The following is a 71,299-nucleotide window of genomic DNA, read 5'->3' on the forward strand; positions in this document are numbered from 1 at the left end:
TAATGTTTTGTTGTTTTACCTATTAAGCGGTTTTATATACGTGTACAGAATGAAAAAAAAAACATGTACATTTCCATGCGAAGTGATCAGTTAAACGCGTGCCGTGCTTAAAAACAACCGACAAAAAAGCTTGTATCAAAATAATGTCTAACTATACAAATAATCTATGTTTTTGATTGTTTTTAAATTGACTAAAATGCGTCATCCGCCTCTTTCTCGGGGATTAACCTTAATATCAAATCTATTTGAATAACTTCAGTAATAATCTTAGTTATGTGAAATAATGAACAATGTCACAACGACGGATCGAAGTAGTCGGCCATGTTTTCGTTTCAAGTTACCCGCTTACGAATGAAATAGTTTCATCAATTAAGTAGTACGGGATGCAACTATTGATGGAACACATATATAGAAGAAATCGACTTATTTCCCTTTGATACACTTCCCCATCGACAGCTACGGGCCTGCATATATTTGATACATTATTTTGTTTTTATAATTATTGTCATTTGTTTGTCTTATCGGAAAATCAGACATGTAACATTCGTTCAAATACGTTTAATACGTCAAAAATACGTTTGTTGGAACCACAGACGTGGTTTATAGGTCCGTGCTGGAATCAAGTTATCACTTGTCAATCGGAATTCCTCGGCTAGTATCAAGATATGGTCTATCTCGAAGCTTACCGGAGATGGCCGAGTTGTTACGATTGTCTATCTCGAAGCTTGCCGCCGGAGATGGCCGAATTGTTACGATTTGTCACTTGTATTAAATTTGCCTATAAATAGTTATTGCACAACAGCTATAAATAACTTATTACACAATCATCGGCGGCGTAAATTCTATTTAAATAGATTGTGAAATAAGTTCGCTTCATTTCATCAACGTTAATGGTACGTAGCGTTTTACAAATGTAAAGATGGTTAAATAATTCACTAAATTATCAAAAAATACAAATTACTGACACATAACACGCTGGGGTTACTAATATAATTCAATAAATACTGGATATCCCATGTTTATAAACCGATACACATGATTAATTAGAACGAGATACAGATGTCTGTTATGTTATAACGAGAACACACAAATATATGTACACATATGATTTTATTTTTTAACTATAATAATAATAATAATTTATAAAAATAGCAAATGAAATAGATAGGTGTACGTCTTATTTTTGAAAAATCTACATTTTCAAAGAAGGCGCATTTCGTTTGAACGAATTTCTGATTTTTTTCAGGTCAACCATGCAATATAAACGGCAGAATTCAAAAATAAACGTTTACGTTACTATGGAGGACAATAAACACGCGCAAGTTGTTCCGTCAGTGGTACCAACCGTTGTTAGCTGCTTATTTGACAATAATGATGGATTTATTGACTATTCAACGTCAGATAATGTTGGACATTGTAGCACAATAAACGCAAGTGACATTAGATCTGATGCAAGTTCTGTGAAAAGTGTCGGGAAATACTCACATTTAGATTCTATTGGCGCATATGGATATACAAATACAAGTTTTTCCTCTGACATCATTGTGTCAGATTCCGACAGTGATGACGTAAATGACGTCTCGCGACGCCAGCTTCTAGAAAACGGGTTGACGCCGTTTATAAAAGAGGAACTGAAATATTCCATTCAGACAAAACGGTTTAAAAGAGGGAAAGCAGGAATTGAAAGTGGAATTTAGCCCTCCACCGGAAGATGTGGTACGTAATTCAACGTTATTTTAAGCAAAATTTACCGCAACCATTAATTGATAATTTGCGATTCAATTATTGTTTCAACATATCAAAAATCTTTGACAATCAAAAACAAAACAAAATCTCTTGACGTACAACTAGTTTGACTAATAGTGTACATTCTCATTTATACGTGTGACAAACAATACATAAAGAAAGTTCGCTATTTCCCATGTTCTATTTTAAATACCGTATGACAGAAGTTTCCGGTTGGGAATTTTATCAATCTTTTTGCAAGGGTTCTTGGAAGCGAAGACGCTCAAAACGTATTTGGAATCAAGTTAGGATGGTAATAATATTGATCGATTTGTCATGTTGTTTGGTATTAATAAGCTAATGTGTAAACAATTTGAAGTATCTTTAATGGAGGAAGCGGCAAATTGGACATAAACATCTTAAAGGATTAAATTTATTTCCCAATAAAATGCCTTCTCTTAAATTAACCCGGATTTTGTTACAGCTTACACCGGAAGAGGAAGAGCGTGTAGAAAAACGGCGCGTGCAGAATAGAATGGCCGCGCGCCGCTTCCGGGACAAACAAAAAGACAGAGCCCACACTTTGCAGAAGGTAAATTTGAAAAAAAAAGTTAAACAATAGTATCAATATCTATTTGGTATTACTTGCAACAATCTTGGCTTTGTAAAATACTTTTAATTTTGCTTCGTGATATTGCTATTTAAACTTACGATCACAGGGTTAAATGTGTGTATTTGATGCAGTAGAGGAGCTTTGTGTTTGATGCAGCAGAAGAGCTTTGTGTTTGATGCAGCAGAAGAGCTTTAACAACACAGATATTCAAGCAGCAACATTATCTAAATTGAATAGTATCTTTACAGGACAATTAACCAGATTTTGAAAAAAAACACATTCATTTTTTCGATATTTTGGAATGCTTTCAAAAGAAAACCATGAAGGCATGTTGTATTTTTTGAAAATCTCGTTGAAGCGAATTGTTCACATTAGGAAATACAAAACAAAACAGTAAATTAAATCAAAGGTGTGGTGTGTCCATTTATTTGTCATTGTCTGCCTATCAGCAAAAGCGTGTTAATGAGAGAAACTTGATAATATTGCATTATGTTTTTATCGATTGCTTGTTAATTGTGTCAACAGTTTTTGTATATCTCGTTCCGTCCTTAAAATGGAACTAAATATTTATAAGTACAAAAAAGTAAATAAAAAATATTTATTTGTTTTAACAAGATCAATCACATAAAATCAAGGATATGTTGGTGATTTATTTTATTATTGTAACATTTTAGACATTAAATGTCCATTATATAAAAATATATATACACATCAATATGTTTATGTAGAAACCTTACATCGTTATCATTTTCATGTGTTTTAGGAGTGTCATCGCCTACAAAGCATTCAGACGGAGTTAAGGTACGAACTGGCGCAGGTACGAAAGGAAAGGGACGAACTCCGCCAGACGCTTGATCAACACATGGCCGTCTGCCCGCTACAGTTTCCCGCGCATTTCCATGCGTCAACTTCGAATTCTTGACAACATGTGAACACTGTCAACTATTTTTAGAAACAGACTAAACTATCGTGATGTCAACATTTTACCTCATAGGAGCTGATAACAGGAACACGTTTTAATGGAGTTTCCTGGAATGGCATTCATAACAAAACAAAAGTGTTTTCCCACAAAACAGTTGTGAAAAGGAACACGTTTTAAAGTATATATTCGAGGAGGAAACCCCAATATATGTTCCCACGGTTGTCAGTGTGGAAAGGACATTTGGTCACCGGAATGCAGCAAAAAAAAAAAAAAAAAAAAAAAAACGAAAACAAAAAGTAGTGTGTTTTGGCCTCTTTTAAGGATTGCAAGCTTCATGAAGACATGACATCGAAAGAGAAATTTCGTCATGAAATCTTTGGGGTCAAAATTTGAAACTGTTCGATAATGCAGGAGGTTTTATCATTTTGACGTACTCAGCTTTTTATTAACCACACGATCAATTTCGATTTACTGTATTAACATTATCAAATGACTATGTATTGTTAAGGAAAGAAACGTCAAGCTGAGATTGTTGAAATATATATTCGCCATATCATTTGTCAGTATTTAATTAAAATCAGCATAATTACAAATTTGTAAACGCACAATTATACATGCGCGCTTATTTATTTATGTATTTATTTATTATCTATTTATTGTTACATTTGTTCAAAATACAGCACCAAAAAACAACAAAGTGTTATTTTCTATATGAAGAAATAAACGTTATGCTTCATCTATGAACTCCTGACTTCACTTGCATTTTGGCAGAATATTTTGCTTATTTATTAAAACAGTAGTATTAAAATGCCACACGAGCGCTCGAGTACAACGGGGTCAGTGGTCCAGAAATGTAATATAATTCATGTTCATGTTATTTATGGAGGTTGTTGAGGTGTGGGTAACACTATCATACCTCCACCCACCCCGTTCTAAAAAATGGCTGAGGACCAATACCACCCCCACCCACCCAGGACCCCAGCCCTAAACACTATAATTACGTTCAAAACAGCTAAACTTGTGTTGCGTTCCAACTATTCGACTATCACGTACAGACCTAGTTTTCTTGATCGCACCAAGATATAGGGTCTATGAGTTCAACTGACAAATAGGGTTAGGAGCTTATTCGTATAGTAAGCCCTTTCAGAACCCATACGGTAATGACCTATTTTAAAGCAGGAACAGAACAGAACATAAAATTGTTTCACTTCAAACATTCAACAATGTACATACATACAATTAAATAGATCAAAATTACCCTTGGTGATTTTAAAAGCAGGAAATCATCATAAACCGTTTAGTTGGTACGTCTTCGCAATATATCGATTTCTACAGGGGACAAGCCCACTGACCACCAACAGTCAATGGTTTCCGATTGTTGAGGGTGTAACGTCCGTTTCCGTTTTTTTAACCGACCTTCATTTTCTTCCTTAATTCTGTGAAACAAATTCATTATTAACGATTTTGAGTCCGCGTATTTTAAGTAGTTGCGTTTTGTGCACCGTCCTTCATTTTCATTCTGTGTTCTGTGTGACAAATACTATTCTACGATTTTAAGTCTGTGAATCAGTTATGTGTACAGCATACAACCCTTTTGAGTCCCGAAAACTTTTGAAGAGGCCCACGAATACCGCGTACCACCATTTAGAGTCCCGAAAACTCTTGAAAAGGTCCACAAATACGGCGTACCACCATTTAGAGTCCCGAAATCTCTTGAAAAGGTCCACAAATACGGCGTACCACCATTTTGAGTCCCGAAAACTCTTGATAAAGGCCCACGAATATGGCATACCACCATTTTGAGTCCCGAAAACTCTTGAAAAAGGCCCACGAATACGGCATACCACCATTTTGAGTCCCGAAAACTCTTGAAAAGGTCCACGAATACGGCGTACCACCATTTTGAGTCCCGAAAACTCTTGATAAAGGTCCACAAATACCGCTTACTGCCGCTAACTATCCAAGGTTTCTAACTCCAACGGGCATTACGTATGCTTAAAACGAGTTGTCTCGTTATGATGTCTATTAAAGGTTATTTATTACACTACCTGCATTTCACAACTGATAGGTAACTATTTAAATCGATAGTAATATTAATAGTAAAATACATGGACATGCATTTGGCAATTTAAATCGATTGTGAAATGGTTCCAATCACTATATAAACGTCCATTATACGGAGAGTTTATTTCGTAGGTAAAACGTTGTCTGTGAAAGACTTAAAATAATACATGCGCTTGGTGTTTAAATAATAGTTAGAATATATTGTGCAATATCTTATGATGATCTTATGAAATGTTGAGCTAGCGAAGCGAGCGCGCCTTTCTTGTATTATATTCCAACTGACTTAGATTAAAACGTGTGTTCAGCAGGCGGGAACCAAATTATGACGTGCGTGTCTGTTAATTAAAGCAGCACTCTCACAGATTAACAGTTTTGACTTTTTTTTTAGATTTTTTCTCAGAATCAGCGAATTTTGGTATGAATGTCTTCAATTCAGTCATATAGTATAACCCACATTAGAACACTTCTCAATTGTTTGGAAAACTGCTGAAAACGTACTTTTCATAAAGCGTTAGTAATGCTTTAAGCCATAAGCCATAAAATATCATTTTTCGAACAATAATATGAAAAAACTGCAATCTAATCTTTTGTCAGCAATTTTGCATCACTGCTTTCCAGACATTAAAGCAAAAGCAAAACTATCTCATTCCAGGGCAAAAAATATTGTACAGGTTTTTCCAGATCAACCATAAGTTGTCAAAACGGTTGTATTGTGATAGTACACGTGCACATTTTACATGTCTTATCAATTTTGCGTGAAACTTATTGGGAGGCCGATAGACAATCATTCCCATTCATCAGAAGTAAGACAATGAAAAATCTATGATGTATGCATAGCATCATCGCTCTCGTGTACGATAATGATAGGCAATATCATTGGCTAAAAAATAATGTTATAATCTAAGTGTAACATTAAAGATGCACTCTTACTCCGAAAATAGACATACCACATTTAATAATATAGCTTTAATATTCTAAAAGGATGAATAAATGTCGAAAACAATTGATCTTATGAAGGATACCTAGTTTAATTTGAAGGAAATGAGCATCAAACACGGTATTTCTTCCTTATAAGACTATAGTAGACCACAGTATATCTTTTAGCATTCACCAATCATTTAATATTTTTGCACTTTCTGCTGTTAAATACACGCTTACAGTCTTGTTATCAGTAATAAATATTTTTCATAAATGCATTATTTAGTAAGTAGTTAAAGATTTATCAGCCAAATTGGTATATGTTATACATGTGTATGTATTGATTTTGAATAGGAGTGCCACTTTAAATTACCGCACCTGTAATACATGTACTAATAATAGTACTAGCTATAAAGATAACTTATACTAAGAGTTCGCTGGGAATCCCACCACTTTCGCGGTTTACGTCGTGTATAAAAGGCATCCATCCACGTTAAAATTAACAGTTCAAATAATTCAATGCCGATAGAGGGAACATTTTGATAATAAAAAAAAATAAGAAAAGGAATACATAAATAATAATGGTAATAATAATAATAATGATGATGATTCGAAACAAAGACGCGCTTTAATTCTTAAAAAATACAGTCTGATATTCTTCTTTCGAAAATATGATTCGGCAAGAACATTTCTCATGTTTATATTTACAGCCTAGATCCAGCTGAAAGACGCTGTATAAACGTCAGATATCCAGAATAGACGTTTAAACTACCATGGAGGAAGATAAAGACGCGCAGGTTGTTCCGTCAGTGGTACCAACCGTTGTTAGCGGATTATTTGACAATTCGGAGTCAGATGAAAACACGGACTATTTTACGTCAGATAATGTTGGACATATCAGCACAACAGTGAACAGTGTCGGGGAATACTCACATTTAAATTTTAATGGTGCATGTGGATATACAAATACAAGTTATACCTCTGACGTAGTTGTGTCAGATTCCGACAGTGATGACGTTGATGACGTCTCGCGACGCCAGCTTCTAGAAAACGGGTTGACACCGTTTATAAAAGAGGAATTGAAATATTCCATTCAGACAAAACGGTTAAAAGAGGGAAAGCAGGAATTGAAAGTGCAATTTAGTCACCCACCGGAAGATGTGGTATGTACGAGTATTTCAACAAACTTTCGTGTGTCAGTTGAAGCAAAATTTACCACCACCATTAATTCATTATTGTTGATTTAAATATTGTTTCAGTAACTTCTGTTCCCTGAGGGATTTGAAAAATATTACGAAACAACACAATAAATACCAGCTTACAATAGTTCTAACTTGTATAGTACATTCACATCGAAAATCCGTATTTCCCGTGTTTTTATATATATATACAAAGAATAATAAAAGTTGTCAAAACGTTCAATCTGTGAGAGTGCAGCTTTAAACAAGTACTTATAATGAAATTGATCATTTAACATTTTGATGAAAGGCAAACTTTTACTGCAACTATATGTTAGTATATTAAACTTAAAATGTTTCAATTGTAACCCTCTGGTGGCAATGGAATACAAGCATGGTTGCCATGGCAATGTTTTTTTTTCTTACAATAATTTATTGAAAGAAAACAATGTTGTTGTTTTCTATTAAAAATCAGTTTCTAGTCATTAATTATTTAAGATATATAGGGCAAAATGCATGTCATTAAAGTAACAAGTGTTTCAAGCATCTCAATAATATTCTAGTTAATAAAGAAATGAAGGAGATTTTAAACATGATGAACAAAATGTGCACTTGTGATAAAAATTATTATTTAACATATCAATTCTCAAGTTCGGAACAAGGGCATCAGTTTGGTAAAAGGCAAACTTTTACTACAATGCGAAGCACGTTTATTTCACTAAAATAATTAGTTGACGACTATCACAATATCTATGAAGTTTAAATAAAAAATATAGATAAAATAGTCACTACAACTTCAATTAACTGTTAAACAATAATCTGACAAGTCCAACATTTACAATCAATGTATAAACATGTCACAACACTATAGCCTAACACCACTGGATGGTTTTGGAACTGTTGGTTTGGTACATGCTGGGCTGTTGTTGCAAAGAGGAGCAATCTCCTCAAACAGGTACCAAGACCTTTTTGCATCAAGCTCCTGAATATCAATCCGTTCCGGCATGTCACTGCTGGGGATAGGCTGTCTTTGTGGTCTTGTAATTTCTATGGCAACCTCTTGATTGTCAGCATATTCTCTCACAAACACTGTCCCTGGGTGGCTACTAGTGATCCTGAAAAACAAGTTTATACGCAAAATAGTAATGAGTGTAATTTTGAACAAATGCACAGTTTGTATAAATGGTACATGAATATTCATGTAGCTTTTATAATGAATACACAGCAATTTAAAAAAAACTGTAACCAAATAAATTTCTAATACTTTCTATCATCTATTACCTTAAATGATCAAAAACATTTTAAGCTCAGGAACTGATTTTGTATCTTCAAAGCTGAAGATCATGAAGGTGTTTTTACCTAAAATGGTGATATTTGGTCAGCCCTGGAATAGGCTTGAACAAAGTCCTAAAGAATTAGGTCCAATTTTAAAAGGTCACCGGCTTAGCTGGGTCATTGACAAGATGGGGAATATTGTATCCACCCCAAAATGACTTTCGAACAGTGTCCGCCACTTCTTCCAATGTTTCACCATTCGATGCTCGCCATTTGACCTGCAAACAGTAGACGTAGGTTTAAAAATAAATTCAAACTGTATATATGCTTATAACCTTTATATATGCATATATTATTTATGTCTATATTTTGCATTCATTCCTTGTGTATATAATTAAGTTTAAACCAAACAGCCTAAAATATGTCTATCATAATTAGTTACCAGTTAATTATTGTCAAAAAACAAGCTGATGACAAACCATTTAATTTTGTTGTTAAAAAGCTCTGCTAAGTTTTGTTGTAATTTATATGTAACCAGAATTAAATAAATTGCATGTTGGGGAGTGTTCACTTATAATGATTGTAATTAAATTTTCAAAGAATCCGGAATTACTAATCAGGTGCTCAGAAAAAAAACTGAAAAAGGCAAGGCATATAACCTTCCATAAGCAGAAGTGCCAGTCGGGACTGAATTTGGTGTGGCCTGCCTCCATCAAGCTGAATTCTATCTCCTTGTGCAGCCCTCTCATGACCCTCCACATACCATATCTGAAATATATCAGTAATTTATACTTTATTATATATATGTAACTCCCATTTAAGTCCTAAAGGACTGTAACCATATATCAATAAAGAAGTAAAATTTATCAGCATATAAAACTTGGTTCAAGAATGTCCTTTTCTTAAAATATATTCAAAGCATAAAAATGCAACATAAAAAAACAACACTATCATGGAGACATTCAAATCAGATATAATGCAGTCGATTATCTGCAGTCTCCGACAGGCTTTTTGACAATACTTGATCATCGTTATATCTTTACTAAGAAAAATGATAATGGAGATAAAACAATGATCAAATATTGTAAACAATAGATGAAATAAATAATTACCCAATCACGGTATTGTTTTTATTTTGCACTACGCAGTTGTCTCTCTTCTCCCCATAGGCCAGATGGGTGAAATGATGATGTAACATGGATACAACACTGTTTGCCCCTTTGCCAACACTTTTCCCGACAGACTCATCCAGAAGATACAAAATCTGAGTTCCTAAATAAAGTAACAGTAAATATGTTTAACCAATGGGGAGCTTTGTTTACAACTTAGGTTAAACAAGTTACACTTGTGCAACATCAACTGAAAGAAAATGAATGTTTTGCTTGTTTTAATATGATAAATTTCAGTGAAAATGTTCACCCAGAAGTAACCTTATATTTTTTATCAAACGTTATACGATCATTTGCCTTCCTAGCATTATGGTAGCACAATGGACTTAAGGTGTTTAACTTTTTTTCAATTTATTATTTATATTTTATTTTTTTATACCAATATAAATTTGTTGCATCATTTTCCTGTTTTTACTGCAAAAATGTCATAAAGTTTTAAATTGAATGCATTAAAACAGCAGCTAATGCCCATTTACACAGTTAAACATTACAAAAATATCTCACCTGAAGATTCACAGCAGACTCCAAAGCATCCACATTTTCTAGGTGTTTTGAAGAAGAGTTTTCCGACCTGTTGGGCATAGTGCGGATACAACACCTGCTGGGAATAATCAAAACTGTAATGCACCATGGTGTCACCAGTTGCTGATTCTGCTTGTCCTGAAATATTGGAAGATTTATAAACACAGATATAACACAATATTGATGAATTAACATTTTTTCACACTTATACAGGATATTATATATATACACAAATAACAATGTAAGTGACCTATAGTACAAGCTAATACTAAATTAATCAAGTATTGTGAATTTTCATATTTTTAAAAGAAATATTGGCTTTCGGTCATTATCATGTATTGAGGTTGTTTCTATACACCCCTGCAAAATACCTCTTACTTTGTGATCTTAAGGAAGGCCATTAAAGAACTCTTTTGTCATTTCACAATTACTTCTGTTATAGTCCCTTTGACATTTCACTTTCTCTATATGTGCATTGTATGATTCTTATTTTCTTGCTTTTCCTCTTCAGTTAATTTTCCTCCCTTTGAAATTTCAAAAACATGTTTCGGCACTTAGCACATAAATCTGTGGCAGGCTTCATTACCAGAAGGTAGGGACACAGTTCTTGTCATATTTTCCTAAATTCTGTCAAAGATAGTTGTCTCTTATCAGATTCAACTGCTGCTTTGCTGTACTCATCATAAATATCAGCTTTTGTTTTATCAGATGGCAACAATAAATATTTTTCTTTGCGATAGTTCGCCTGACGTCCAGGTAGTGGTACGCCATTATGCTTTCCGTACAAAATCAATTTTTGTTTTACATTTTGTATATCTTCTATTGTTAAAGCATGTTTTGGCTGCCTATTCTTATTGCCATGCGTCTCTACAAACTACTTTGCCGAACAGAAAATAATCATGTTGGAGCTTGTCCCTGCACTTCTTCTGATGTTTTGCACTACTGTACAAGTTGTTTCTGAATTATGCTGACAGTGAACCATTTGAAATTTTATGACGGGAACAGCCACACACGGACATATTTATCAAACTCATCAAAAACACACTCATCGGCAGAAGGACTTTGCAGATGATTACACACATCAGCATTGTCATCATCAGAATCATTATCATCCTCAATGTCGACAGCATTGTAGGACACAAAATCATTGCCTGCGACTTCCGTGTCAGAAAGATCAACAATGTCAACATTTCCAAAGTAGAGTTGGTCAACAATTTCAAGCTCATCAGCTAAATCAGGGTCAAATAACTCGTACGGGATGGTACTTGCTGACGATTATTGGCTACACATGATTTCTTCATTAATTATGAAGGTCTATTACATGATTAAACTAATAGAAATCGGACACCAGTGTTGACAGTTGACATTTTCCGCCATTTAAACTTCCGGTTTAAATTTGTTTTGCTATTTTAGCAATAAGAAACTATCAAAGTCGGTTTACAATGTTAATTCCCCTGTTGTATAGATATGAAAACATTCACTTACCTTCATTTTATCCATAAATTCAGCCAAATTCCTTGATTAAAGTCAATAAACTCCCGCTAGAAATTTGACCTACATGTTTATGCGAAATATTAGGGCAGTAGCAATGTCAAACAAGGGGAGATTACAGCAAGAAGCGCACGTATAAGGGAAATAATGTGTAAAAAGGCTAAACACAAATATTTGCTATACATATCCTACCTGAAACTTATGCAAAAGACAGAATACGCAATTTTATTGAAAAAAAAAGTTAATTGCGTGACGTCAACATATCCATCGATTCGTTTTAAAGCTGCACTCTCACAGATGGAACGTTTGACAACTTATTAATTTTTCTGTCTTGGAACGAGCCAATTTTTGCGAAAATCCATTGAATCCAGTCAAATAAGATTGCTGACAAAAAATTAGATCGCAGATTTTTATATTTAAGTTCAAAAATTGATGTTTTATGCATTTTTTTGGTTTAGGCCATAAAACATTAATTTTCGTTTAATTAAGCTACTTAATTGTATTTAGACAAACTACTGCTGGCGCCCCCTTTTTTCACACCTTCTGGTCATGTGACCTCTAATGGGTTTTTCTGGGAGCCAATTCCTCGCTCCATGCTAGTTATTACATGCGCGCTTATCAGACTGGACACTTGCCATATGTTTAAATTACCCTCCCACCCATTCCCAATTTATAGTTACAATCCTATTTCTTTTAGTTTTCTTCCCCTTATGGGTATGACGATTAGTTTATATTTTATCAACAGATGCAATTTTAATTATTGAGTGTTTATATGTTTGTTCATATTGTAATGCGCTTATCATATTATGTAATTGTTTGCCATATTATATTTTGCCTGTGCTTGATATATGTATTGTTCGCGCGCTTCTGTAGTTTGGAGCAATAGTTTAGTTCATGTAATAAAGCTCCCTTTAACCCCTTATGCAGTTGTTTGTTTAAGAACGGAAATATGAAAATCTACGACCTGATTTTTGTCAGCAATCTTATATCATTGTTTTGAAGATATTTACGCAAAACTTTGCTCTTTCCAAGACAAAAAAAAAGTTGTAAAAATGGTCAATCTGTGAGAGTGCAGCTTTAATATATGCATTCAACTAAAATGTGTGCCTTGGAATTAAGAAGCTAAATTTGAACGCTTTCACAGAGGAGGCCGCAATTCGACATAAAACTTCGTAAAGGCTAAAAAACGTTACATTTCTACCTATGCATTCTCTTTAACTAACCCGGACTTTGTTACAGCTTACACCGGAAGAGGAAGAGCGTGGGGGAAAACGGCGCGTGCAGAACAGAATGGCCGCGCGCCGCTTCCGGGACAAACAGAAAGACAGAGACCACAATTTGCAGAAGGTAAACATGAAAAGCATAAAATTCATTATTTTTAGATTAAACATATATTTGTTATAGCTTTCAAAAATAGTGCTTTTATAAAAGAATGATAATTTTATTTCGCATTACTTCTGCTTTGAATGTAGCGTCATTAACATCAAGGGAAACGCTACTTGAACTTATGACCGCAGGGCTAAATGTGTGTATTTTTATGCGGAAGAAAAGAATAAGCAATTTAAGAAGTAACATTATTCAAGCAGAAAAGTATCTTTATGTGACAAAGAACCGTTTTTATGCCCCCACAAAGTGGCGGCATATAGGGTTGCCCTTGTCCGTACGTACGTACGTCTGTCTGTCTGTCTGTCTGTACGTACGTACGTCCCGAAGATTGTTTCCGATCTAATTCTTGAAAACCGTTTGTCCAATCCTCACCAAACTTTAAACACATGTTTGTGACCATAATATCTTGATCAAGTTCGATAGTCATGGAAATCGCTTAATGTCATTTAGGAGTTACGGCCCTTTTTTGCCAAAAATACTTCAAAAATATGTTTCCGATCTAATTCTTGAAAACCGTTTGTCCAATCCTCACCAAACTTTAAACACATGTTTGTGACCATAATATCTTGATCAAGTTCGATAGTCATGGAAATCGCTTTAGTCATTTAGGAGTTACGGCCCTTTTTGCCAATATACTTCAAAAATATATGTTTCCAATCTAATTCTTGAAAAGTATGTGCCCAATCCTCACCAAACTTTACATACATGATTGTGACCATAATATCTTGATCAAGTTCGATAGCCATGGAAATCGCTTTAATCATTTAGGAGTTAGGGCCCTTTATTTCCCAACAATACTTAAAATATATCATCTCGATGTAAATGAGATGTGGATCCAACAAGTTTTTTCCTGCCTGAATGGCGCCATATAACCTATACAGTCTTGCGATGCCGTAAAACCCAACTCAACTCAACTTATCCTATATGTGCAGATTATCCTGAATAATCATTATGGCTTATTTTCTGTGACAAAAAATCAAAGTGGGGGCATCCGTGTCCTATGGACACATTTCTAGTTTAAAGCATCTTTTGCCTATTTGGTATTATTTGAATGCGTTCAGAATAAAACCACAGGAAGTAGGGGGTGTTTGTAAAATTTGTAAAACAAATCACGATAAAAATAAATATTTTATCAATTCAAATATTTCTCTAAATAGAATGTGTGTCGTGCATATTCAGATTTCATAGAGAGCTTATCATGGCATGCATGTGTTTAATATGATAGTAACTTAATAATAACATTCCATTCTTTTTGTATTAGATTCTTGTATCCAATGTCAGTTTTTGTACATCTCATGATTTTGTACTTAAAATCACGAAAAGATCTATTCTTAGAAATATATATATATACATATATATGTTTTAACAAAATGCACTTATGATCACGAACGTGGTGGGATCTATGTAACACTCGATACAATGCGAAAAATGGCACGCCTACTAATTTAATTATTTAAATGAGGCGGCACCTATGTGCCACACATACATGGTAAATATGTCGGTGATTAAATTAATAATAATTGAAAGATTTAAGACATTAATTGTACATAGCGTATAAATAAACATTAACATTTACATGTATACGTCTTGCATCGTTCTCATTTCCATGTTTTCAGGAGTGTAGTCGACTACAAAGCACTCAGACGGAGTTGAGGTACGAACTGGCGCAGGCGCGAAAGGAAAGGGACGAATTCCGCCAGGCGTTTGATCAACACATGGCCATCTGCCCACTACAGTTTTCCATTATTTCCATGCGTCAACCTGAAACTCTTGACAACATGTGAACACAGAAACAGATTGAATTTTCTTGATGTTCACCTTTCCGGAGATCATATCAGAATAGGAAAACTAAAAACCCTAGGAGATCATAATTATAATCATATCCGGGATTTGCAACCAACATTGGCGGAAATCATAATTATTATAATCCCGGGGAATTAAATGTCAAGAGATCAAAACAATAAGCTTTTTAGCCACTCACTTTTTCCGTAGATATAAAACTTTCTAATTTTGAATGTATTTTAATTAGTAGAAAATTAATTTCGATTTGAATATTATAAGTTACGGGGTTAGTAGGTGACCCGATATTGGAAATACGGATCAAAGGAAATCTTATCGCTCGAACCCGAATATGGCTCCCTGTGCCCCGTATATCCCATGTCGGGTCACCTGCTGACCATGTATCGTATATATCACGTCGCAAACCTGTTGTGTCATCCGCACATTTCTACAACAGTATACATAGTGCTGGCAATTTTAAAGTGCCACAGACTGACAGTTTAAGTTTAAATACTTGCTTTTATCAAGAAATCCAGCACTTGAACAGTTTTCATCAAAAGTTAAAAGAATTGAAAAATAAGAATACTTTTGAAGTTGAAGTAAAATCACATCTCATTGATGGTATGAAGTGTGCAAAATTAGAACATTTTATTAATTGTGATTCATTTCGATTTTTAGCTTGCATAGTAGTGAACAATTTTTGTCAAATATAGTGTCATACCGTTTTACAGTCAGTAATGTTACATTTTTAAGAGGAATTTTAATCTCAGACACTTAATCATACTTTAACTAGTCAAAGTATTTTATTTTAATTGTATAAGAAAACCTTACTTAAACAGCCAACATCTAAGAACTTGGCATATATTTATATTTTTCATGAGGAACTCATTGAAAATAAGTTGAATAACTTTAATGGTTTATCCTGTGTAGTTACAGTTTTGAGTTTTTCAGTAACGTGTGTGTCCAAAATAGTTTTTAATGTTGTAATTTAGTATACATATCATCCCTAACTCTTTGTTAAACATTGTGTGATATAACTATATGTGATATTTGGTTTGTTAATATATGTATGACATAATTATATATGCGCGAATAAATCTATCTATCTAAATCTATCTATGTATTTGTCTGTCTATATATCCGTATATAATTTCTCGAACAATTCCGTGGATAATATTTGACCTAGTCCAGATTTATTTGACCTAGTCCGGAGTTATTTGAGCTAGTCCGGAGTTATTTGAGCTAGTGCGGAGTTATTTGAGCTAGTCCGGAGTTATTTGAGCTAGTGCGGAGTTGTTTGAGCTAGTCCGGAGTTATTTGAGCTAGTGCGGAGTTATTAGAGCTAGTCCGGAGTTATTTGAGCTAGTGCGGAGTTATTTGAGCTAGTCCGGAGTTATTTGAGCTAGTGCGGAGTTATTTGAGCTAGTCCGGAGTTATTCGAGCTAGTCCGAAGTTATTTGAGCTAGTCCGGAGTTATTCGAGCTAGTCCGGAGTTATTTGACCTAGTCCGGAGTTATTTGAGCTAGTCCGGAGTTATTTCACCTAGTCCGGAGCTATTTGAGCTAGTCCGAAGTTATTTGAGCTAGTCCGGAGTTATTTGAGCTAGTCCGGAGTTATTCGATCTAGTCCGGAGTTATTTATAATCCGCTCAGTTGTATTTTTCCCAGGATATTTTGTTGAGATCTAATTTTTCCCTTGCTTAACATAATCCCGGGTTTAATCTAGACTTAGACTTTTACCGGAAATGATGTAAGCGATAGTTTTGGAGACCTTTGGTACATGTGTTTTTCTTCACATCGGAGGTTTATTGGAAACGCCTTTTCGCCAATAAATGACGGAGAGGATTCAAAATCCGATAATGCCGTAAAATGACTAATTTGTTGAATACTCGGTAAAAAGAAGTGGTCAAAGTTTTGGTAAAACATTTTTCGTACTATATGGGGTAAAGTTTTGAACAAATGTAAAGTCATAATACATCGACTTAAAGGGATTCAGTTTATTTGGGTTAAATGCATTTAATGTGTATAACATTACTCAATAGTGGATCCAGTTTCGACATCTCTAGGCTAGGCAGTGAACGCATATTGAAATGAATAGTTAACTAAACTGACTATATATATACATGTATAAGGGTTTCAGTTTTGGTTAATTGCAACATATGGGCATTGAATTACTATATGGGATCTAGTTTTAGTTTTAGTTTTTTAGTTTTTTTTCTAGGCAGTGAAAGCAGGTGTTAATGTACTGTACAGTTGACTTAACTGACTAGAAGGGATTCAGTTTTGGTAAATTTAATTTTAATGGGATATGGGAATCCAGTTTGATATATTTAAGCTATGGACAATGTATCGAAACAAAAAAGTGAACAAAATAGAATCTAGTTTTGGTAAATTTACATATGTATTGTCATATTTTATCGGGCAGTTGACGTACGGTGATCTTATACCTGTAGTTACACGACGTGTAAACCTGCAGATATACTGCGTGTACGTAAACTGATACCTGTAGCTACACGCCGTGAACATGAACCTATACCTGTAGCTACACGTACGCGGTTTACGTGAACTTATACCTGTAGCTACACGCCTTAACGCGAACTTATTCCTATAGCTACACGCCGTGTACGTGAACTTATACCTGTAGCTACACGCTGTGTACGTGAACTTATACCTATAACTACACGCCGTGAACGTGAACCTATACCTGTAGCTACACGCGGTTTAAGTGAACTTATACCTGTAGCTACACGCCGTGCAGTAGCTACACGCCATGTAAGAGAACTTATTCCTGAAGCTACACGCCGTGTACGTGAACTTATACCTGTAGCTGAACGCCGTGTACGTCAACTTATACCTGTAGCTGAACGCCGTGTACGTGAACTTATACTAGTATCTACACGCCATGTAAGTGAACTTATTCCTGTAGCTACACGCCGTGTACGTGAACTCATAACTGTAGCTACACGACGTGTACGTGAACTGATGCCTGTAGCTACCCGCAATGTACGTGAACTTATACCTGTAGCTACACACGGTGTACGTGAACTTATACCTGTAGCTACACGCCGTTTACGTGAACATATACCTGTAGCTACACGCATTGTACGTGAACTTATACCTGAAGCTACACGCCGTGTGCGTGAACTGATACCTGTAGCTACACGCCGTATACGTGAACTTGAACCTGTTGCTACACGCCGTGTAAGTGAACTTATACCTGTAGCTGAACGCCGTGTACGTCAACTTATACCTTTAGCTACACGCCGTGTACGTGAACTTATACCAGTATCTACACGCCATGTAAGTGAACTTATTCCTGTAGCTACACGCCGTGTACGTGAACTCATAACTGTAGCTACACGACGTGTACGTGAACTGATGCATGTAGCTACCCGCAATGTACGTGAACTTATACCTGTAGCTACACACGGTGTACGTGAACTTATACCTGTAGCTACACGCCGTTTACGTGAACTTATACCTGTAGCTACACGCATTGTACGTGAACTTATACCTGAAGCTACACGCCGTGTGCGTGAACTTATACCTGTAGCTACACTCCGTGTACATGAACTCATACCTGTAGCTACACGCCGTGTACGTGAACTTGAACCTGTTGCTACACGCCGTGTAAGTGAACTTATACCTGTAGCTACACGCCGTGTCCGTGAACTTATACCTGTAGCTACACTCCGTGTACGTGAACTTATACCTGTAGCTACACGCCGTGTACGTGAACTTATACCTGTAGCTCCACGCCGTGTACGTGAACTTATACCTGTAGCTACACTCCATGTACGTGAACTTATACCTGTAGCTACACGCCGTGTACGTGAACTTGAACCTGTTGCTACACGCCGAGTACGTGAACTTATACCTGTAGCTACACTCCGTGTACGTGAACTTATACCTGTAGCTACACGCCTTGACGTGAACTTATTCCTGTAGCTAAACGCCGTGTACGTGAACTTATACCTGTAGCTACAAGCCATATATGTGAACTTATTCCTGTAGCTACACGCCAAGTACGTGAACTTATACCTGTAGCTACACGCCTTGTACGTGAACTGATACCTGTATCTACACGCCGTTTACGTGAACTTATACCTGTAGCTACACGCCGTTTACGTGAACTTATACCTGTAGCTACACGCCGAGTAAGTGAACTTATTCCTGTAACTACACGCCAAGTAAGTGAACTTATACCTGTAGCTACACGCCAAGTAAGTGAACGTATTCCTGTAGCTACACGCCATGTAAGTGAACTTATTCCTGTAGCTTCACGCCTTGACGTGAACTTATTCAGGTAGCTACACGCCATGTAAGTGAACTGATACCTGTAGCTACACGCCTTGACATGAACTTATTCATGTAGCTACACGCCATGTAAGTGAACTTTTACCTGTAGCTACACGCCGTGTAAGTGAACGTATTCCTGTAGCTACACGCCATGTAAGTGAACTTATTCCTGTAGCTACACGCCTTGCCGTGAACTTATTTATGTAGCTACTCGCCGTGTCCGTGAACTTATACCTGTAGCTACACGTCGTTTACGTGAACTGATAACCTGTAGCTACACGCCTTGTACGTGAACTGATACCTGTAGCTACACGACGTGTACGTGAACTGATACCTGTAGCTACACGACGTGTACGTGAATTGATAACTGTAGCTTCACGACGTGTACGTGAACTGATACCTGTAGCTACACGCCTTGTACGTAAACTGATACCTGTAGCAGCTACACGCCGTTTACGTGAACTGATACCTGTAGCTACACGCCGTTTACGTGAACTGATACCTGTAGCTACACGCCGTTTACGTGAACTGATACCTGCAGCTACACGCCTTGTACGTGAACTGATACCTGTAGCTACACGCCTTGTACGTGAACTTATCAATGTAGCTACACGCATTGTACGTGAACTTATACCTGTAGCTACAGGAAGGTACGTGAACTTATACCTGTAGCTACACGCCGTTTACGTGAACTTATACCTGTAGCTACACGCCATGTACGTGAACTTATACCTGTAGCTACACGCATTGTACGTGAACTTATACCTGTAGCTACACGCCTTGTACGTGAACTTATACCTGTAGCTACACGCCTTGTACGTGAACTGATACCTGTAGCTACACGCCGTTTACGTGAACTTATACCTGTAGCTACACGCCGTTTACGTGAACTTATACCTGTAGCTAAACGCCATGTACGTGAACTTATACCTGTAGCTACACGCATTGTACGTGAACTTATACCTGTAGCTACACGCCTTGTACGTGAACTTATACCTGTAAACGTGTAGCTAATACATAAAAAGGGATGAAATACAGTACATGGCATAACTCGTGTCTCCAGTTCATAACAAAAATTATTGGCCGTTCAATCGTCCATGTTTTCGATTTTTCGTTTAGACAATATTATTTCATATTTAAGGTAAGTAACTCCGATATATATCAGGTATGATACTATTTTGAGTTTTGTCCCCTTACTCAATGTCATCGATATCGTGATCCGATATAAATAGCCAATTGACCTGTAAAAAGAAGGACGTTTCAAGTACATGTAATTGTGAAATAGGTCCTCGTTATTTCATCAACGTCTCGAAGGTAAATACACAGTCTAAGAAGCACGTTCTTATTCATCATATTAGTAAGTTAATCAGTAATTATAATATATTTTTTTAATAATAATAATACAAATTATAATAAGAATAAGAATAAGAAGAATTATAATAAAACGTACCGGTTGGGCCTCATTTCTTAAGTAGTTATATTTTGATATTTAGAAAAACAATTGCTCATGTCTAATTTTACAGCTGTTTTCTTTCAGCTCAATGATGCAGTACAAACGGCAGAATTCCAAAATAAACGTTTACGTTACAATGGAAGAACAGCATACGCAGGTTGTTCCGTCAGTGGTACCCACCGTTGTTAGCGGATTATTTGATATTTCAGAGTCAGATGAAAACAGTGACTATTCAACGTCAGATAATGTTGGACATTGCAGCACAATTAACGCAACTGACATTAGATCTGATGCAAGTTCTGTGAACAGTGACGGAAAATACTTAAATTCTAATGGTGCATGTGGATATACAAATACAAGTTATAACTCTGACGTCATTTTGTCAGATTCGAACAGTGAGGACGCTGATGACGTCTCGCGACGCCAGCTTCAAGAAAACGGATTGACGCCGTTTATTAAAGAGGAACTGAAATATTCAATTCAGACAAAACGGTTAAAAGAGGGAAAGCAGGAATTGAAAGTGACATTTAGTCCCCCACCGGAAGATGTGGTATGCATTTGTGTCATTCGGAACACCTCAGCAATTTTCCATCGAAAACAACCTCGGATGTATATGACCGCCTGATTATGTCAGAATTCTCTGTATTAAACTACGCTGATGTAGATCGCGTAGTGAGTTCACTACAGCAGTTAAACCGGATGATTTTACTATGGGGAATTTTAATTATTTATGCAATAGTACACTTCACTGACAATCGATTTGAACTTAGTGAACATAAAATACAAGTTAAAACGCTAAATTCTGAAGGCTGTAGGCGGATGTGTATTCATAGTATAACATTCCGTTATAGACGGAAGTACGTTCATAGAACGTTGATGTATTTGTTCGGTAATCTGCAATAATCAAAGCCCGGGCTCCGTGTGGATTGAGAATTTACTGTATATAAAGACCAGTGGACCGCTTTATGGTCAAGTAGGCTTTTCCCTGAATGGATTTGTTGCGTCTTTGACGTCGCACGTTACAATTAACTCAAATTATAACTTGAACTTTTACGAACTACTTCTAATGCTGTACCGGCATACATCAGAGGTTGTTTTCAATGGGAAATAACCGAGGATTTCCGAATAGTATTTCTGTCAAATGGAGCAAAATTAATTAACCACCATTAATTCATTATTTGCGATTCAGATATTGTACATAGTCTATAATTAGACGTTATGTTTTGGAATCATTTTTTCTTTGAGAATTTTGCAATATCAACAATCTTTATTAATAAACCCAAAACACACATCAACTGTCGACTTACGAACAGTTTTGACCTATATTATACAATTCATCTATACATAATTATGACAACAAATACAAAACGAAAAATTCGATATTTCCCATTTTCTAGTCTTAATATGTGAATTCCGTATGTCAGTCGTTTCCGGATTGGTATTTTTTGAATATTTTTACGAGTGTTTCTCGTAGAAACGTGGAAAATCATAAAGTATTTGAAATCAATTTAAAATGGTTCGACATGTTAAAACATATATTAAAATGTAAAATAAGTTCGTCAGAATTATAAGCAAAATGTAAACCATTTGAACTCCTATCTTTCATAGAGTAAGCGGAAAATTCGATGTTAACTTCTTATACGACAAATAACATTTAATGTCTATCCAATACAAATGCATCCTCTTTAACTAACCCGGATGCTGTTACAGCTTACACCAGAAGAGGAAGAGCGTGTGGTAAAACGGCGCGTGCAGAATAGAATGGCCGCGCGCCGCTTCAGGGACAAACAGAAAGACAGAGCCCACACATTACAAAAGGTAAATTTGATAAACAATCAATAAATTTTGTTTTTTTTCTAATTAATTATTAATATACATTTTGGTATTACCGGTACTTACAATAAAACATTGACTTTATAAAAGAATGTTCATTTATTTTCGCATTTCATCTGCTTTGACTGTAGCGTTATTGACCTCGAAGTACTGCTTCTTAAAAACCGTAGGGCTAAATTAATGTGTTGGATTTTTATGCGGTAAAAAAGCCTTAACATCAAACATATTTTAAATAGCAACATAAATCGACATGACAATGAACCAGTTTTGAACAAAAACCTTTTCTGTTTTCGATATTATCGGAATGCTTCCATGAAATAGGACTGGTGTTTGTATTGTTGGAAATCACGTTGAAGCGAAATGTTCATTCATGGAAAACCCAAATCAATCCTTAATTTAAATAGTACTCAAATTCAAAGGTGTGTCGTGTCGATTAAGTTTCTATTGTCTGCTTATCAGAGCATGCATGTTACACGATGCATGTTAAGGCGTGCTCATAAAATGAGAGTAACTTTATTATTCATTCTGTTGCTTGTAAATTGTGTACGAATTTATAGTTCACCTTATCGTGTCCAAAAAATGGAACAAACTATTAATTGAACAAAGATTAGAATATATATATATGTATGAATGTATTTGTTTTATCACTTTAAATACATATAAAAATAAAATCACAGGCATACAGTAGGTTATGATATCACGTGACATGTCCATGAAGTAATTGATACTAATTATAACAATGTACACATAAAATACCCATTGCATAATAATATACATGGATTTGTATTTGTTTTCGCCTATATCTTATGAAATAATTTCCATGTTTTCAGGAGTGTCATAGACTAGAAAGCATTCAGACAGATTTGAGGTACGAACTGGCGCAGGTACGAAAAGAAAGGGACGAATTCCGCCAGGCGCTTGATAAACACATGGCCGTCTGCCCGCTACAGTTTCCCGCGCTTTTCTATGCTTCAACTTCGAACGCTTGACATGTGAACGCTGTCAACTATTATTAGAAACAGATGTCAACATTTTACCTCGAAGCAGCTGATGACAGGAACACGTCTTCACGGTTTTCCCTGAAATTGCATTCGGGAGTTACAAAAAAGATATTGTTTTCGATGTCCCGACATACACCAGTCATCTGCTTTTTACCTATTTTTCTCATCTTTTGAGATACGTCGGTATTCAGGAAATTCGTGTAGACAAAATGGCGACGGTTTCAGTCAGTGAAAAAAGGATATTCAAACACACTCTACTTCAAATGAATACTGAACATATATATATATTTATATCCCGACGACCTACCTTACCTGTGTATTATGGTTGTGAAATAAGTAAACAAACATTTATAAACGTTTCGAAACTGAAATATACAAAATGTTTTATAATGTTGACCTGCCCAGCCTTTTAGTGATTACATGATGAATGAATTAGTCATTAACTTAGTCAAATTTATTTCCAAATTAACATATAAAATCAAATTACTATGTATTGTTAAGAAAAGAAACGGCATGTTGAGAATGTTGAATATATATTCGCCATATCATTTGTTAGTACACATGTATTTAAAATCGGCATCATTTCTACTTTGTTAACGCACAGATATGTTCGCCATATCATTTGAAAGTATTTAAAACTGGCATTATTTCTACTTTGTTAACGCAAAATTATACAAACGCGCTTATTTATGTATTGTTGTTACACTTTTTCAAAATAAAATAAAAAAATACACACCATAAAGTGTTATTTTTTATATAAACGACCAACATTTGCTTACTGATATTTTAAAGCTGCACTCTCACAGATTGAACGTTTTGACAACTTTTTGATTTTTTTCTTGGAACGAGGCAATTCTTGTGACAATGCATGGAAACCAGTTATATATGACTGCTGGCGAAAAAATAGATCGCAGATTTTTATATTTAAGGTCAAAAATTGATGTTTTGTGCATTTTTTTTTAAACCACCATTAAACATTAGTTTTCGAACGGAAATATGAAAATCTGCTATCTGGTCTTTTGTCAGCAGTCTTATATCACTGGTTTGCTGATATTTACGCAAAAAATTGCTCATTCCAAGACAAAAAAATAAAAAAAGCTGTGAAAACTGTAAATCTGTGAGAGTGCAGCTTTAAGTCCTATTTTCACTTTGTTTGGGTGGAATATTTTGCTCATTTATGAGAACAGCTGTATTAAATTCTGCACGAGCGGAGGATTTAATACATGTTGTGTTCTTGTGGGAGTGAGTTGTTTAAATTAATTTATTTTACAACGAATTTGAAACAAGTTATTACAACGTTATATTGATCACTCTCGTGCGAGAGTGTGGTCTTGTTATGTGTGGGAAACCGGAGATCCGGAGGAAATTTGTCTAACAAGGGTGACCACAAACCAAACTCACATGCGCCCATGCTGGCAATCGAATCAGGATTGCTTACGTGAGAAGCGAGTGTGCTAACTACATCACTAACCGGACAACCTAGCTAACCTAGACCTCCATTATTACATGTTACCTGTAGCTACACGCCGTGTACGTGAACTTATACCTGTAGCTACACGCCGTGTCACTGACGTGAAATTATACCTGTAGCCACACGCCGTGAACGTGAAATTATACCTGAGCTACAGCGCCGTGTACGTGAACTTATACCTGTAGCTACACGCCGTGTCACTGACGTGAAATTATACCTGTAGCTATACCGCCGTGAACGTGAAATTATACCTGTAGCTACACGCCGTGTCACTGACGTGAAATTATACCTGTAGCTACACGCCGTGTACGTGAACTTATACCTGTAGCTACACGCCGTGTCACTGACGTGAAATTATACCTGTAGCCACACGCCGTGAACGTGAACTTATACCTGTAGTTACACGCCTTGTCACTGACGTGAAATTATACCTGTAGCTACACGCCGTGTACGTGAACTTATACCTGTAGCTTCACGCCGTGTACGTGAAATAATACCTGTAGCTACACGACGTGTACTTGAAATAATACCCGTGAAGCTACATGACGTGTACGTGAACTTATACCTGTAGCTACACGTCTTGTACGTTAACTTATGCCTTTAGGTGCACGCCATGTACGGAACTTATACTAATAGTTTCACTACGTATACGTGAATTTATACTTGTAGGTACACGACATATACGTGTACTTATACCAGTAGTAACACGCCGAGTCATGACGTGAACTTATACCTGTAGGTACACCACATACACGTGAACTTATACGTATGTAGCTACAGGAACTTGAATGTGAAGCTAAAACATAAAAAGGCATCAAGAGGAGTACAGTACATGACATAAATCGTGCCTGCGCAAGCTCATAACGAAAACTATTGGCCCTTATCGCCCATGTTTGATTCAGACGCTACTATTTCATATTCAAGGTTAGTAACTCCGGTATGTATCAGGTATGATACAATTTTGATTTTGTCCCCTAGGCCATTGAACATCGTGATCTGATATAAATGGCACCTGTAAAAAGTAGGACGTTTCAAGTAATTGTGAAATAGGTCCTCGTTATTTCATCAACGTTAATACAAAGGTATTAAACAGGCTTAGAAGCATGTTCAAATTAATCACATAATTAAGTTAATCTCATAGTCACGTTCTCATTAATCAAATGAATGGGGATCATTTTACCAAGCATATGATGAAATATAATTGGGAACCCAGTAAAATAGTTTTACATCAGTCATATATATATATATATATATATGACTGATGTAAAACTATTTTATATATATGAGTGTGCTTTTCTAAACAACTAGATGCTACTGTTAAGTAGGATTTCTCATATAGGTTCTGAAATATTCTATAATAATATAATAATAATAATAATAATAATAATATAATAATAATAATAATAATATAATAATTTTATTATAATAAAACGTTCCGGTTGCCACTCATTTCTGTTATGTTTTATGAAGAACGACTGCATGTGTTCTAACTATTTATTATTGATACATATGATATTGGTGAGGATGGTACAGCTCTGACTGCTAGAGATAAACTGACCGCCTGTGTTGGCTGGCTGGCCTTATCATACAAGGTGAACTATAAATAGCGGGAGGAATTAATTCATTGCCGTATAATGTTACATCTCCCTTCTTTACAAACAAAAGATATTATCAATAAATATAATGTGATTTGATATCAAATTATTTATATTTATTTATAGAGGAAAAGAGAGAGAGTTATTCAATGTTAGAATTGTAATAGCAGGATCTTAATTTCATCGGCAATTTATTAAAGGTTGTCAGACTATTTTAACATCAAATAACTAATTTAGATAAGTGATTCAATCAGCTTACAAGCGAAATGAACATCACATGGATTCAATTACTTTTGGTTTTACGGCCCTTCCTGACCTGGTCACGTACAGATTGTGATTGATACATGGAGAGGAAGTACTGCCAATTAGAGGGCTTTCCGAATCTTTGATGTCAGACTGGGTAGGTGTTTGACCTAAAGGCATTTCCTGTATTTCTGGCTCTGCAAATTGACCATGGCAGGGCTCATTGGTCTTTAATAGATCCCGCCTATTTCGTGTGTACATAGACCCATCTGGGCACTGAACAGTGTATGATCTTTCATTTAACTTGTCAACTACAGTGGCTGGTCTCCAAGTTTTATTTAATTGTTGGATCATTGTATTTTCTCCATATGTTAAGGGTTCTAGTGACCTTGCTTGTCTGTCATAATATTTCTTCCCCTTCTGTTTGCTATCTTGAATACCCTGCCTGACTAAATTAGGAGATATCACCTTGGGCATCAGATTTTCCTTAGATGTTGGGAGGATAGAGCGCAATTGTCTGCCCATGTTTAACTGCGCAGGGGAATACCCTGACTCAAGAGGGGTGGTCCGGTATTCTAATATGCCAATAAAAGGATCACGCCCAGCGTCCTTAGCCTTTGTAAGGAGTTTCTTACAAACTGACACATATTTCTCAGCTAGACCGTTTGATTGACTGTGATAGGGACTAATTGTCTGGTGATTGAAATCCCATTCTTTTGCAAAATCAGCGAACTCCTGAGAGATATAACAGGGACCACCATCAGATATAACCTTCTCACTAATTCCCCATCTGGCCATTATGCCTTTCATTCTGTTTATGACCGTGGTGCTTTTCATATTGGGCAATTCCTTGACCTCAAAATACCTGCTATAGTAATCCACTATCAGAAGATAGTTCCTGTTTTCCCAGGTGAATAGATCAGTGCCTATAATTTGCCATGGATAATCAGGAATCTCAAGGGGAATTAATGGCTCTTTTGGGTTTGAGTTTCTGTGTTTTAAACAGGTGTTGCATTTTAACACGAGATTGGTAATATCAGCCGATATTCCTGGCCAAAACATAACATCCCGGGCCCTTCTGAGACATTTCTCAACTCCCATGTGACCTGTGTGAATGAGTTCAAGCATCTGAGACTGCATTGATTTGGGGATGATTATTTTATTTCCTTTCATGACTAACCCATCAATAGAAGTTAACTCATCACGGAAATTCCAGAAGGGCAATATCTGGGACGGACACATTTTTCTAGAGGTTGGCCAACCTTGAAGTATAGTCTGTTTCAACAATACTAAAGTCTCATCTTGACTTGTTTTGTCCTTCAATTCATTCAATTTTCTGTCAGATACAGGTAAATGAGACATAACCATGTGTACCTGCATGTCCATGCCTTGTGACAATTCAGGGAACGTTTCATTTAGAAAGTTCCTGCTCAGTGTGTCTGCAACTGGTACTTGTTTGGATGGATAATGTTTGATGTCAAGATCATATTTCTGTAGCTGTAGTAGCATACGCTGCAATCGTGCAGGAGCTGTGTTTATTGATTTTTTGAAAATAGAAACTAACGGCAAATGATCAGTTTGCACGTTGACTTTGTGACCATAAACAAAATGGTGGAACCGCTTGCAGCCGAACAAAATAGCAAACATTTCCTTCTCAATTTGTGCGTAATTGACCTCAGTTTGTGTGAGTGATTTTGATGCATATGCAAGTGGCTTCCCGTCTTGCATTATTGTTGCTCCGAGACCAAACTTGGAGGCATCAACTTGCAATGTTAATGGCTTGCTTTTGTCATAATAGGATAAAACCTGATTCGGGTCTGTGATGATTTGTTTCATTTTGTCAAATGCATCACTTTGTGCAGTTTCCCAACAGAATTCAACTTCTTTAGACAGTAATTGTCTCAGAGGGGCTGTTACATCTGCCAAGTTTGGGGCAAATCTAGACAGATAGTTTACCATACCTAATATGGTTTCAAGTTCTGATTTATTTTTGGGTGGCTTCATTTTCTGTATAGCCTCTGTCTTTGAGGTTGATTTTTTCAAACCATCTGATGTGAGAAGGTGACCAAAGTAGTCTACTTCTGATACCCCGACCTCGAGTTTGGTTTCGTTAAAACGAATTCCTTCATCATGAGACCTCTTTAGGACTGCTCTAAGATTGGAGTCATGTTCCTCTCTAGATGACCCATACACTAGTATGTCATCCACGATGACAGCTACGCCACTTAGACCTTCGAGACAAGCATCAATCTTTTGCACAAAAAGATCACCGCTTGACTTCAGACCAAAGGGAACTCGGACATATCGGTACCTTCCATATAAGGTGTTAAAACATGTAAGGAACGATGACTCTCTCTCAAGTTTCAATGCCCAATAACCACTCCTAGCATCAAGCTTTGTGAAGTACTTTGCGCCTGAAAGCTGAGGCAATATATCATCCAGAGTTCTTAAAGGGTAATGTGGACGTTGAATGGCCTTATTCAAGTCACGCGGATCCAGACATATACGAATTTTGCCATTGGCTTTTTCGGCAACGACCATTGAACTAACCCAGTCAGTGGGTTCATTGACCTTTTCGATGACACCTAATGACTCCATGCGGAGTAACTCATCCTTGACCTTTTCTTGTAATGCTATAGGGACCTTTCTTGGGGGATGCACCACAGGCTGGACAGTGGGGTCAATGTGAATCTTACATTCACCGGCTAGCAGACCAATGCCATCAAACACTTCCTTGTATTCCTTTAATACCATGTCCTTAGTGAGGGGGTTGACCTGGGAATCTGACATAACTGTGTATGTGAGATTTATGAGTTCAAAGTCAAGGGATGATTGGAGACTTAGCAAAGGACTTGAATGTGTGTCAACTACATGAAAGTAAACATCCTTTGTTTGGCCAGTTCCAGGATGATTACACCTTAAAGTAATGCATCCCTTTACATTTAACGTGCTTCCGTCATAGGCTGAAAGCTTTGAATGTGAAGCTTCTAGAACTGACTTTATGCCTATGTCTCTAAAGGTTTTGTATGGCAATATATTCACTTGGCTACCAGTATCAATCTTGAACTGTACGGACAAATTGGAAGGACCTACCTTGAACTCTGCAAACACCTGCCCATTCCTAACAGTGGACTCCACATTGTCAATCACTAAATCCTTGAAATCATGAGTACAAGAATTGTCATTGTCAATAACTTCATTTACACTTCTACACACTGATGCAAAATGGTTCCATTTTTGACATTTGTGACATTGTTTTCCCTTTGCGGGACACTGGTGTTGTTGTTGGTGTTTCCGCCCACAATTTTGGCAAGTCCGGGTAACGTCTTCTCCCAAAGTGACGCGCTGTTGTCTTCTCTGCTCCCACTGGCCTGAGGAATTGTGACCAGGCTGGCCTGAGGTGTTATGACCAGTAACCCTTCTTGAACGAACCACATTAACGGCTGCTCCTTGCGATGGTGCCTGCATTTCGCGCAGTTGTGCTTGAGCATATTCAAAGCTTTGACATATTTGAATAGCCTTGCTCAAGGTCAAATTTTCTCCCATATTAATGAGTTTTTCTCGGATTTTTTGTGATACTATTCCAAACACAATCCTATCCCTGATCATGTCTTCAGCTGTCCTTATAATTGCAATCCTTCACCATTACTCTCAATTTGGTCAAGAATTCTTCGAAAGAAAGTTCTCCCTGTGTCATATTGTTGAAACGATATCGTGCAAAAACGGGGTTGATCGTCGGCTGTAGGTGTTTTGTAATCGCTTCACAAATTGCTGACAAATGTTCTCTGTCGGACGCTGACAGTTCTAGTGTTTTGTACAGGTCCCGACCCTTTTCACCCATCCAAAGTTGCAAATAGGTGATGTGTACATCCTCATCCTTCCCTTTAAGTGGACCCTTATAAATATAAGCTCACAGTGCTCTGTGAACTTCTTCCAAGCTTCCGGAAGATTTGAGCTATTCCAATCCATGCACGGTGTTGGAACACCACTTAAAGTCCATTCTCACAGTGAACAGTTTATTAGATGCTTAATCTATTAATTAACGATCCAATAATCCACATTTAATACTATATGAGCGATGAGTTCTTTTCTGACACCATGTTATGTTATGAAGAACGACTGCATGTGTTCTAACTATTTATTATTGATACATATGATATTGGTGAGCATGGTACAGCTCTGACCGCCTGTGTTGGCTGGCTGGCCTTATCTTACAAGGTGAACTATAAATAGCGGGAGGAATTAATTCATTGCCGTATAATGTTACAATTTCTTACAGTTATATTTTGATATTTAGAAAAACAATTGCTCATGTCTAATTTTACAGTTTTTCTTTCAGCTCAACGATGCAGTACAAACAGCAGATTTCCAAAATAAACGTTTACGTTACAATGGAAGAACAGCAAACGCAGGTTGTTTCGTCAGTGGTACCCACCGTTGTTAGTGGATTATTTGATAATTCGGAGTCAGATGAAAATACTGATTATTCAACGTCAGATAATGTTGGACATAGCAGCACAATAAACGCAATTGACATCAGATCTGACGAAAGTTCTGTGAAAACTGACGGAAAATACTTCAATTATAATGGTGCATGTGGATATACAAATACAAGTTATTCTTCTGACGTCATTTTGTCAGATTCGAACAGTGAGGACGTTGATGACGTCTCGCGACGCCAGCTTCAAGAAAACGAATTGACGTCGTTTATAAGGGGGAACTGAAATATTCAATTCAGACAAAACGGCTAAAGGAAGGAAAGCAGGAATTGAAAGTGGAATTTAGCCCTCCACCGGAAGATGTGGTATGCATTTGTGTCTTTCGGAACACCTCAGCAATTTTCCATCGAAAACAACCTCGGATGTATATGGCCGCTTTATAATGTCAGAATTCTTTACATTTAACTATATACGCTGGAGTTGTTCGCGTAGTGATTTCACGGTTGAAGTTAATCCGAAGGACTTTACTATGGGGAATTTTAATTATGTAGGCAATTATACACTTCACTGACAATCAATTTAAACTTAGTAAAACAAAATGCACGTTAAAACTGGTTACTCTTAATTTAAACTATTATTTAAAAATATACTACTTATAATGCTACATATACTGGTATACATCCGAGGTTGTTTTCAATGGGAAATAGCAGAGGAGTTCCGAGTGGTATTTCTGTCAAATTGAGCAAAATTAATTGACCACCATGAGTTCATATTTTTGCGATTCAGATATTGTACATAGTCTCTAATTAGACGTTATGTTTTGGAATCTATTTTTCTTTGAGAATTTTGCAATATCAACAATCTTTATTTAAAACCCCATAAACGCAACACATCAACTGTCGACTTACGAACAGTTTTGACCTATAATATACAATTCATCTATACATAATTATGACAACAAATACAAAACGAAAAATTCGATATTTCCCATTTTCTAGTCTTAATATGTGAATTCCGTATGCCAATCGTTTCCGGATTGGTATTTTTTCAATATTTTAACGAGGGTTCCGCGTAGAAACGTGGAAAATCATAAAGTATTTGAAATCAAGTTGAAATGCTTCGACTTCTTTAAACAAACATTAAAATGTAAAATAAGTTCTTCAGATTTATAAGCAAAATGTAAACAATTTGAACTACTATCTTTCATAGAGTAAGCGGAAATTTCGATGTAAACTTGTAATAGGATTAAAAACGTTTAATTTATACCCAATACAAATGCATTCTCTTTAACTAACCCGGATGTTGTTACAGCTTACACCGGAAGAGGAAGAGCGTGTGGTAAAACGGCGCGTGCAGAATAGAATGGCCGCACGCCGCTTCAGGGACAAACAGAAAGACAGAGCCCACACTTTGCAGAAGGTAAATTTGATAAACAATAAATTATTAATTTTTTTTCTAATTATTTATAAACATACATTTTGGTATTACCGGTACTTACAATAAAATATTGACTTTATAAAAGAATGTTAATTTATTTTCGCATTACATCTGCTTTGACTGTAGCGTATTGACCTGGAAGTACTGCTACTTCAAAACCGTAGGGCTAAAAGTGTTTGCTTTTTAAGCGGTAGAAAAGCCTTAACATTAAACATATTTTAAATAGCAACATAAATCAACATGTCAATGAGCTGGTTTGGAACAAGAACCTTTTCATGCCTAGTTTTCGAAATTATCGGAATGCTTCCAGGAAAATAGGACTGGTGTTTGTATTTGTTGAAAATCACGTTGAAGCGTTCATTCAGGGAAAACCCTTATCAATCCTTAATTTAAATAGTGCTCAAATATCAAAGGTTTGTCGTCAGTGTGTGTGTATACCACGCGATAAACGTCATAGATGCTACGTCGGAAGGCAAAAATTTGCTTAAAATGAAGACTTGAATCTAAGATAACTTTTCATTTACGACACCATTTTAAATGAAACAAAGGGCAGTCTATGCCGCTTAAAGAGGCCCGCATTTGTTTTATTTCCGAAATTTGATGAGGTCATTAGTTTCATCATCAAACACTTCGACAAACCTGTTTCCAAAATAATGTTTTGACAGTGCTTTGTCAGACAGCCGTATTGTGAAAAGGTTTGTCGAAGTGTTTTAAGAAACTAAACTCGCAATCAAACTCTGGTAAAAGACCGAAGGCGAGGCCACGTAAGCGGCGTAGACTGCGCTATGTTTCATTTAAAATGGTGAAGAAATAGTAAAGTTTTCATTGTTTAAAGTAGTTTTCCAAATCAAATTATTGCCTTCCGACGTAGCATTTATGACACAATTTATCACGTGGTATACACACACTGGTCGTGTCGATAAAGTTTCTATTGTCTGCTTATCACGACAAGGCATGCTAATGGGAGTAACTTTATGATTATTCATTCTATTGCTTGTTAATTGTGTCCAAAATCAGTTTATAGTTTACGTTATAGCGTCCGAAAAATGGAACGATTAAAAAAAAGATTAAAAATAGATATGTATGTATTTGTTTTATCAAAATACATGTTAACATGTAATCACAAACATACAGTAGTTTGTATGTCCATGAAGTAATTGATACTAATTATAACAATGTACACATAAAATACCCATTGCATAATAATACACATTAATTTGTATTCGCCTTATATCTTAATTTGTTTGCAGGAGTGTCATCGGCAAGAAAGCATTCAGACGATGTTGAGGTACGAACTGGCGCAGGTTCGAAAGGAAAGAGACGAATTCCGCCAGGCGCTTGATCAACACATGGCCGTCTGCCCGCTACAGTTTCCCGCGCGTTTCTATGCTTCATCTTCGAACTCTTGACAACATGTGAACACTGTCAACTATTTTTAGAAACAGATGTCAACATTTTACCTCGAAGCAGCTAATGACAGCAACACGTCATCACGGTTTTCCCTGAAATTGCATTTATGGCGTTACAAAAAAAAAATCTTGTTTTCGATGTCCCGACATACCGACCATAATTTCTTTTGCTAGTCACCTGTGTTTTACCTTTTTTCTCCTCTATTGAGACACTAGTATTCAGGAAAGACGCGTAGACAAAATGGCGACGGTTTTCAGTGAGAAAAGGATATTCAGACACACTCTACTTCAAATGAATAAAAAATAGTTATTTATATTCCGACGACCTACCTTACCTATATATTATGGTTGTGAAATAGGAAACCAACATTTTGAAACGTTTTGAAACTAAAATGTACAGGAGCATTTATCATTTTTTTGTGAATACATGAGAAATTCATTTAGTTATTACTTAGTCAAATTTATTTCCAAATTTACATATTGAATCAAATTACTATGTCTTGTTAAGGAAAGAAACGGCATGGTGAGAATGTTGAAATATATATTCGCCATATCATTTGATAATATTTAAAATCGGCATTATTTCTTCTTTGTAAATGCACAGATAGATTCGCCATATCATTTGTTAATATTTAAAATCGGCATTATTTCTACTCTGTTAACGCACACATACATGCGCGCTTATTTATTTATTGTTACTCTTTTTCAAAAATAAAAAAAAAAAAACAAAAAAAACATAAAAGTGTTATTTTTTATATAAACGATCAACATTTGCTATCTGATATTTTAAGTCCTATTTTCACTTTGTTTGGGTGGAATATTTTGCTCATTTATGAGTACAGCTGTATTAAATGCTGCACGAGCGGAGGATTTAATACATGTTGTGTTCTTGTGGGAGTGAGTTGTTTAAATTTACTTATTTTACAACGAATTTGAAACAAGTTATTACAACGTTATATTAATCACTCTTGTGCGAGAGTGTGGTCTTGTGCTGTGTGGGAAACCGGAGTAACGGAGGAAACCCATTTGTCTAACTAAGGTGACCACAAATCAAACTCACATGCGCCCATGCTGGCAATCGAACAAGGATTGCTTACGTGAGAAGCGAGTGTGCTAACTACATCACTATCCGGACAAGCTAGCTAACCTTGACCTCCATTGTAATGCCAATTTGTTGAAAATAGATGTAAACAATGGGTAATAATGTTTTGTTGTTTTACCTATTAAGCGGTTTTATATACGTGTACAGAATGAAAAAAAAAACATGTACATTTCCATGCGAAGTGATCAGTTAAACGCGTGCCGTGCTTAAAAACAACCGACAAAAAAGCTTGTATCAAAATAATGTCTAACTATACAAATAATCTATGTTTTTGATTGTTTTTAAATTGACTAAAATGCGTCATCCGCCTCTTTCTCGGGGATTAACCTTAATATCAAATCTATTTGAATAACTTCAGTAATAATCTTAGTTATGTGAAATAATGAACAATGTCACAACGACGGATCGAAGTAGTCGGCCATGTTTTCGTTTCAAGTTACCCGCTTACGAATGAAATAGTTTCATCAATTAAGTAGTACGGGATGCAACTATTGATGGAACACATATATAGAAGAAATCGACTTATTTCCCTTTGATACACTTCCCCATCGACAGCTACGGGCCTGCATATATTTGATACATTATTTTGTTTTTATAATTATTGTCATTTGTTTGTCTTATCGGAAAATCAGACATGTAACATTCGTTCAAATACGTTTAATACGTCAAAAATACGTTTGTTGGAACCACAGACGTGGTTTATAGGTCCGTGCTGGAATCAAGTTATCACTTGTCAATCGGAATTCCTCGGCTAGTATCAAGATATGGTCTATCTCGAAGCTTACCGGAGATGGCCGAGTTGTTACGATTGTCTATCTCGAAGCTTGCCGCCGGAGATGGCCGAATTGTTACGATTTGTCACTTGTATTAAATTTGCCTATAAATAGTTATTGCACAACAGCTATAAATAACTTATTACACAATCATCGGCGGCGTAAATTCTATTTAAATAGATTGTGAAATAAGTTCGCTTCATTTCATCAACGTTAATGGTACGTAGCGTTTTACAAATGTAAAGATGGTTAAATAATTCACTAAATTATCAAAAAATACAAATTACTGACACATAACACGCTGGGGTTACTAATATAATTCAATAAATACTGGATATCCCATGTTTATAAACCGATACACATGATTAATTAGAACGAGATACAGATGTCTGTTATGTTATAACGAGAACACACAAATATATGTACACATATGATTTTATTTTTTAACTATAATAATAATAATTTATAAAAATAGCAAATGAAATAGATAGGTGTACGTCTTATTTTTGAAAAATCTACATTTTCAAAGAAGGCGCATTTCGTTTGAACGAATTTCTGATTTTTTTCAGGTCAACCATGCAATATAAACGGCAGAATTCAAAAATAAACGTTTACGTTACTATGGAGGACAATAAACACGCGCAAGTTGTTCCGTCAGTGGTACCAACCGTTGTTAGCTGCTTATTTGACAATAATGATGGATTTATTGACTATTCAACGTCAGATAATGTTGGACATTGTAGCACAATAAACGCAAGTGACATTAGATCTGATGCAAGTTCTGTGAAAAGTGTCGGGAAATACTCACATTTAGATTCTATTGGCGCATATGGATATACAAATACAAGTTTTTCCTCTGACATCATTGTGTCAGATTCCGACAGTGATGACGTAAATGACGTCTCGCGACGCCAGCTTCTAGAAAACGGGTTGACGCCGTTTATAAAAGAGGAACTGAAATATTCCATTCAGACAAAACGGTTAAAAGAGGGAAAGCAGGAATTGAAAGTGGAATTTAGCCCTCCACCGGAAGATGTGGTACGTAATTCAACGTTATTTTAAGCAAAATTTACCGCAACCATTAATTGATAATTTGCGATTCAATTATTGTTTCAACATATCAAAAATCTTTGACAATCAAAAACAAAACAAAATCTCTTGACGTACAACTAGTTTGACTAATAGTGTACATTCTCATTTATACGTGTGACAAACAATACATAAAGAAAGTTCGCTATTTCCCATGTTCTATTTTAAATACCGTATGACAGAAGTTTCCGGTTGGGAATTTTATCAATCTTTTTGCAAGGGTTCTTGGAAGCGAAGACGCTCAAAACGTATTTGGAATCAAGTTAGGATGGTAATAATATTGATCGATTTGTCATGTTGTTTGGTATTAATAAGCTAATGTGTAAACAATTTGAAGTATCTTTAATGGAGGAAGCGGCAAATTGGACATAAACATCTTAAAGGATTAAATTTATTTCCCAATAAAATGCCTTCTCTTAAATTAACCCGGATTTTGTTACAGCTTACACCGGAAGAGGAAGAGCGTGTAGAAAAACGGCGCGTGCAGAATAGAATGGCCGCGCGCCGCTTCCGGGACAAACAAAAAGACAGAGCCCACACTTTGCAGAAGGTAAATTTGAAAAAAAAAGTTAAACAATAGTATCAATATCTATTTGGTATTACTTGCAACAATCTTGGCTTTGTAAAATACTTTTAATTTTGCTTCGTGATATTGCTATTTAAACTTACGATCACAGGGTTAAATGTGTGTATTTGATGCAGTAGAGGAGCTTTGTGTTTGATGCAGCAGAAGAGCTTTGTGTTTGATGCAGCAGAAGAGCTTTAACAACACAGATATTCAAGCAGCAACATTATCTAAATTGAATAGTATCTTTACAGGACAATTAACCAGATTTTGAAAAAAAACACATTCATTTTTTCGATATTTTGGAATGCTTTCAAAAGAAAACCATGAAGGCATGTTGTATTTTTTGAAAATCTCGTTGAAGCGAATTGTTCACATTAGGAAATACAAAACAAAACAGTAAATTAAATCAAAGGTGTGGTGTGTCCATTTATTTGTCATTGTCTGCCTATCAGCAAAAGCGTGTTAATGAGAGAAACTTGATAATATTGCATTATGTTTTTATCGATTGCTTGTTAATTGTGTCAACAGTTTTTGTATATCTCGTTCCGTCCTTAAAATGGAACTAAATATTTATAAGTACAAAAAAGTAAATAAAAAATATTTATTTGTTTTAACAAGATCAATCACATAAAATCAAGGATATGTTGGTGATTTATTTTATTATTGTAACATTTTAGACATTAAATGTCCATTATATAAAAATATATATACACATCAATATGTTTATGTAGAAACCTTACATCGTTATCATTTTCATGTGTTTTAGGAGTGTCATCGCCTACAAAGCATTCAGACGGAGTTAAGGTACGAACTGGCGCAGGTACGAAAGGAAAGGGACGAACTCCGCCAGACGCTTGATCAACACATGGCCGTCTGCCCGCTACAGTTTCCCGCGCATTTCCATGCGTCAACTTCGAATTCTTGACAACATGTGAACACTGTCAACTATTTTTAGAAACAGACTAAACTATCGTGATGTCAACATTTTACCTCATAGGAGCTGATAACAGGAACACGTTTTAATGGAGTTTCCTGGAATGGCATTCATAACAAAACAAAAGTGTTTTCCCACAAAACAGTTGTGAAAAGGAACACGTTTTAAAGTATATATTCGAGGAGGAAACCCCAATATATGTTCCCACGGTTGTCAGTGTGGAAAGGACATTTGGTCACCGGAATGCAGCAAAAAAAAAAAAAAAAAAAAAAAACGAAAACAAAAAGTAGTGTGTTTTGGCCTCTTTTAAGGATTGCAAGCTTCATGAAGACATGACATCGAAAGAGAAATTTCGTCATGAAATCTTTGGGGTCAAAATTTGAAACTGTTCGATAATGCAGGAGGTTTTATCATTTTGACGTACTCAGCTTTTTATTAACCACACGATCAATTTCGATTTACTGTATTAACATTATCAAATGACTATGTATTGTTAAGGAAAGAAACGTCAAGCTGAGATTGTTGAAATATATATTCGCCATATCATTTGTCAGTATTTAATTAAAATCAGCATAATTACAAATTTGTAAACGCACAATTATACATGCGCGCTTATTTATTTATGTATTTATTTATTATCTATTTATTGTTACATTTGTTCAAAATACAGCACCAAAAAACAACAAAGTGTTATTTTCTATATGAAGAAATAAACGTTATGCTTCATCTATGAACTCCTGACTTCACTTGCATTTTGGCAGAATATTTTGCTTATTTATTAAAACAGTAGTATTAAAATGCCACACGAGCGCTCGAGTACAACGGGGTCAGTGGTCCAGAAATGTAATATAATTCATGTTCATGTTATTTATGGAGGTTGTTGAGGTGTGGGTAACACTATCATACCTCCACCCACCCCGTTCTAAAAAATGGCTGAGGACCAATACCACCCCCACCCACCAGGACCCCAGCCCTAAACACTATAATTACGTTCAAAACAGCTAAACTTGTGTTGCGTTCCAACTATTCGACTATCACGTACAGACCTAGTTTTCTTGATCGCACCAAGATATAGGGTCTATGAGTTCAACTGACAAATAGGGTTAGGAGCTTATTCGTATAGTAAGCCCTTTCAGAACCCATACGGTAATGACCTATTTTAAAGCAGGAACAGAACAGAACATAAAATTGTTTCACTTCAAACATTCAACAATGTACATACATACAATTAAATAGATCAAAATTACCCTTGGTGATTTTAAAAGCAGGAAATCATCATAAACCGTTTAGTTGGTACGTCTTCGCAATATATCGATTTCTACAGGGGACAAGCCCACTGACCACCAACAGTCAATGGTTTCCGATTGTTGAGGGTGTAACGTCCGTTTCCGTTTTTTTAACCGACCTTCATTTTCTTCCTTAATTCTGTGAAACAAATTCATTATTAACGATTTTGAGTCCGCGTATTTTAAGTAGTTGCGTTTTGTGCACCGTCCTTCATTTTCATTCTGTGTTCTGTGTGACAAATACTATTCTACGATTTTAAGTCTGTGAATCAGTTATGTGTACAGCATACAACCCTTTTGAGTCCCGAAAACTTTTGAAGAGGCCCACGAATACCGCGTACCACCATTTAGAGTCCCGAAAACTCTTGAAAAGGTCCACAAATACGGCGTACCACCATTTAGAGTCCCGAAATCTCTTGAAAAGGTCCACAAATACGGCGTACCACCATTTTGAGTCCCGAAAACTCTTGATAAAGGCCCACGAATATGGCATACCACCATTTTGAGTCCCGAAAACTCTTGAAAAAGGCCCACGAATACGGCATACCACCATTTTGAGTCCCGAAAACTCTTGAAAAGGTCCACGAATACGGCGTACCACCATTTTGAGTCCCGAAAACTCTTGATAAAGGTCCACAAATACCGCTTACTGCCGCTAACTATCCAAGGTTTCTAACTCCAACGGGCATTACGTATGCTTAAAACGAGTTGTCTCGTTATGATGTCTATTAAAGGTTATTTATTACACTACCTGCATTTCACAACTGATAGGTAACTATTTAAATCGATAGTAATATTAATAGTAAAATACATGGACATGCATTTGGCAATTTAAATCGATTGTGAAATGGTTCCAATCACTATATAAACGTCCATTATACGGAGAGTTTATTTCGTAGGTAAAACGTTGTCTGTGAAAGACTTAAAATAATACATGCGCTTGGTGTTTAAATAATAGTTAGAATATATTGTGCAATATCTTATGATGATCTTATGAAATGTTGAGCTAGCGAAGCGAGCGCGCCTTTCTTGTATTATATTCCAACTGACTTAGATTAAAACGTGTGTTCAGCAGGCGGGAACCAAATTATGACGTGCGTGTCTGTTAATTAAAGCAGCACTCTCACAGATTAACAGTTTTGACTTTTTTTTTAGATTTTTTCTCAGAATCAGCGAATTTTGGTATGAATGTCTTCAATTCAGTCATATAGTATAACCCACATTAGAACACTTCTCAATTGTTTGGAAAACTGCTGAAAACGTACTTTTCATAAAGCGTTAGTAATGCTTTAAGCCATAAGCCATAAAATATCATTTTTCGAACAATAATATGAAAAAACTGCAATCTAATCTTTTGTCAGCAATTTTGCATCACTGCTTTCCAGACATTAAAGCAAAAGCAAAACTATCTCATTCCAGGGCAAAAATATTGTACAGGTTTTTCCAGATCAACCATAAGTTGTCAAAACGGTTGTATTGTGATAGTACACGTGCACATTTTACATGTCTTATCAATTTTGCGTGAAACTTATTGGGAGGCCGATAGACAATCATTCCCATTCATCAGAAGTAAGACAATGAAAAATCTATGATGTATGCATAGCATCATCGCTCTCGTGTACGATAATGATAGGCAATATCATTGGCTAAAAAATAATGTTATAATCTAAGTGTAACATTAAAGATGCACTCTTACTCCGAAAATAGACATACCACATTTAATAATATAGCTTTAATATTCTAAAAGGATGAATAAATGTCGAAAACAATTGATCTTATGAAGGATACCTAGTTTAATTTGAAGGAAATGAGCATCAAACACGGTATTTCTTCCTTATAAGACTATAGTAGACCACAGTATATCTTTTAGCATTCACCAATCATTTAATATTTTTGCACTTTCTGCTGTTAAATACACGCTTACAGTCTTGTTATCAGTAATAAATATTTTTCATAAATGCATTATTTAGTAAGTAGTTAAAGATTTATCAGCCAAATTGGTATATGTTATACATGTGTATGTATTGATTTTGAATAGGAGTGCCACTTTAAATTACCGCACCTGTAATACATGTACTAATAATAGTACTAGCTATAAAGATAACTTATACTAAGAGTTCGCTGGGAATCCCACCACTTTCGCGGTTTACGTCGTGTATAAAAGGCATCCATCCACGTTAAAATTAACAGTTCAAATAATTCAATGCCGATAGAGGGAACATTTTGATAATAAAAAAAAATAAGAAAAGGAATACATAAATAATAATGGTAATAATAATAATAATGATGATGATTCGAAACAAAGACGCGCTTTAATTCTTAAAAAATACAGTCTGATATTCTTCTTTCGAAAATATGATTCGGCAAGAACATTTCTCATGTTTATATTTACAGCCTAGATCCAGCTGAAAGACGCTGTATAAACGTCAGATATCCAGAATAGACGTTTAAACTACCATGGAGGAAGATAAAGACGCGCAGGTTGTTCCGTCAGTGGTACCAACCGTTGTTAGCGGATTATTTGACAATTCGGAGTCAGATGAAAACACGGACTATTTTACGTCAGATAATGTTGGACATATCAGCACAACAGTGAACAGTGTCGGGGAATACTCACATTTAAATTTTAATGGTGCATGTGGATATACAAATACAAGTTATACCTCTGACGTAGTTGTGTCAGATTCCGACAGTGATGACGTTGATGACGTCTCGCGACGCCAGCTTCTAGAAAACGGGTTGACACCGTTTATAAAAGAGGAATTGAAATATTCCATTCAGACAAAACGGTTAAAAGAGGGAAAGCAGGAATTGAAAGTGCAATTTAGTCACCCACCGGAAGATGTGGTATGTACGAGTATTTCAACAAACTTTCGTGTGTCAGTTGAAGCAAAATTTACCACCACCATTAATTCATTATTGTTGATTTAAATATTGTTTCAGTAACTTCTGTTCCCTGAGGGATTTGAAAAATATTACGAAACAACACAATAAATACCAGCTTACAATAGTTCTAACTTGTATAGTACATTCACATCGAAAATCCGTATTTCCCGTGTTTTTATATATATATACAAAGAATAATAAAAGTTGTCAAAACGTTCAATCTGTGAGAGTGCAGCTTTAAACAAGTACTTATAATGAAATTGATCATTTAACATTTTGATGAAAGGCAAACTTTTACTGCAACTATATGTTAGTATATTAAACTTAAAATGTTTCAATTGTAACCCTCTGGTGGCAATGGAATACAAGCATGGTTGCCATGGCAATGTTTTTTTTTCTTACAATAATTTATTGAAAGAAAACAATGTTGTTGTTTTCTATTAAAAATCAGTTTCTAGTCATTAATTATTTAAGATATATAGGGCAAAATGCATGTCATTAAAGTAACAAGTGTTTCAAGCATCTCAATAATATTCTAGTTAATAAAGAAATGAAGGAGATTTTAAACATGATGAACAAAATGTGCACTTGTGATAAAAATTATTATTTAACATATCAATTCTCAAGTTCGGAACAAGGGCATCAGTTTGGTAAAAGGCAAACTTTTACTACAATGCGAAGCACGTTTATTTCACTAAAATAATTAGTTGACGACTATCACAATATCTATGAAGTTTAAATAAAAAATATAGATAAAATAGTCACTACAACTTCAATTAACTGTTAAACAATAATCTGACAAGTCCAACATTTACAATCAATGTATAAACATGTCACAACACTATAGCCTAACACCACTGGATGGTTTTGGAACTGTTGGTTTGGTACATGCTGGGCTGTTGTTGCAAAGAGGAGCAATCTCCTCAAACAGGTACCAAGACCTTTTTGCATCAAGCTCCTGAATATCAATCCGTTCCGGCATGTCACTGCTGGGGATAGGCTGTCTTTGTGGTCTTGTAATTTCTATGGCAACCTCTTGATTGTCAGCATATTCTCTCACAAACACTGTCCCTGGGTGGCTACTAGTGATCCTGAAAAACAAGTTTATACGCAAAATAGTAATGAGTGTAATTTTGAACAAATGCACAGTTTGTATAAATGGTACATGAATATTCATGTAGCTTTTATAATGAATACACAGCAATTTAAAAAAAACTGTAACCAAATAAATTTCTAATACTTTCTATCATCTATTACCTTAAATGATCAAAAACATTTTAAGCTCAGGAACTGATTTTGTATCTTCAAAGCTGAAGATCATGAAGGTGTTTTTACCTAAAATGGTGATATTTGGTCAGCCCTGGAATAGGCTTGAACAAAGTCCTAAAGAATTAGGTCCAATTTTAAAAGGTCACCGGCTTAGCTGGGTCATTGACAAGATGGGGAATATTGTATCCACCCCAAAATGACTTTCGAACAGTGTCCGCCACTTCTTCCAATGTTTCACCATTCGATGCTCGCCATTTGACCTGCAAACAGTAGACGTAGGTTTAAAAATAAATTCAAACTGTATATATGCTTATAACCTTTATATATGCATATATTATTTATGTCTATATTTTGCATTCATTCCTTGTGTATATAATTAAGTTTAAACCAAACAGCCTAAAATATGTCTATCATAATTAGTTACCAGTTAATTATTGTCAAAAACAAGCTGATGACAAACCATTTAATTTTGTTGTTAAAAAGCTCTGCTAAGTTTTGTTGTAATTTATATGTAACCAGAATTAAATAAATTGCATGTTGGGGAGTGTTCACTTATAATGATTGTAATTAAATTTTCAAAGAATCCGGAATTACTAATCAGGTGCTCAGAAAAAAAACTGAAAAAGGCAAGGCATATAACCTTCCATAAGCAGAAGTGCCAGTCGGGACTGAATTTGGTGTGGCCTGCCTCCATCAAGCTGAATTCTATCTCCTTGTGCAGCCCTCTCATGACCCTCCACATACCATATCTGAAATATATCAGTAATTTATACTTTATTATATATATGTAACTCCCATTTAAGTCCTAAAGGACTGTAACCATATATCAATAAAGAAGTAAAATTTATCAGCATATAAAACTTGGTTCAAGAATGTCCTTTTCTTAAAATATATTCAAAGCATAAAAATGCAACATAAAAAAACAACACTATCATGGAGACATTCAAATCAGATATAATGCAGTCGATTATCTGCAGTCTCCGACAGGCTTTTTGACAATACTTGATCATCGTTATATCTTTACTAAGAAAAATGATAATGGAGATAAAACAATGATCAAATATTGTAAACAATAGATGAAATAAATAATTACCCAATCACGGTATTGTTTTTATTTTGCACTACGCAGTTGTCTCTCTTCTCCCCATAGGCCAGATGGGTGAAATGATGATGTAACATGGATACAACACTGTTTGCCCCTTTGCCAACACTTTTCCCGACAGACTCATCCAGAAGATACAAAATCTGAGTTCCTAAATAAAGTAACAGTAAATATGTTTAACCAATGGGGAGCTTTGTTTACAACTTAGGTTAACAAGTTACACTTGTGCAACATCAACTGAAAGAAAATGAATGTTTTGCTTGTTTTAATATGATAAATTTCAGTGAAAATGTTCACCCAGAAGTAACCTTATATTTTTTATCAAACGTTATACGATCATTTGCCTTCCTAGCATTATGGTAGCACAATGGACTTAAGGTGTTTAACTTTTTTTCAATTTATTATTTATATTTTATTTTTTTATACCAATATAAATTTGTTGCATCATTTTCCTGTTTTTACTGCAAAAATGTCATAAAGTTTTAAATTGAATGCATTAAAACAGCAGCTAATGCCCATTTACACAGTTAAACATTACAAAAATATCTCACCTGAAGATTCACAGCAGACTCCAAAGCATCCACATTTTCTAGGTGTTTTGAAGAAGAGTTTTCCGACCTGTTGGGCATAGTGCGGATACAACACCTGCTGGGAATAATCAAAACTGTAATGCACCATGGTGTCACCAGTTGCTGATTCTGCTTGTCCTGAAATATTGGAAGATTTATAAACACAGATATAACACAATATTGATGAATTAACATTTTTTCACACTTATACAGGATATTATATATATACACAAATAACAATGTAAGTGACCTATAGTACAAGCTAATACTAAATTAATCAAGTATTGTGAATTTCTCATATTTTTAAAAGAAATATTGGCTTTCGGTCATTATCATGTATTGAGGTTGTTTCTATACACCCCTGCAAAATACCTCTTACTTTGTGATCTTAAGGAAGGCCATTAAAGAACTCTTTTGTCATTTCACAATTACTTCTGTTATAGTCCCTTTGACATTTCACTTTCTCTATATGTGCATTGTATGATTCTTATTTTCTTGCTTTTCCTCTTCAGTTAATTTTCCTCCCTTTGAAATTTCAAAAACATGTTTCGGCACTTAGCACATAAATCTGTGGCAGGCTTCATTACCAGAAGGTAGGGACACAGTTCTTGTCATATTTTCCTAAATTCTGTCAAAGATAGTTGTCTCTTATCAGATTCAACTGCTGCTTTGCTGTACTCATCATAAATATCAGCTTTTGTTTTATCAGATGGCAACAATAAATATTTTTCTTTGCGATAGTTCGCCTGACGTCCAGGTAGTGGTACGCCATTATGCTTTCCGTACAAAATCAATTTTTGTTTTACATTTTGTATATCTTCTATTGTTAAAGCATGTTTTGGCTGCCTATTCTTATTGCCATGCGTCTCTACAAACTACTTTGCCGAACAGAAAATAATCATGTTGGAGCTTGTCCCTGCACTTCTTCTGATGTTTTGCACTACTGTACAAGTTGTTTCTGAATTATGCTGACAGTGAACCATTTGAAATTTTATGACGGGAACAGCCACACACGGACATATTATCAAACTCATCAAAAACACACTCATCGGCAGAAGGACTTTGCAGATGATTACACACATCAGCATTGTCATCATCAGAATCATTATCATCCTCAATGTCGACAGCATTGTAGGACACAAAATCATTGCCTGCGACTTCCGTGTCAGAAAGATCAACAATGTCAACATTTCCAAAGTAGAGTTGGTCAACAATTTCAAGCTCATCAGCTAAATCAGGGTCAAATAACTCGTACGGGATGGTACTTGCTGACGATTATTGGCTACACATGATTTCTTCATTAATTATGAAGGTCTATTACATGATTAAACTAATAGAAATCGGACACCAGTGTTGACAGTTGACATTTTCCGCCATTTAAACTTCCGGTTTAAATTTGTTTTGCTATTTTAGCAATAAGAAACTATCAAAGTCGGTTTACAATGTTAATTCCCCTGTTGTATAGATATGAAAACATTCACTTACCTTCATTTTATCCATAAATTCAGCCAAATTCCTTGATTAAAGTCAATAAACTCCCGCTAGAAATTTGACCTACATGTTTATGCGAAATATTAGGGCAGTAGCAATGTCAAACAAGGGGAGATTACAGCAAGAAGCGCACGTATAAGGGAAATAATGTGTAAAAAGGCTAAACACAAATATTTGCTATACATATCCTACCTGAAACTTATGCAAAAGACAGAATACGCAATTTTATTGAAAAAAAAAGTTAATTGCGTGACGTCAACATATCCATCGATTCGTTTTAAAGCTGCACTCTCACAGATGGAACGTTTGACAACTTATTAATTTTTCTGTCTTGGAACGAGCCAATTTTTGCGAAAATCCATTGAATCCAGTCAAATAAGATTGCTGACAAAAAATTAGATCGCAGATTTTTATATTTAAGTTCAAAAATTGATGTTTTATGCATTTTTTTGGTTTAGGCCATAAAACATTAATTTTCGTTTAATTAAGCTACTTAATTGTATTTAGACAAACTACTGCTGGCGCCCCCTTTTTTCACACCTTCTGGTCATGTGACCTCTAATGGGTTTTTCTGGGAGCCAATTCCTCGCTCCATGCTAGTTATTACATGCGCGCTTATCAGACTGGACACTTGCCATATGTTTAAATTACCCTCCCACCCATTCCCAATTTATAGTTACAATCCTATTTCTTTAGTTTTCTTCCCCTTATGGGTATGACGATTAGTTTATATTTTATCAACAGATGCAATTTTAATTATTGAGTGTTTATATGTTTGTTCATATTGTAATGCGCTTATCATATTATGTAATTGTTTGCCATATTATATTTTGCCTGTGCTTGATATATGTATTGTTCGCGCGCTTCTGTAGTTTGGAGCAATAGTTTAGTTCATGTAATAAAGCTCCCTTTAACCCCTTATGCAGTTGTTTGTTTAAGAACGGAAATATGAAAATCTACGACCTGATTTTTGTCAGCAATCTTATATCATTGTTTTGAAGATATTTACGCAAAACTTTGCTCTTTCCAAGACAAAAAAAAAGTTGTAAAAATGGTCAATCTGTGAGAGTGCAGCTTTAATATATGCATTCAACTAAAATGTGTGCCTTGGAATTAAGAAGCTAAATTTGAACGCTTTCACAGAGGAGGCCGCAATTCGACATAAAACTTCGTAAAGGCTAAAAAACGTTACATTTCTACCTAATAAAAATGCATTCTCTTTAACTAACCCGGACTTTGTTACAGCTTACACCGGAAGAGGAAGAGCGTGGGGGAAAACGGCGCGTGCAGAACAGAATGGCCGCGCGCCGCTTCCGGGACAAACAGAAAGACAGAGACCACAATTTGCAGAAGGTAAACATGAAAAGCATAAAATTCATTATTTTTAGATTAAACATATATTTGTTATAGCTTTCAAAAATAGTGCTTTTATAAAAGAATGATAATTTTATTTCGCATTACTTCTGCTTTGAATGTAGCGTCATTAACATCAAGGGAAACGCTACTTGAACTTATGACCGCAGGGCTAAATGTGTGTATTTTTATGCGGAAGAAAAGAATAAGCAATTTAAGAAGTAACATTATTCAAGCAGAAAAGTATCTTTATGTGACAAAGAACCGTTTTTATGCCCCCACAAAGTGGCGGCATATAGGGTTGCCCTTGTCCGTACGTACGTACGTCTGTCTGTCTGTCTGTCTGTCTGTCTGTACGTACGTACGTCCCGAAGATTGTTTCCGATCTAATTCTTGAAAACCGTTTGTCCAATCCTCACCAAACTTTAAACACATGTTTGTGACCATAATATCTTGATCAAGTTCGATAGTCATGGAAATCGCTTAATGTCATTTAGGAGTTACGGCCCTTTTTTGCCAAAAATACTTCAAAAATATGTTTCCGATCTAATTCTTGAAAACCGTTTGTCCAATCCTCACCAAACTTTAAACACATGTTTGTGACCATAATATCTTGATCAAGTTCGATAGTCATGGAAATCGCTTTAGTCATTTAGGAGTTACGGCCCTTTTTTGCCAATATACTTCAAAAATATATGTTTCCAATCTAATTCTTGAAAAGTATGTGCCCAATCCTCACCAAACTTTACATACATGATTGTGACCATAATATCTTGATCAAGTTCGATAGCCATGGAAATCGCTTTAATCATTTAGGAGTTAGGGCCCTTTATTTCCCAACAATACTTAAAATATATCATCTCGATGTAAATGAGATGTGGATCCAACAAGTTTTTTCCTGCCTGAATGGCGCCATATAACCTATACAGTCTTGCGATGCCGTAAAACCCAACTCAACTCAACTTATCCTATATGTGCAGATTATCCTGAATAATCATTATGGCTTATTTTCTGTGACAAAAAATCAAAGTGGGGGCATCCGTGTCCTATGGACACATTTCTAGTTTAAAGCATCTTTTGCCTATTTGGTATTATTTGAATGCGTTCAGAATAAAACCACAGGAAGTAGGGGGTGTTTGTAAAATTTGTAAACAAATCACGATAAAATAAATATTTTATCAATTCAAATATTTCTCTAAATAGAATGTGTGTCGTGCATATTCAGATTTCATAGAGAGCTTATCATGGCATGCATGTGTTTAATATGATAGTAACTTAATAATAACATTCCATTCTTTTTGTATTAGATTCTTGTATCCAATGTCAGTTTTTGTACATCTCATGATTTTGTACTTAAAATCACGAAAAGATCTATTCTTAGAAATATATATATATACATATATATGTTTTAACAAATGCACTTATGATCACGAACGTGGTGGGATCTATGTAACACTCGATACAATGCGAAAAATGGCACGCCTACTAATTTAATTATTTAAATGAGGCGGCACCTATGTGCCACACATACATGGTAAATATGTCGGTGATTAAATTAATAATAATTGAAAGATTTAAGACATTAATTGTACATAGCGTATAAATAAACATTAACATTTACATGTATACGTCTTGCATCGTTCTCATTTCCATGTTTTCAGGAGTGTAGTCGACTACAAAGCACTCAGACGGAGTTGAGGTACGAACTGGCGCAGGCGCGAAAGGAAAGGGACGAATTCCGCCAGGCGTTTGATCAACACATGGCCATCTGCCCACTACAGTTTTCCATTATTTCCATGCGTCAACCTGAAACTCTTGACAACATGTGAACACAGAAACAGATTGAATTTTCTTGATGTTCACCTTTCCGGAGATCATATCAGAATAGGAAAACTAAAAACCCTAGGAGATCATAATTATAATCATATCCGGGATTTGCAACCAACATTGGCGGAAATCATAATTATTATAATCCCGGGGAATTAAATGTCAAGAGATCAAAACAATAAGCTTTTTAGCCACTCACTTTTTCCGTAGATATAAAACTTTCTAATTTTGAATGTATTTTAATTAGTAGAAAATTAATTTCGATTTGAATATTATAAGTTACGGGGTTAGTAGGTGACCCGATATTGGAAATACGGATCAAAGGAAATCTTATCGCTCGAACCCGAATATGGCTCCCTGTGCCCCGTATATCCCATGTCGGGTCACCTGCTGACCATGTATCGTATATATCACGTCGCAAACCTGTTGTGTCATCCGCACATTTCTACAACAGTATACATAGTGCTGGCAATTTTAAAGTGCCACAGACTGACAGTTTAAGTTTAAATACTTGCTTTTATCAAGAAATCCAGCACTTGAACAGTTTTCATCAAAAGTTAAAAGAATTGAAAAATAAGAATACTTTTGAAGTTGAAGTAAAATCACATCTCATTGATGGTATGAAGTGTGCAAAATTAGAACATTTTATTAATTGTGATTCATTTCGATTTTTAGCTTGCATAGTAGTGAACAATTTTTGTCAAATATAGTGTCATACCGTTTTACAGTCAGTAATGTTACATTTTAAGAGGAATTTTAATCTCAGACACTTAATCATACTTTAACTAGTCAAAGTATTTTATTTTAATTGTATAAGAAAACCTTACTTAAACAGCCAACATCTAAGAACTTGGCATATATTTATATTTTTCATGAGGAACTCATTGAAAATAAGTTGAATAACTTTAATGGTTTATCCTGTGTAGTTACAGTTTTGAGTTTTTCAGTAACGTGTGTGTCCAAAATAGTTTTTAATGTTGTAATTTAGTATACATATCATCCCTAACTCTTTGTTAAACATTGTGTGATATAACTATATGTGATATTTGGTTTGTTAATATATGTATGACATAATTATATATGCGCGAATAAATCTATCTATCTAAATCTATCTATGTATTTGTCTGTCTATATATCCGTATATAATTTCTCGAACAATTCCGTGGATAATATTTGACCTAGTCCAGATTTATTTGACCTAGTCCGGAGTTATTTGAGCTAGTCCGGAGTTATTTGAGCTAGTGCGGAGTTATTTGAGCTAGTCCGGAGTTATTTGAGCTAGTGCGGAGTTGTTTGAGCTAGTCCGGAGTTATTTGAGCTAGTGCGGAGTTATTAGAGCTAGTCCGGAGTTATTTGAGCTAGTGCGGAGTTATTTGAGCTAGTCCGGAGTTATTTGAGCTAGTGCGGAGTTATTTGAGCTAGTCCGGAGTTATTCGAGCTAGTCCGAAGTTATTTGAGCTAGTCCGGAGTTATTCGAGCTAGTCCGGAGTTATTTGACCTAGTCCGGAGTTATTTGAGCTAGTCCGGAGTTATTTCACCTAGTCCGGAGCTATTTGAGCTAGTCCGAAGTTATTTGAGCTAGTCCGGAGTTATTTGAGCTAGTCCGGAGTTATTCGATCTAGTCCGGAGTTATTTATAATCCGCTCAGTTGTATTTTTCCCAGGATATTTTGTTGAGATCTAATTTTTCCCTTGCTTAACATAATCCCGGGTTTAATCTAGACTTAGACTTTTACCGGAAATGATGTAAGCGATAGTTTTGGAGACCTTTGGTACATGTGTTTTTCTTCACATCGGAGGTTTATTGGAAACGCCTTTTCGCCAATAAATGACGGAGAGGATTCAAAATCCGATAATGCCGTAAAATGACTAATTTGTTGAATACTCGGTAAAAAGAAGTGGTCAAAGTTTTGGTAAAACATTTTTCGTACTATATGGGGTAAAGTTTTGAACAAATGTAAAGTCATAATACATCGACTTAAAGGGATTCAGTTTATTTGGGTTAAATGCATTTAATGTGTATAACATTACTCAATAGTGGATCCAGTTTCGACATCTCTAGGCTAGGCAGTGAACGCATATTGAAATGAATAGTTAACTAAACTGACTATATATATACATGTATAAGGGTTTCAGTTTTGGTTAATTGCAACATATGGGCATTGAATTACTATATGGGATCTAGTTTTAGTTTTAGTTTTTTAGTTTTTTTTCTAGGCAGTGAAAGCAGGTGTTAATGTACTGTACAGTTGACTTAACTGACTAGAAGGGATTCAGTTTTGGTAAATTTAATTTTAATGGGATATGGGAATCCAGTTTGATATATTTAAGCTATGGACAATGTATCGAAACAAAAAAGTGAACAAAATAGAATCTAGTTTTGGTAAATTTACATATGTATTGTCATATTTTATCGGGCAGTTGACGTACGGTGATCTTATACCTGTAGTTACACGACGTGTAAACCTGCAGATATACTGCGTGTACGTAAACTGATACCTGTAGCTACACGCCGTGAACATGAACCTATACCTGTAGCTACACGTACGCGGTTTACGTGAACTTATACCTGTAGCTACACGCCTTAACGCGAACTTATTCCTATAGCTACACGCCGTGTACGTGAACTTATACCTGTAGCTACACGCTGTGTACGTGAACTTATACCTATAACTACACGCCGTGAACGTGAACCTATACCTGTAGCTACACGCGGTTTAAGTGAACTTATACCTGTAGCTACACGCCGTGCAGTAGCTACACGCCATGTAAGAGAACTTATTCCTGAAGCTACACGCCGTGTACGTGAACTTATACCTGTAGCTGAACGCCGTGTACGTCAACTTATACCTGTAGCTGAACGCCGTGTACGTGAACTTATACTAGTATCTACACGCCATGTAAGTGAACTTATTCCTGTAGCTACACGCCGTGTACGTGAACTCATAACTGTAGCTACACGACGTGTACGTGAACTGATGCCTGTAGCTACCCGCAATGTACGTGAACTTATACCTGTAGCTACACACGGTGTACGTGAACTTATACCTGTAGCTACACGCCGTTTACGTGAACATATACCTGTAGCTACACGCATTGTACGTGAACTTATACCTGAAGCTACACGCCGTGTGCGTGAACTGATACCTGTAGCTACACGCCGTATACGTGAACTTGAACCTGTTGCTACACGCCGTGTAAGTGAACTTATACCTGTAGCTGAACGCCGTGTACGTCAACTTATACCTTTAGCTACACGCCGTGTACGTGAACTTATACCAGTATCTACACGCCATGTAAGTGAACTTATTCCTGTAGCTACACGCCGTGTACGTGAACTCATAACTGTAGCTACACGACGTGTACGTGAACTGATGCATGTAGCTACCCGCAATGTACGTGAACTTATACCTGTAGCTACACACGGTGTACGTGAACTTATACCTGTAGCTACACGCCGTTTACGTGAACTTATACCTGTAGCTACACGCATTGTACGTGAACTTATACCTGAAGCTACACGCCGTGTGCGTGAACTTATACCTGTAGCTACACTCCGTGTACATGAACTCATACCTGTAGCTACACGCCGTGTACGTGAACTTGAACCTGTTGCTACACGCCGTGTAAGTGAACTTATACCTGTAGCTACACGCCGTGTCCGTGAACTTATACCTGTAGCTACACTCCGTGTACGTGAACTTATACCTGTAGCTACACGCCGTGTACGTGAACTTATACCTGTAGCTCCACGCCGTGTACGTGAACTTATACCTGTAGCTACACTCCATGTACGTGAACTTATACCTGTAGCTACACGCCGTGTACGTGAACTTGAACCTGTTGCTACACGCCGAGTACGTGAACTTATACCTGTAGCTACACTCCGTGTACGTGAACTTATACCTGTAGCTACACGCCTTGACGTGAACTTATTCCTGTAGCTAAACGCCGTGTACGTGAACTTATACCTGTAGCTACAAGCCATATATGTGAACTTATTCCTGTAGCTACACGCCAAGTACGTGAACTTATACCTGTAGCTACACGCCTTGTACGTGAACTGATACCTGTATCTACACGCCGTTTACGTGAACTTATACCTGTAGCTACACGCCGTTTACGTGAACTTATACCTGTAGCTACACGCCGAGTAAGTGAACTTATTCCTGTAACTACACGCCAAGTAAGTGAACTTATACCTGTAGCTACACGCCAAGTAAGTGAACGTATTCCTGTAGCTACACGCCATGTAAGTGAACTTATTCCTGTAGCTTCACGCCTTGACGTGAACTTATTCAGGTAGCTACACGCCATGTAAGTGAACTGATACCTGTAGCTACACGCCTTGACATGAACTTATTCATGTAGCTACACGCCATGTAAGTGAACTTTTACCTGTAGCTACACGCCGTGTAAGTGAACGTATTCCTGTAGCTACACGCCATGTAAGTGAACTTATTCCTGTAGCTACACGCCTTGCCGTGAACTTATTTATGTAGCTACTCGCCGTGTCCGTGAACTTATACCTGTAGCTACACGTCGTTTACGTGAACTGATAACCTGTAGCTACACGCCTTGTACGTGAACTGATACCTGTAGCTACACGACGTGTACGTGAACTGATACCTGTAGCTACACGACGTGTACGTGAATTGATAACTGTAGCTTCACGACGTGTACGTGAACTGATACCTGTAGCTACACGCCTTGTACGTAAACTGATACCTGTAGCAGCTACACGCCGTTTACGTGAACTGATACCTGTAGCTACACGCCGTTTACGTGAACTGATACCTGTAGCTACACGCCGTTTACGTGAACTGATACCTGCAGCTACACGCCTTGTACGTGAACTGATACCTGTAGCTACACGCCTTGTACGTGAACTTATCAATGTAGCTACACGCATTGTACGTGAACTTATACCTGTAGCTACAGGAAGGTACGTGAACTTATACCTGTAGCTACACGCCGTTTACGTGAACTTATACCTGTAGCTACACGCCATGTACGTGAACTTATACCTGTAGCTACACGCATTGTACGTGAACTTATACCTGTAGCTACACGCCTTGTACGTGAACTTATACCTGTAGCTACACGCCTTGTACGTGAACTGATACCTGTAGCTACACGCCGTTTACGTGAACTTATACCTGTAGCTACACGCCGTTTACGTGAACTTATACCTGTAGCTAAACGCCATGTACGTGAACTTATACCTGTAGCTACACGCATTGTACGTGAACTTATACCTGTAGCTACACGCCTTGTACGTGAACTTATACCTGTAAACGTGTAGCTAATACATAAAAAGGGATGAAATACAGTACATGGCATAACTCGTGTCTCCAGTTCATAACAAAAATTATTGGCCGTTCAATCGTCCATGTTTTCGATTTTTCGTTTAGACAATATTATTTCATATTTAAGGTAAGTAACTCCGATATATATCAGGTATGATACTATTTTGAGTTTTGTCCCCTTACTCAATGTCATCGATATCGTGATCCGATATAAATAGCCAATTGACCTGTAAAAAGAAGGACGTTTCAAGTACATGTAATTGTGAAATAGGTCCTCGTTATTTCATCAACGTCTCGAAGGTAAATACACAGTCTAAGAAGCACGTTCTTATTCATCATATTAGTAAGTTAATCAGTAATTATAATATATTTTTTTAATAATAATAATACAAATTATAATAAGAATAAGAATAAGAAGAATTATAATAAAACGTACCGGTTGGGCCTCATTTCTTAAGTAGTTATATTTTGATATTTAGAAAAACAATTGCTCATGTCTAATTTTACAGCTGTTTTCTTTCAGCTCAATGATGCAGTACAAACGGCAGAATTCCAAAATAAACGTTTACGTTACAATGGAAGAACAGCATACGCAGGTTGTTCCGTCAGTGGTACCCACCGTTGTTAGCGGATTATTTGATATTTCAGAGTCAGATGAAAACAGTGACTATTCAACGTCAGATAATGTTGGACATTGCAGCACAATTAACGCAACTGACATTAGATCTGATGCAAGTTCTGTGAACAGTGACGGAAAATACTTAAATTCTAATGGTGCATGTGGATATACAAATACAAGTTATAACTCTGACGTCATTTTGTCAGATTCGAACAGTGAGGACGCTGATGACGTCTCGCGACGCCAGCTTCAAGAAAACGGATTGACGCCGTTTATTAAAGAGGAACTGAAATATTCAATTCAGACAAAACGGTTAAAAGAGGGAAAGCAGGAATTGAAAGTGACATTTAGTCCCCCACCGGAAGATGTGGTATGCATTTGTGTCATTCGGAACACCTCAGCAATTTTCCATCGAAAACAACCTCGGATGTATATGACCGCCTGATTATGTCAGAATTCTCTGTATTAAACTACGCTGATGTAGATCGCGTAGTGAGTTCACTACAGCAGTTAAACCGGATGATTTTACTATGGGGAATTTTAATTATTTATGCAATAGTACACTTCACTGACAATCGATTTGAACTTAGTGAACATAAAATACAAGTTAAAACGCTAAATTCTGAAGGCTGTAGGCGGATGTGTATTCATAGTATAACATTCCGTTATAGACGGAAGTACGTTCATAGAACGTTGATGTATTTGTTCGGTAATATGCAAATAATCAAAGCCCGGGCTCCGTGTGGATTGAGAATTTACTGTATATAAAGACCAGTGGACCGCTTTATGGTCAAGTAGGCTTTTCCCTGAATGGATTTGTTGCGTCTTTGACGTCGCACGTTACAATTAACTCAAATTATAACTTGAACTTTTACGAACTACTTCTAATGCTGTACCGGCATACATCAGAGGTTGTTTTCAATGGGAAATAACCGAGGATTTCCGAATAGTATTTCTGTCAAATGGAGCAAAATTAATTAACCACCATTAATTCATTATTTGCGATTCAGATATTGTACATAGTCTATAATTAGACGTTATGTTTTGGAATCATTTTTTCTTTGAGAATTTTGCAATATCAACAATCTTTATTAATAAACCCAAAACACACATCAACTGTCGACTTACGAACAGTTTTGACCTATATTATACAATTCATCTATACATAATTATGACAACAAATACAAAACGAAAAATTCGATATTTCCCATTTTCTAGTCTTAATATGTGAATTCCGTATGTCAGTCGTTTCCGGATTGGTATTTTTTGAATATTTTTACGAGTGTTTCTCGTAGAAACGTGGAAAATCATAAAGTATTTGAAATCAATTTAAAATGGTTCGACATGTTAAAACATATATTAAAATGTAAAATAAGTTCGTCAGAATTATAAGCAAAATGTAAACCATTTGAACTCCTATCTTTCATAGAGTAAGCGGAAAATTCGATGTTAACTTCTTATACGACAAATAACATTTAATGTCTATCCAATACAAATGCATCCTCTTTAACTAACCCGGATGCTGTTACAGCTTACACCAGAAGAGGAAGAGCGTGTGGTAAAACGGCGCGTGCAGAATAGAATGGCCGCGCGCCGCTTCAGGGACAAACAGAAAGACAGAGCCCACACATTACAAAAGGTAAATTTGATAAACAATCAATAAATTTTGTTTTTTTTCTAATTAATTATTAATATACATTTTGGTATTACCGGTACTTACAATAAAACATTGACTTTATAAAAGAATGTTCATTTATTTTCGCATTTCATCTGCTTTGACTGTAGCGTTATTGACCTCGAAGTACTGCTTCTTAAAAACCGTAGGGCTAAATTAATGTGTTGGATTTTTATGCGGTAAAAAAGCCTTAACATCAAACATATTTTAAATAGCAACATAAATCGACATGACAATGAACCAGTTTTGAACAAAAACCTTTTCTGTTTTCGATATTATCGGAATGCTTCCATGAAATAGGACTGGTGTTTGTATTTGTTGGAAATCACGTTGAAGCGAAATGTTCATTCATGGAAAACCCAAATCAATCCTTAATTTAAATAGTACTCAAATTCAAAGGTGTGTCGTGTCGATTAAGTTTCTATTGTCTGCTTATCAGAGCATGCATGTTACACGATGCATGTTAAGGCGTGCTCATAAAATGAGAGTAACTTTATTATTCATTCTGTTGCTTGTAAATTGTGTACGAATTTATAGTTCACCTTATCGTGTCCAAAAAATGGAACAAACTATTAATTGAACAAAGATTAGAATATATATATATGTATGAATGTATTTGTTTTATCACTTTAAATACATATAAAAATAAAATCACAGGCATACAGTAGGTTATGATATCACGTGACATGTCCATGAAGTAATTGATACTAATTATAACAATGTACACATAAAATACCCATTGCATAATAATATACATGGATTTGTATTTGTTTTCGCCTATATCTTATGAAATAATTTCCATGTTTTCAGGAGTGTCATAGACTAGAAAGCATTCAGACAGATTTGAGGTACGAACTGGCGCAGGTACGAAAAGAAAGGGACGAATTCCGCCAGGCGCTTGATAAACACATGGCCGTCTGCCCGCTACAGTTTCCCGCGCTTTTCTATGCTTCAACTTCGAACGCTTGACATGTGAACGCTGTCAACTATTATTAGAAACAGATGTCAACATTTTACCTCGAAGCAGCTGATGACAGGAACACGTCTTCACGGTTTTCCCTGAAATTGCATTCGGGAGTTACAAAAAAGATATTGTTTTCGATGTCCCGACATACACCAGTCATCTGCTTTTTACCTATTTTTCTCATCTTTTGAGATACGTCGGTATTCAGGAAATTCGTGTAGACAAAATGGCGACGGTTTCAGTCAGTGAAAAAAGGATATTCAAACACACTCTACTTCAAATGAATACTGAACATATATATATATTTATATCCCGACGACCTACCTTACCTGTGTATTATGGTTGTGAAATAAGTAAACAAACATTTATAAACGTTTCGAAACTGAAATATACAAAATGTTTTATAATGTTGACCTGCCCAGCCTTTTAGTGATTACATGATGAATGAATTAGTCATTAACTTAGTCAAATTTATTTCCAAATTAACATATAAAATCAAATTACTATGTATTGTTAAGAAAGAAACGGCATGTTGAGAATGTTGAAATATATATTCGCCATATCATTTGTTAGTACACATGTATTTAAAATCGGCATCATTTCTACTTTGTTAACGCACAGATATGTTCGCCATATCATTTGAAAGTATTTAAAACTGGCATTATTTCTACTTTGTTAACGCAAAATTATACAAACGCGCTTATTTATGTATTTGTTGTTACACTTTTTCAAAATAAAATAAAAAAATACACACCATAAAGTGTTATTTTTTATATAAACGACCAACATTTGCTTACTGATATTTTAAAGCTGCACTCTCACAGATTGAACGTTTTGACAACTTTTTGATTTTTTTTCTTGGAACGAGGCAATTCTTGTGACAATGCATGGAAACCAGTTATATATGACTGCTGGCGAAAAAATAGATCGCAGATTTTTATATTTAAGGTCAAAAATTGATGTTTTGTGCATTTTTTTTTTAAACCACCATTAAACATTAGTTTTCGAACGGAAATATGAAAATCTGCTATCTGGTCTTTTGTCAGCAGTCTTATATCACTGGTTTGCTGATATTTACGCAAAAAATTGCTCATTCCAAGACAAAAAAATAAAAAAAGCTGTGAAAACTGTAAATCTGTGAGAGTGCAGCTTTAAGTCCTATTTTCACTTTGTTTGGGTGGAATATTTTGCTCATTTATGAGAACAGCTGTATTAAATTCTGCACGAGCGGAGGATTTAATACATGTTGTGTTCTTGTGGGAGTGAGTTGTTTAAATTAATTTATTTTACAACGAATTTGAAACAAGTTATTACAACGTTATATTGATCACTCTCGTGCGAGAGTGTGGTCTTGTTATGTGTGGGAAACCGGAGATCCGGAGGAAATTTGTCTAACAAGGGTGACCACAAACCAAACTCACATGCGCCCATGCTGGCAATCGAATCAGGATTGCTTACGTGAGAAGCGAGTGTGCTAACTACATCACTAACCGGACAACCTAGCTAACCTAGACCTCCATTATTACATGTTACCTGTAGCTACACGCCGTGTACGTGAACTTATACCTGTAGCTACACGCCGTGTCACTGACGTGAAATTATACCTGTAGCCACACGCCGTGAACGTGAAATTATACCTGTAGCTACACGCCGTGTACGTGAACTTATACCTGTAGCTACACGCCGTGTCACTGACGTGAAATTATACCTGTAGCTATACACGCTGTGAACGTGAAATTATACCTGTAGCTACACGCCGTGTCACTGACGTGAAATTATACCTGTAGCTACACGCCGTGTACGTGAACTTATACCTGTAGCTACACGCCGTGTCACTGACGTGAAATTATACCTGTAGCCACACGCCGTGAACGTGAACTTATACCTGTAGTTACACGCCTTGTCACTGACGTGAAATTATACCTGTAGCTACACGCCGTGTACGTGAACTTATACCTGTAGCTTCACGCCGTGTACGTGAAATAATACCTGTAGCTACACGACGTGTACTTGAAATAATACCCGTGAAGCTACATGACGTGTACGTGAACTTATACCTGTAGCTACACGTCTTGTACGTTAACTTATGCCTTTAGGTGCACGCCATGTACGTGAACTTATACTAATAGTTTCACTACGTATACGTGAATTTATACTTGTAGGTACACGACATATACGTGTACTTATACCAGTAGTAACACGCCGAGTCATGACGTGAACTTATACCTGTAGGTACACCACATACACGTGAACTTATACGTATGTAGCTACAGGAACTTGAATGTGAAGCTAAAACATAAAAAGGCATCAAGAGGAGTACAGTACATGACATAAATCGTGCCTGCGCAAGCTCATAACGAAAACTATTGGCCCTTATCGCCCATGTTTGATTCAGACGCTACTATTTCATATTCAAGGTTAGTAACTCCGGTATGTATCAGGTATGATACAATTTTGATTTTGTCCCCTAGGCCATTGAACATCGTGATCTGATATAAATGGCACCTGTAAAAAGTAGGACGTTTCAAGTAATTGTGAAATAGGTCCTCGTTATTTCATCAACGTTAATACAAAGGTATTAAACAGGCTTAGAAGCATGTTCAAATTAATCACATAATTAAGTTAATCTCATAGTCACGTTCTCATTAATCAAATGAATGGGGATCATTTTACCAAGCATATGATGAAATATAAATTGGGAACCCAGTAAAATAGTTTTACATCAGTCATATATATATATATATATATGACTGATGTAAAACTATTTTATATATATGAGTGTGCTTTTCTAAACAACTAGATGCTACTGTTAAGTAGGATTTCTCATATAGGTTCTGAAATATTCTATAATAATAATAATAATAATAATAATAATAATAATAATAATAATAATAATAATAATATTAATAATTTTTATTATAATAAAACGTTCCGGTTGCCACTCATTTCTGTTATGTTATGAAGAACGACTGCATGTGTTCTAACTATTTATTATTGATACATATGATATTGGTGAGCATGGTACAGCTCTGACTGCTAGAGATAAACTGACCGCCTGTGTTGGCTGGCTGGCCTTATCATACAAGGTGAACTATAAATAGCGGGAGGAATTAATTCATTGCCGTATAATGTTACATCTCCCTTCTTTACAAACAAAAGATATTATCAATAAATATAAATGTGATTTGATATCAAATTATTTATATTTATTTATAGAGGAAAAAGAGAAGGAGTTATTCAATGTTAGGGTTATAATAGCAGGATTTGAATTTCATCTGAAATTTATTAAAGGTTGTCAGACTAATTTAAACATTAAACAACTAATTTAGATAAGTGATTCAATCAGTTTACAAGCGAAATAAACATCACATGGATTCAATTACTTTTGGTTTTACGGCCCTTCCTGACCTGGTCACGTACAGATTGTGATTGATACATGGAGAGGAAGTACTGCCAATTAGAGGGCTTTCCGAATCTTTGATGTCAGACTGGGTAGGTGTTTGACCTAAAGGCATTTCCTGTATTTCTGGCTCTACAAATTGACCATGGCAAGGCTCAATGGTCTTTAATAGATCCCGCCTATTTCGTGTGTACATAGACCCATCTGGGCACTGGACAGTGTATGATCTTTCATTTAACTTGTCAACTACAGTGGCTGGTCTCCAAGTTTTATTTAATTGTTGGATCATTGTATTTTCTCCATATGTTAAGGGCTCTAGTGACCTTGCTTGTCTGTCATAATATTTCTTCCCCTTCTGTTTGCTACCTTGAATACCCTGCCTGACTAAATTAGGAGATATCACCTTGGGCATCAGATTTTCCTTAGATGTTGGGAGGATAGAGCGCAATTGTCTGTCCATGTTTAACTGCACAGGGGAATACCCTGACTCAAGAGGGGTGGTCCGGTATTCTAATATGCCAATAAAAGGATCACGCCCAGCGTCCTTAGCCTTTGTAAGGAGTTTCTTACAAACTGACACATATTTCTCAGCTAGACCGTTTGATTGACTGTGATAGGGACTAATTGTCTGGTGATTGAAATCCCATTCTTTTGCAAAATCAGCGAACTCCTGAGAGATATAACAGGGACCACCATCAGATATAACCTTCTCACTAATTCCCCATCTGGCCATTATGCCTTTCATTCTGTTTATGACCGTGGTGCTTTTCATATTGGGCAATTCCTTGACCTCAAAATACCTGCTATAGTAATCCACTATCAGAAGATAGTTCCTGTTTTCCCAGGTGAATAGATCAGTGCCTATAATTTGCCATGGATAATCAGGAATCTCAAGGGGAATTAATGGCTCTTTTGGGTTTGAGTTTCTGTGTTTTATAGATGTGTTGCATTTTAACACGAGATTGGTAATATCAGCCGATATTCCTGGCCAAAACATAACACCCCGGGCCCTTCTGAGACATTTCTCAACTCCCATGTGACCTGTGTGAATGAGTTCAAGCATCTGAGACTGCATTGCTTTGGGGATGATTATTTTATTTCCTTTCATGACTAACCCATCAATAGAAGTTAACTCATCACGGAAATTCCAGAAGGGCAGGGCAATATCTGGGACGGACACATTTTTCTAGAGGTTGGCCAACCTTGAAGTATAGTCTGTTTCAACAATACTGAAGTCTCATCTTGACTTGTTTTGTCCTTCAATTCATTCAATTTTCTGTCAGATACAGGTAAATGAGAGATAACCATATGTACCTGCATGTCCATGCCTTGTGACAATTCAGGGAACGTTTCATTTAGAAAGTTCCTGCTCAGTGTGTCTGCAACTGGTACTTGTTTGGATGGATAATGTTTGATGTCAAGATCATATTTCTGTAGCTGTAGTAGCATACGCTGCAATCGTGCAGGAGCTGTGTTTATTGATTTTTTGAAAATAGAAACTAACGGCAAATGATCAGTTTGCACGTTGACTTTGTGACCATAAACAAAATGGTGGAACCGCTTGCAGCCGAACAAAATAGCAAACATTTCCTTCTCAATTTGTGCGTAATTGACCTCAGTTTGTGTGAGTGATTTTGATGCATATGCAAGTGGCTTCCCGTCTTGCATTATTGTTGCTCCGAGACCAAACTTGAAGGCATCAACTTGAAATGTTAATGGCTTGCTTTTGTCATAATAGGATAAAACCTGATTCGGGTCTGTGATGATTTGTTTCATTTTGTCAAATGCATCACTTTGTGCAGTTTCCCAACAGAATTCAACTTCTTTAGACAGTAATTGTCTCAGAGGGCTGTTACATCTGCCAAGTTTGGGGCAAATCTAGACAGATAGTTTATCATACCTAATACGGTTTCAAGTTCTGATTTATTTTTGGGTGGCTTCATTTTCTGTATAGCCTCTGTCTTTGAGGTTGATTTTTTCAAACCATCTGATGTGAGAAGGTGACCAAAGTAGTCTACTTCTGATACCCCGACCTCGAGTTTGGTTTCGTTAAAACGAATTCCTTCATCATGAGACCTCTTTAGGACTGCTCTAAGATTGGATTCATGTTCCTCTCTAGATGACCCATACACTAGTATGTCATCCACGATGACAGCTACGCCACTTAGACCTTCAAGACAAGCATCAATCTTTTGCACAAAAAGATCACCGCTTGACTTCAGACCAAAGGGAACTCGGACATATCGGTACCTTCCATATAAGGTGTTAAAACATGCAAGGAACGATGACTCTCTCTCAAGTTTCAATGCCCAATAACCACTCCTAGCATCAAGCTTTGTGAAGTACTTTGCGCCTGAAAGCTGAGGCAATATATCATCCAGAGTTCTTAAAGGGTAATGTGGACGTTGAATGGCCTTATTCAAGTCACACGGATATATACGAATTTTGCCATTGGCTTTTTCGGCAACGACCATTGAACTAACCCAGTCAGTGGGTTCATTGACCTTTTCGATGACATCTAATGACTCAATGCGGAGTAACTCATCCTTGACTTTTTCTTGTAATGCTATAGGGACCTTTCTTAGGGGATGCACCACAGGCTGGACAGTGGGATCAATGTGAATCTTACATTCACCGGCTAGCAGACCAATGCCATCAAATACTTCCTTGTATTCCTTTAATACCATGTCCTTAGTGAGGGGGTTGTCCTGGGAATCTGACATAACTGTGTATGTGAGATTTATGAGTTCAAAGTCAAGGGATGATTACAGACTTAGCAAAGGACTTGAATGTGTGTCAACTACATGAAAGTAAACATCCTTTGTTTGGCCAGTTCCAGGATGATTACACCTTAAAGTAATGCATCCCTTTACATTTAACGTGCTTTCGTCATAGGCTGAAAGCTTTGAATGTGAAGCTTCTAGAACTGACTTTATGCCTATGTCTCTAAAGGTTTTGTATGGCAATATATTCACTTGGCTACCAGTATCAATCTTGAACTGTACGGACAAATTGGAAGGACCTACCTTGAACTCTGCAAACACCTGCCCATTCCTAACAGTGGACTCCACATTGTCAATCACTAAATCCTTGAAATCATGAGTACAAGAATTGTCATTGTCAATAACTTCATTTACACTTCTACACACTGATGCAAAATGGTTCCATTTTTGACATTTGTGACATTGTTTTCCCTTTGCGGGACACTGGTGTTGTTGTTGGTGTTTCCGCCCACAATTTTGGCAAGTCCGGGTAACGTCTTCTCCCAAAGTGACGCGCTGTTGTCTTCTCTGCTCCCACTGGCCTGAGGAATTGTGACCAGGCTGGCCTGAGGTGCTATGACCAGTAACCCTTCTTGAACGAACCACATTAACGGCTGCTCCTTGCGATGGTGCCTGCATTTCGCGCAGTTGTGCTTGAGCATATTCAAAGCTTAGACATATTTGAATAGCCTAGCTCAAGGTCAAATTTTCTCCCATATTAATGAGTTTTTCTCGGATTTTTTGTGATACTACTCCAAACACAATCCTATCCCTGATCATGTCTTCACTGTCCTTATAATTGCAATCCTTCACCATTACTCTCAATTTGGTCAAGAATTCTTCGAAAGAAAGTTCTCCCTGTGTCATATTGTTGAAACGATACCGTGCAAAAACGGGGTTGATCGTCGGCTGTAGGTGTTTTGTAATCGCTTCACAAATTGCTGACAAATGTTCTCTGTCGGACGCTGACAGTTCTAGTGTTTTGTACATGTCCCGACCCTTTTCACCCATCCAAAGTTGCAAATAGGTGATGTGTACATCCTCATCCTTCCCTTTAAGTGGACCCTTAAATATAAGCTCACAGTGCTCTGTGAACTTCTTCCAAGCTTCCGGAAGATTTGAGCTATTCCAATCCATGCACGGTGTTGGAACACCACTTAAAGTCATTCTCACAGTGAACAGTTTATTAGATGCTTAATCTATTAATTAACGATCCAATAATCCACATTTAATACTATATGAGCGATGAGTTCTTTTCTGACACCATGTTATGTTATGAAGAACGACTGCATGTGTTCTAACTATTTATTATTGATACATATGATATTGGTGAGCATGGTACAGCTCTGACCGCCTGTGTTGGCTGGCTGGCCTTATCTTACAAGGTGAACTATAAATAGCGGGAGGAATTAATTCATTGCCGTATAATGTTACAATTTCTTACAGTTATATTTTGATATTTAGAAAAACAATTGCTCATGTCTAATTTTACAGTTTTTCTTTCAGCTCAACGATGCAGTACAAACAGCAGATTTCCAAAATAAACGTTTACGTTACAATGGAAGAACAGCAAACGCAGGTTGTTTCGTCAGTGGTACCCACCGTTGTTAGTGGATTATTTGATAATTCGGAGTCAGATGAAAATACTGATTATTCAACGTCAGATAATGTTGGACATAGCAGCACAATAAACGCAATTGACATCAGATCTGACGAAAGTTCTGTGAAAACTGACGGAAAATACTTCAATTATAATGGTGCATGTGGATATACAAATACAAGTTATTCTTCTGACGTCATTTTGTCAGATTCGAACAGTGAGGACGTTGATGACGTCTCGCGACGCCAGCTTCAAGAAAACGAATTGACGTCGTTTATAAGGGGGAACTGAAATATTCAATTCAGACAAAACGGCTAAAGGAAGGAAAGCAGGAATTGAAAGTGGAATTTAGCCCTCCACCGGAAGATGTGGTATGCATTTGTGTCTTTCGGAACACCTCAGCAATTTTCCATCGAAAACAACCTCGGATGTATATGGCCGCTTTATAATGTCAGAATTCTTTACATTTAACTATATACGCTGGAGTTGTTCGCGTAGTGATTTCACGGTTGAAGTTAATCCGAAGGACTTTACTATGGGGAATTTTAATTATGTAGGCAATTATACACTTCACTGACAATCAATTTAAACTTAGTAAAACAAAATGCACGTTAAAACTGGTTACTCTTAATTTAAACTATTATTTAAAAATATACTACTTATAATGCTACATATACTGGTATACATCCGAGGTTGTTTTCAATGGGAAATAGCAGAGGAGTTCCGAGTGGTATTTCTGTCAAATTGAGCAAAATTAATTGACCACCATGAGTTCATATTTTTGCGATTCAGATATTGTACATAGTCTCTAATTAGACGTTATGTTTTGGAATCTATTTTTCTTTGAGAATTTTGCAATATCAACAATCTTTATTTAAAACCCCATAAACGCAACACATCAACTGTCGACTTACGAACAGTTTTGACCTATAATATACAATTCATCTATACATAATTATGACAACAAATACAAAACGAAAAATTCGATATTTCCCATTTTCTAGTCTTAATATGTGAATTCCGTATGCCAATCGTTTCCGGATTGGTATTTTTTCAATATTTTAACGAGGGTTCCGCGTAGAAACGTGGAAAATCATAAAGTATTTGAAATCAAGTTGAAATGCTTCGACTTCTTTAAACAAACATTAAAATGTAAAATAAGTTCTTCAGATTTATAAGCAAAATGTAAACAATTTGAACTACTATCTTTCATAGAGTAAGCGGAAATTTCGATGTAAACTTGTAATAGGATTAAAAACGTTTAATTTATACCCAATACAAATGCATTCTCTTTAACTAACCCGGATGTTGTTACAGCTTACACCGGAAGAGGAAGAGCGTGTGGTAAAACGGCGCGTGCAGAATAGAATGGCCGCACGCCGCTTCAGGGACAAACAGAAAGACAGAGCCCACACTTTGCAGAAGGTAAATTTGATAAACAATAAATTATTAATTTTTTTTCTAATTATTTATAAACATACATTTTGGTATTACCGGTACTTACAATAAAATATTGACTTTATAAAAGAATGTTAATTTATTTTCGCATTACATCTGCTTTGACTGTAGCGTATTGACCTGGAAGTACTGCTACTTCAAAACCGTAGGGCTAAAAGTGTTTGCTTTTTAAGCGGTAGAAAAGCCTTAACATTAAACATATTTTAAATAGCAACATAAATCAACATGTCAATGAGCTGGTTTGGAACAAGAACCTTTTCATGCCTAGTTTTCGAAATTATCGGAATGCTTCCAGGAAAATAGGACTGGTGTTTGTATTTGTTGAAAATCACGTTGAAGCGTTCATTCAGGGAAAACCCTTATCAATCCTTAATTTAAATAGTGCTCAAATATCAAAGGTTTGTCGTCAGTGTGTGTGTATACCACGCGATAAACGTCATAGATGCTACGTCGGAAGGCAAAAATTTGCTTAAAATGAAGACTTGAATCTAAGATAACTTTTCATTTACGACACCATTTTAAATGAAACAAAGGGCAGTCTATGCCGCTTAAAGAGGCCCGCATTTGTTTTATTTCCGAAATTTGATGAGGTCATTAGTTTCATCAAACACTTCGACAAACCTGTTTCCAAAATAATGTTTTGACAGTGCTTTGTCAGACAGCCGTATTGTGAAAAGGTTTGTCGAAGTGTTTTAAGAAACTAAACTCGCAATCAAACTCTGGTAAAAGACCGAAGGCGAGGCCACGTAAGCGGCGTAGACTGCGCTATGTTTCATTTAAAATGGTGAAGAAATAGTAAAGTTTTCATTGTTTAAAGTAGTTTTCCAAATCAAATTATTGCCTTCCGACGTAGCATTTATGACACAATTTATCACGTGGTATACACACACTGGTCGTGTCGATAAAGTTTCTATTGTCTGCTTATCACGACAAGGCATGCTAATGGGAGTAACTTTATGATTATTCATTCTATTGCTTGTTAATTGTGTCCAAAATCAGTTTATAGTTTACGTTATAGCGTCCGAAAAATGGAACGATTAAAAAAAAGATTAAAAATAGATATGTATGTATTTGTTTTATCAAAATACATGTTAACATGTAATCACAAACATACAGTAGTTTGTATGTCCATGAAGTAATTGATACTAATTATAACAATGTACACATAAAATACCCATTGCATAATAATACACATTAATTTGTATTCGCCTTATATCTTAATTTGTTTGCAGGAGTGTCATCGGCAAGAAAGCATTCAGACGATGTTGAGGTACGAACTGGCGCAGGTTCGAAAGGAAAGAGACGAATTCCGCCAGGCGCTTGATCAACACATGGCCGTCTGCCCGCTACAGTTTCCCGCGCGTTTCTATGCTTCATCTTCGAACTCTTGACAACATGTGAACACTGTCAACTATTTTTAGAAACAGATGTCAACATTTTACCTCGAAGCAGCTAATGACAGCAACACGTCATCACGGTTTTCCCTGAAATTGCATTTATGGCGTTACAAAAAAAAAATCTTGTTTTCGATGTCCCGACATACCGACCATAATTTCTTTTGCTAGTCACCTGTGTTTTACCTTTTTTCTCCTCTATTGAGACACTAGTATTCAGGAAAGACGCGTAGACAAAATGGCGACGGTTTTCAGTGAGAAAAGGATATTCAGACACACTCTACTTCAAATGAATAAAAAATAGTTATTTATATTCCGACGACCTACCTTACCTATATATTATGGTTGTGAAATAGGAAACCAACATTTTGAAACGTTTTGAAACTAAAATGTACAGGAGCATTTATCATTTTTTTGTGAATACATGAGAAATTCATTTAGTTATTACTTAGTCAAATTTATTTCCAAATTTACATATTGAATCAAATTACTATGTCTTGTTAAGGAAAGAAACGGCATGGTGAGAATGTTGAAATATATATTCGCCATATCATTTGATAATATTTAAAATCGGCATTATTTCTTCTTTGTAAATGCACAGATAGATTCGCCATATCATTTGTTAATATTTAAAATCGGCATTATTTCTACTCTGTTAACGCACACATACATGCGCGCTTATTTATTTATTGTTACTCTTTTTCAAAAATAAAAAAAAAAAAACAAAAAAAACATAAAAGTGTTATTTTTTATATAAACGATCAACATTTGCTATCTGATATTTTAAGTCCTATTTTCACTTTGTTTGGGTGGAATATTTTGCTCATTTATGAGTACAGCTGTATTAAATGCTGCACGAGCGGAGGATTTAATACATGTTGTGTTCTTGTGGGAGTGAGTTGTTTAAATTTACTTATTTTACAACGAATTTGAAACAAGTTATTACAACGTTATATTAATCACTCTTGTGCGAGAGTGTGGTCTTGTGCTGTGTGGGAAACCGGAGTAACGGAGGAAACCCATTTGTCTAACTAAGGTGACCACAAATCAAACTCACATGCGCCCATGCTGGCAATCGAACAAGGATTGCTTACGTGAGAAGCGAGTGTGCTAACTACATCACTATCCGGACAAGCTAGCTAACCTTGACCTCCATTGTAATGCCAATTTGTTGAAAATAGATGTAAACAATGGGTAATAATGTTTTGTTGTTTTACCTATTAAGCGGTTTTATATACGTGTACAGAATGAAAAAAAAAACATGTACATTTCCATGCGAAGTGATCAGTTAAACGCGTGCCGTGCTTAAAAACAACCGACAAAAAAGCTTGTATCAAAATAATGTCTAACTATACAAATAATCTATGTTTTTGATTGTTTTTAAATTGACTAAAATGCGTCATCCGCCTCTTTCTCGGGGATTAACCTTAATATCAAATCTATTTGAATAACTTCAGTAATAATCTTAGTTATGTGAAATAATGAACAATGTCACAACGACGGATCGAAGTAGTCGGCCATGTTTTCGTTTCAAGTTACCCGCTTACGAATGAAATAGTTTCATCAATTAAGTAGTACGGGATGCAACTATTGATGGAACACATATATAGAAGAAATCGACTTATTTCCCTTTGATACACTTCCCCATC

The 71,299-nt window shown here is 36.1% G+C and overlaps 9 protein-coding genes and 1 pseudogene across 12 annotated transcripts; 7 read left to right on the forward strand and 3 right to left on the reverse strand.

The window, feature by feature from the left end:
- The first annotated feature begins 1,010 nt into the window (after nt 1–1,010).
- LOC128245567 (activating transcription factor 3-like) lies at nt 1,011–3,942 on the forward strand (annotated as a pseudogene).
- A 1,718-nt stretch (nt 3,943–5,660) lies between these two features.
- On the forward strand, nt 5,661–15,930 carry LOC128203589 (uncharacterized). 2 transcript variants are annotated; one of them, XM_052905077.1, is made up of 4 exons: nt 5,661–5,739; nt 6,953–7,405; nt 13,117–13,224; nt 14,880–15,930. In XM_052905077.1, the coding sequence occupies exons 2-4, from the start codon at nt 7,016–7,018 to the stop codon at nt 15,045–15,047; spliced, it is 666 nt and encodes a 221-aa protein (XP_052761037.1). In that variant the 5' UTR covers nt 5,661–5,739; nt 6,953–7,015; the 3' UTR covers nt 15,048–15,930. The 2 variants fall into 2 exon arrangements, with proteins under 2 accessions (XP_052761037.1, XP_052761036.1); XM_052905076.1 differs by lacking the exon at nt 5,661–5,739 and adding an exon at nt 6,771–6,826.
- On the reverse strand, nt 7,935–11,969 carry LOC128203588 (uncharacterized). The gene is given in 6 exon segments (XM_052905075.1): nt 7,935–8,535; nt 8,780–8,973; nt 9,355–9,463; nt 9,808–9,967; nt 10,369–10,524; nt 11,872–11,969. Coding segments are annotated over 5 exon segments (840 nt in total). The 5' UTR covers nt 10,496–10,524; nt 11,872–11,969; the 3' UTR covers nt 7,935–8,285.
- A 4,744-nt stretch (nt 15,931–20,674) lies between the features above and the next one.
- Nucleotides 20,675–24,284, forward strand: LOC128203590 (transcription factor kayak-like). The gene is made up of 4 exons (XM_052905078.1): nt 20,675–20,697; nt 20,878–21,343; nt 22,504–22,611; nt 23,457–24,284. The coding sequence occupies exons 2-4, from the start codon at nt 20,882–20,884 to the stop codon at nt 23,613–23,615; spliced, it is 729 nt and encodes a 242-aa protein (XP_052761038.1). The 5' UTR covers nt 20,675–20,697; nt 20,878–20,881; the 3' UTR covers nt 23,616–24,284.
- Nucleotides 24,285–26,966: 2,682 nt separating this feature from the next.
- Nucleotides 26,967–30,404, reverse strand: LOC128245747 (uncharacterized protein K02A2.6-like). The gene has a single exon (XM_052963974.1). The coding sequence runs from the start codon at nt 30,402–30,404 to the stop codon at nt 26,967–26,969; it is 3,438 nt and encodes a 1,145-aa protein (XP_052819934.1).
- A 5,862-nt stretch (nt 30,405–36,266) lies between these two features.
- On the forward strand, nt 36,267–39,359 carry LOC128203591 (activating transcription factor 3-like). 2 transcript variants are annotated; one of them, XM_052905081.1, is made up of 4 exons: nt 36,267–36,315; nt 36,666–37,134; nt 37,628–37,735; nt 38,520–39,359. In XM_052905081.1, exons 2-4 carry the CDS (start codon nt 36,673–36,675, stop codon nt 38,676–38,678), a joined length of 729 nt encoding a protein of 242 aa, XP_052761041.1. In that variant the 5' UTR covers nt 36,267–36,315; nt 36,666–36,672; the 3' UTR covers nt 38,679–39,359. The 2 variants fall into 2 exon arrangements, with proteins under 2 accessions (XP_052761041.1, XP_052761039.1); XM_052905079.1 differs by lacking the exon at nt 36,267–36,315 and adding an exon at nt 36,433–36,518.
- A 1,717-nt stretch (nt 39,360–41,076) lies between these two features.
- Nucleotides 41,077–51,162, forward strand: LOC128245621 (uncharacterized). Of its 2 annotated transcripts, none has more exons than XM_052963824.1 (4): nt 41,077–41,155; nt 42,368–42,820; nt 48,536–48,643; nt 50,305–51,162. In XM_052963824.1, the coding sequence occupies exons 2-4, from the start codon at nt 42,431–42,433 to the stop codon at nt 50,470–50,472; spliced, it is 666 nt and encodes a 221-aa protein (XP_052819784.1). In that variant the 5' UTR covers nt 41,077–41,155; nt 42,368–42,430; the 3' UTR covers nt 50,473–51,162. The 2 variants fall into 2 exon arrangements, with proteins under 2 accessions (XP_052819784.1, XP_052819783.1); XM_052963823.1 differs by lacking the exon at nt 41,077–41,155 and adding an exon at nt 42,186–42,241.
- Nucleotides 43,350–47,382, reverse strand: LOC128245620 (uncharacterized). The gene is given in 6 exon segments (XM_052963822.1): nt 43,350–43,950; nt 44,195–44,388; nt 44,769–44,877; nt 45,222–45,381; nt 45,782–45,937; nt 47,285–47,382. Coding segments are annotated over 5 exon segments (840 nt in total). The 5' UTR covers nt 45,909–45,937; nt 47,285–47,382; the 3' UTR covers nt 43,350–43,700.
- A 4,936-nt stretch (nt 51,163–56,098) lies between the features above and the next one.
- Nucleotides 56,099–59,770, forward strand: LOC128245623 (transcription factor kayak-like). Its single transcript, XM_052963825.1, has 4 exons — nt 56,099–56,121; nt 56,302–56,767; nt 57,929–58,036; nt 58,883–59,770. Exons 2-4 carry the CDS (start codon nt 56,306–56,308, stop codon nt 59,039–59,041), a joined length of 729 nt encoding a protein of 242 aa, XP_052819785.1. The 5' UTR covers nt 56,099–56,121; nt 56,302–56,305; the 3' UTR covers nt 59,042–59,770.
- Nucleotides 59,771–66,756: 6,986 nt separating this feature from the next.
- On the forward strand, nt 66,757–69,647 carry LOC128245748 (basic leucine zipper transcriptional factor ATF-like 3). The gene is made up of 3 exons (XM_052963975.1): nt 66,757–66,921; nt 68,116–68,223; nt 69,489–69,647. The coding sequence occupies exons 1-3, from the start codon at nt 66,757–66,759 to the stop codon at nt 69,645–69,647; spliced, it is 432 nt and encodes a 143-aa protein (XP_052819935.1).
- The last annotated feature ends 1,652 nt before the right edge of the window (nt 69,648–71,299 follow it).

This window comes from Mya arenaria, chromosome 9 (assembly GCF_026914265.1).
Source record: "Mya arenaria isolate MELC-2E11 chromosome 9, ASM2691426v1".
Taxonomy (NCBI): domain Eukaryota; kingdom Metazoa; phylum Mollusca; class Bivalvia; order Myida; family Myidae; genus Mya; species Mya arenaria.

What these genes read in the sequence shown, in the direction of transcription:
- LOC128203589 (XM_052905077.1), top strand. Translation starts at nt 7,016, where the DNA reads ATGGAGGAAGATAAAGACGCGCAGGTTGTTCCGTCAGTGGTACCAACC. An exon ending in GTCACCCACCGGAAGATGTG is followed by an intron (nt 7,406 to 13,116) that starts GTATGTACGAGT and finishes ACTTTGTTACAG; the next exon opens with CTTACACCGGAAGAGGAAGA. An exon ending in GAGACCACAATTTGCAGAAG is followed by an intron (nt 13,225 to 14,879) that starts GTAAACATGAAA and finishes CCATGTTTTCAG; the next exon opens with GAGTGTAGTCGACTACAAAG.
- LOC128203590 (XM_052905078.1), top strand. Translation starts at nt 20,882, where the DNA reads ATGATGCAGTACAAACGGCAGAATTCCAAAATAAACGTTTACGTTACA. An exon ending in GTCCCCCACCGGAAGATGTG is followed by an intron (nt 21,344 to 22,503) that starts GTATGCATTTGT and finishes ATGCTGTTACAG; the next exon opens with CTTACACCAGAAGAGGAAGA. An exon ending in GAGCCCACACATTACAAAAG is followed by an intron (nt 22,612 to 23,456) that starts GTAAATTTGATA and finishes CCATGTTTTCAG; the next exon opens with GAGTGTCATAGACTAGAAAG.
- LOC128245747 (XM_052963974.1), bottom strand. Translation starts at nt 30,404, where the DNA reads ATGCAGGCACCATCGCAAGGAGCAGCCGTTAATGTGGTTCGTTCAAGA.
- LOC128203591 (XM_052905079.1), top strand. An exon ending in GCCCTCCACCGGAAGATGTG is followed by an intron (nt 37,135 to 37,627) that starts GTACGTAATTCA and finishes ATTTTGTTACAG; the next exon opens with CTTACACCGGAAGAGGAAGA. An exon ending in GAGCCCACACTTTGCAGAAG is followed by an intron (nt 37,736 to 38,519) that starts GTAAATTTGAAA and finishes CATGTGTTTTAG; the next exon opens with GAGTGTCATCGCCTACAAAG.
- LOC128245621 (XM_052963824.1), top strand. Translation starts at nt 42,431, where the DNA reads ATGGAGGAAGATAAAGACGCGCAGGTTGTTCCGTCAGTGGTACCAACC. An exon ending in GTCACCCACCGGAAGATGTG is followed by an intron (nt 42,821 to 48,535) that starts GTATGTACGAGT and finishes ACTTTGTTACAG; the next exon opens with CTTACACCGGAAGAGGAAGA. An exon ending in GAGACCACAATTTGCAGAAG is followed by an intron (nt 48,644 to 50,304) that starts GTAAACATGAAA and finishes CCATGTTTTCAG; the next exon opens with GAGTGTAGTCGACTACAAAG.
- LOC128245623 (XM_052963825.1), top strand. Translation starts at nt 56,306, where the DNA reads ATGATGCAGTACAAACGGCAGAATTCCAAAATAAACGTTTACGTTACA. An exon ending in GTCCCCCACCGGAAGATGTG is followed by an intron (nt 56,768 to 57,928) that starts GTATGCATTTGT and finishes ATGCTGTTACAG; the next exon opens with CTTACACCAGAAGAGGAAGA. An exon ending in GAGCCCACACATTACAAAAG is followed by an intron (nt 58,037 to 58,882) that starts GTAAATTTGATA and finishes CCATGTTTTCAG; the next exon opens with GAGTGTCATAGACTAGAAAG.
- LOC128245748 (XM_052963975.1), top strand. Translation starts at nt 66,757, where the DNA reads ATGGAAGAACAGCAAACGCAGGTTGTTTCGTCAGTGGTACCCACCGTT. An exon ending in TCAGATCTGACGAAAGTTCT is followed by an intron (nt 66,922 to 68,115) that starts GTGAAAACTGAC and finishes ATGTTGTTACAG; the next exon opens with CTTACACCGGAAGAGGAAGA. An exon ending in GAGCCCACACTTTGCAGAAG is followed by an intron (nt 68,224 to 69,488) that starts GTAAATTTGATA and finishes ATTTGTTTGCAG; the next exon opens with GAGTGTCATCGGCAAGAAAG.